Source organism: Coturnix japonica, chromosome 4, assembly GCF_054131305.1.
Source record: "Coturnix japonica strain WE chromosome 4, WE-NBRP24, whole genome shotgun sequence".
Lineage (NCBI taxonomy): Eukaryota > Metazoa > Chordata > Aves > Galliformes > Phasianidae > Coturnix > Coturnix japonica.
In genome coordinates, this window is record NC_140666.1 from 78,797,244 (window position 1) to 78,869,332 (window position 72,089).

Sequence of the window (72,089 nt, forward strand, 5' to 3'; positions counted from 1 at the left end):
GGAAAGAGTACACAGAGCTGAATGGAAAATATATGTCAAAGCACAAGCAAAGGACTCTTTAACTTCCTATATTTGTATTTTTATTGTTTATGTTACAGTGGAGTTTAAGAGACCAGGCCATGTTCTTGTGCAAAGCTCAAAACAAGCATATAATTTAATAATATTCAAAACTATTCTTTTACTTCTCTTCCTAAATAGCATAACTTTATATGCCTTTGGTTTAGATTTCACAACATTTTGACATTCATTTTGCTTGAAATGAATAAATTATATATACAAAGAATCTTGATAATTGAAAACCTTTTTTTTTTTTTTTTCCTCTTGTGTGTGTGTGTGTGTGTGTGTGTGAGAGAGAGAGAGAGCGGGAGAGAAGTCTTTCATTCCAGTGTGCTTTGAGATGTGAACAGAAATACTTTGACACCTCCCCTTTTGGTTTTTCCCACTCTGGAGGATATCTTTTAAAACGTTCTCCATTTCATGAATATGAATGATCACTTTATGAACGGCACTTGCTCATTTTGTCACAGACTTAGTTTTACAAAAATAACAAGTACTCTAAACAAATGTGAAACTCTGATGTGTCCAGGAAGAAGCTCTACTTCCCAAGTTATCTCTGGGCATCATGTTGCATGTTTTAAGTTCCAAGAGCCTGAACCAAAGTGAGTATTAGTCAATAAAAGTTCTGTATTTTTTCAGCTGAAAAATCCAACCTGATAACATAGGATCCATCTGTACAGGGATCAGTGTTAGACAAATCCATGCAGTATGTAGGAATTTTATGTGAAATAAGCTGTCTAAGTATAGCTTGTGGATATACAAACAAGGTTCAATTCATCTGGGGAGGACTTTATTCTTATCATCCATCAGCCAAAATGAAGTTCTCACTACAACTGCACTGTAGATTGCACTTAACATAAACTTCCTGAGTTGAATACCATTATTTCTAAAATAACTGGAAAAAATAATTTGCATATTTCCCAGAATGTCACTTTGGGCTACTGGTCAGACTTCTAACAAGTATGAACTGGACAGCTATTTCTGCTCTAAATGCACACATATTTTGTCCATGCCAAAAACTTTGTAGGGTTGGTAGAAAAATGTATTATTGAAAGTATTAGAAATTGCAGAATGGTAGCATAAACATAACTATAGCATTTAACAGACTGTATTTCTGCTTATTAATGTTAGCATACTCTCTATTGTTCCTTACTAACATTATTTTTAACAGAATTTTTATATATCTATGCATATTAAACTAAATTTCAGTTGAAAATTTTGTTTTAATGCAATTCTATTTGGAAAAGTCTGTCTCATCTTTGGTATAGGATTAGCATCTGTGTGGTTGTGTGTGTGCATGTATGTGAATAGAGTTCCTTTTTGAATATATTTTTTTCATTAATTAATCAGAACTGCTAGACAGAGTTGTTTAAATGGATGCCATTTACTTTTCATAACCAGACCACTCCTTTGGATGCTAACTACAGTTTGCAGATGCCCAATTGTGGAAAAATATAGTATTTTCCACATCCACATCTGCCTTCATGACACTGTTTGCAAATATTCATTCTGGCAGTTTAGAGATTGCTTTCTGAGTCTCATACAGTTTGTTTACAGATGACTTTTCTAAATTCTTTCCATTTATTGGCTTTCACTACATAAAATACATTTTTAGTTTTTATTTTTTAGTTTATTATACCATGATAAAATCATCATGGATGGAAAAGACCTCCAAGATCATCCAGTCTAACTGCCCTGCTACCACTGATATAACTCCACTAAACCATGTCCCTCAGTATAACATCAGAGTGTTTCTTGAACATCTCCAGGGATGTTGACTCAACCATATCCCTGGGCATTTCATTTCAGTGCCCAACCACTTTAGGTTAGAAATCTGAGGCAGTTTTTTTAATAACTCGGGTAAGAGGGGAACTTTGTAAAACCAAACTTATACTCAGATGAATATACAACAGCTTAAATGCTATTTAGCTAGCTGAATTAGATGAACATCCCAACTGTGCAGACATCCATCTTTTTAAAACTTAACCTCAGCTAACTTACGGAGAAGATGTGAGGAACTGTGAAGGTTAATTTTTCTCATTTTCAGGTCATTCTTCAGTCAAGGTTTCTAACTTCTTTCCCAGCACAGTCAGTTTTGACTCCAGCTACAGACTAGAATTTCAAATTTTAACATTTAGAAAATGGAGGAAAAAAATATTCATGCTTCATTTGATGGCATAGCAGTATTATCTGCAAGAGCACGGGGAGCAAATTGGGTAAACTGAAGTTCTTTTTATTTGGAAAACTGGAAACAAAGTCCTTAGACTGACTATAAGGATTCAAAGATGTTATTGGCCCTCAGTGATAATTTGCACATGTACAGCAGGTGCACTGATGTCTGTTGATCCTGGATACAGAAACAAAATGTAAAATGAGAAAGCCCAGAGCCAGTATAATCTCACTCATTCCAGAAGAGCTAAAACTTTGTTTTCCCATGAAGCAAATTAGATATTGTAGACTTCAAAGTGCCAAATTCTTTAGCCAAGGAAAGCAGAGTTATCCCTTATTGCTGGGGCCACCTACTTGGTTTCTCCTCTCAACAAGGAATATGAAAAAGAAAGTGCAGACAGAATGTGACAACTCACAGATGTGTAAATTTTATTCTCCTTTTAGAGCCCTCATGATGAAATTAAATCTGATCTAGAGTCACCCAAGAACCATCTGTAAGTATCACTGAGTACATAGATGATTTGTTGCAAGGTAAAGTGTATATAGATGTTTAAAAATTACATTGTATTATTCCTTTGTTTGTATGCATCTGACATGGGAGTACTACTGTTTGTGCACATTGCAGCTAACATACTTAGAGATTATTTCATAATCTTATTTATATTTTTGAATTCAAATACTGGATGGAAGATTCATTCTAGAAAAAAAAATACTGATTTATAGAATTTTTCTATATTTCCCTTATTTATATTTATACTTAATTTTGGTTGGTTTTGTTTTGTTTTTCTTGGTTTGCGTTTTCTTTGCCTGTATAAAAGTAGTATTTTTCTTTTTCTTTTTAAAGCAGAGGAGTGCAACTAAAAGTAGAGAGCAAAAAACGCATATCAGTCTTTGCATAGAACAGGACAGATAAAATGAAATGAGAGAGGAGAAAATGGAAGTGATAGAACAGGGACCAAAATTCAGAATAGCTTTATTTTACAGAAACATTCAACCAAAAATGCTATAGCAACAAAAGTCTTCCACAATATCTGTATTTGGTGAAATCTTCACTGAAAAACGCAAGTTAAAACAATTAACAATTGCTTTTAATTAGCCTTAAATAGCCATGATATAGTAATTACCATTGTGATGTTTAAATTGTCATAACCAGGTGCTGGAGTTAACATGCCCCAGAGCTGACAAATGAACATTTACATTGTCAGGCATTTCCTTGCCAGTTTACATTTGGCTAACATTCAGATATTTATATATATATATATATATATATATGTTATTTTTTTCCCCCTAGAAAAGAATGTTTGAGCTTTGCTACACCTATTAAGAGGACAGTTTCTTCTTTACCAGTGGGTGACCAATGCAGCCTGCTTAAAGCTGCTCATGGAGTCATGGACACAGGTTTGAAGGTTGATTCTCTGATGTAATTATGAACTGAAATATTTTTATCAGTTATAGTACATATAGTTTCTTGCATATCCTGCATAATTCAACACTGAGAGTGTCTGGGTAAACTGCATTTGTACATGGGAATCTGATTATCTTGATACCTGTCCGCAGCAGGAGATTTAACTAGATTGTCATTAAGGTTCCCTACAATCTAGGTCATTCTATGATTCTGTTATTTGTTCTATTGTTACTATAATTACAGACTCACTATCATCCAGCTGTAGGAATACCTCAGCTTTTACCAGATGTGGTGAATTCACAGCAATGGCTAATGAAACACCACCAAACTACTCTCTCACTTTCCATCCACAAGGGCAGTTAGGGACAAAATAAGAGATAACTCTAATTAAAGGTAAAAGAACAGGAAAAACAAAAGTAAACAAGAAGAAAAGATCAGTTGGAAACTAACAGAGAGAAAACAATTATTCTTTGCTTCCCATCAGCAAGTGAAGTTTGGCCACTTCTTAGGAAGCAGGGCCTCAGTACATGTGGGGGGTCTTCAGGAGGATTGGTGTTCAGGTTTCTCCTTCCCTTTTCCCCACTTTTATTATTGAGTGTGATGTCATATGTTATGGGATACGCACTTTGGTCACTTTAAATCGGTGCCCAGCCCAGGGGTTGTTGGAGAGGGTCTCAGTGCTGGGCCAACACTGCTCAGCAGTAGCCAAGACATGGCATGGTGTCAAGGCTACAAGTGCAAAGTACAGCACTGCATGGGTTGCTGTGGGGGAAGTGAACTCCTCCCCAGGCAGAGCCAGTGCAGTGGGCTGTAGAGAGAGCACTGACATTGGGTATGTGTCTCAGGAGCAGGGAGCTAATTGTTGAATAAGCATCATGGACAAGTTAAGAGTGAATGCAATTTGCAGTGTAATTTTTAAAACCTCAGAATGTAGATAAAGCTGGACTTATACTTTGTTGTAAAGAGTTCGCCTCTACTCTCTTTTCCAAAAAAATATTTATTTCCTCTGAACTTTCTTTAGTTGCTTCTTCTTTGTTATGCTTTCCACTGGTCTTATGTAAAACAGTTTTCTCCTCTTTAGATGGGATCTTTTATTATTTTAATTTTTTATATTGAATCCACAATATGAGTTTATTAAGCAATTAGAGACTGCTGTTTCTTGAAAAGACGTTTCAAATTAAGTCTCTTTCACTTAATTTTATCGTCTCCACCACAAGCAGCTCCTTGTTATTCTTGACTTTGTTATGCACATCTCCCACCCTCCTTCCTCTTTAGCACTGTTAGCTCGGCTTTAAACGAATTGCCTCTATTTCCCTACAGGCACCAGCTGCCGTTTCTTTTCCCATCAGTGGGAATGAAGCAGTGGGTGCGAAGTGCAGAGCCGCTGTCAGTTGTTTATCCAAGGGCTGGGGCTATCTTGCAGGGCAGCTTCTCCATGGAGCCCTGCTTACAGTAGCGAGGAAGCCAGGCTGACTCACGCCCGCTTATCGCAGCTGCCGACTGCTGAATGTCCCCATCCCCTCCACCTCGTGGAGGTTTTGTTTGGAACTGGCAGCTCCTGAGAGTGCTGTGAAATAGCTGACTGTCCTCACTGGCTGATGCTTCCAGAGATTGTGGCCTGGCAGAGCTCCACTGTAATCACATTTTTATTTAATCGTTTTTATCAAGCCCAAAAGCTGCAGACTGCAGCTGCAGGTAGGGAAGGAAGGTTTGGCAGTGATGCTTCCAGTTCCCCTGTATTAGTTTTGTGGAGCTTTAGGCCGCGGGTGGAAGCAGGAGGTATCTGGTAGTCACCGTCACTGGAGGTGTTCAAGAAACATGTAGATGTGGCACTGAAGGATATCGTTTAGTGGGTATGGTGATGATGGGCTGTTGGCCGGACTGCTTGATCTTAAGTGTTCTTTTCCAACATGAATGATGCTATGATTTTATGATCGTATGATTCTATGAAGGCAGGATTTGCAGATCTGGATCCAGACTCCCCAGTGCCAGTTTGACTGGAGTCTGCTGTGATTCCAGCTTTGGGCATGGCTTAAAATCTGTAGAAAAGAGGTGTGCACAGATTTCTTGGTGGAAACTTTAACCCCATCACCATACAGGCATACTGGGGTCCAGAAAGCATTGCTCAAAGCCAAACCCATCTTGCTCAGTCCTAAAAGGCCAATTGCACTTGGGCTGGCATGATGCTGAGGCACTCAAGGGGTAAACACCTATGAGCATGTTGTGGTTCAGGTTTTGGAGAAAAAGGAGATGGGAAGAGGGAGCAAAGCCCAAAAAGGAACCACGAGCTACATGGAATTGAGGGGTGGGGAAGAAGAAGAAACCAGAGAGGATCAGCACAGAGAGGTTATGTGTGTGAAAAATAAGAGAAAATAAGGTTGAGGTCTGCTGCAGAATAGGCATAAGAAATAGGATGTATGCCAAGGACACACTCTACAGTCATACACTCATAGTTGTATGATGCTCAGGGGAACATGGGGTAGGTAGCTGTAGGGAAGGGATGAGAGTCCCTTTCTGGTTAGGAATTTTCTTCCGGCTCCCTAAATCCCACAGTTTACCTGTAACTGTTCTGTATTATCAAAGAAAATCTTCTCCCCAAATGTCCTTGATCTATAAATTCTGGGACTGCATTTCAGACCAAGTCAAAGCACTCCAGAATCAGAACAACTGTAGATGATACATGAACAGAGGTATGGGTTGCCATTGACACATAGGAGCCAACAAGTTGAAACCAAATGTCTGTTGTTTACTCTGTGTGGTAGAGTAAGTGATTATAATGTTATCCTGGATGAACCTGGGACATGACGGTTTCAAATTCGTGGCTGTATAAATTGTGAAATTAAAAAAACAGATCATTATTTTCTTTTTATTTATTTGTTTCATATAGTGCAGCAACTGCAACGGGGAATTTTCTTAAGGAAGTGCTGGAGCACTTCTAAGTAACACTAAGCAACATGTGAAGTCAGCAGCTATTAGAATTGGATACCATTACAGTGTATTTATATAGTGAATAAGAAAGACCACACATAAATGCAATTATAAAAAATAAAGGAATTTTGAAAGAGAAATTAAATTCCAGTCTTTGAGTGTAACTCAACTTACAATGATAGAAATAAGGCAGAAATCAGCATTGATGTTACTGTGTTCTGACCTCCAACCAAATACCAAGATCCATTTTTTTTTTTCATGCCCCATTTGATATAGTTTTGCAGTCTTATTCAGGGAATTGTTTTGCATATGCAAATGATTTGCATTTGTTTTTTTTAATGAAATACAGTTGACAATTTGAGAATCTTGGCACAAACAGAAAGAATTTTAATGTGGTAGAATGCTTTTAACATTGTATGAAATTAGGAAACAACATAAGCAGCATTATTATTCATAACTGTATTTGAGTCTGCAGTTTTTCCTGTAAGGTTTCATGCATATAAAATGCAATACCCAGGGTCTGGCCATGTGTTAACGTCTCACATTACCTTTCCTGCCACAAATGCTGCTTATTATAATAGTATAAACTGAAATATGTATTTTTCTTGCTGTTTCAAATGAATAAGAAAGGAGAGACTCACAAATGCAGATTTGTTTTCCAATATTACATATGTCTATTTTATAGTCTGATAAAAGTTTTAGTTGACACAGTGCTGAATAAATGTAGCCCTGTACAGTCTGTTGATTCAAATATTTAACTTGTGAAATTTAATAAAATAACAATTTAAACAGGTAAGGATTAGTCAAATACAAAAACTATTAGAAACATTCACATAATTCAAAATAAAATTCCCAACCATTATCAGATGTAGGAAAACCACATAAGAATCCATAAAAAAGTTTTCAGGCTCCAATAAGTTAGATATAATAGTCCTTTTTTTGTCAAACACAAAAATAAATATTATTGATTTTATGAATAAATACATTTTCTTAAATGATTTAGAAAGCTCTGTTTATTCATATACAGACAGTGTTTAGAATATGTAGTAGCCAGTATGTCTGCAGATATATTTATGTTGGACTGTTTAGATTGGCTTCACCTCTGTAATAATTTATAACAGTTTCAATGTAAACCTGCCATTGAGCAGGTCATAAAGGTCCTGCATTTTAACCATCATAATTTCAGATAAACCCACAAAACTATTTCTTGCAGGAAAGTTCTAGTTAATCCTTGAATATCTTTGGGATGGAATTTGTTTTTTTATTTAGGCAAATTTAAAGAGCAATAAAGGCTGTATTTTAACTGTGTTTGATATTCTAGTACTGGTGATAATTTAAAATATATATTTTTTGTTTTGTTTTACCACAGTAACTCTTCATTGACACTTATTAGTACAAAATTTCTGCCATTTCATTGATTTCACATCACACTCAAAAGAGAAAGCTACTGTTCATTTTTAAATGTTTCATTGTACATTAGAAATGTTAATGTAAATACAGTAGTGTTTTTCCACATGAAATGGAGATAGACCAATACCATTTGTTTTCATTTGATTGAAGTTCCTAAAAGTTTGGATTTTGGAAGTGCGAGAATTACAAATTTGGTTTTCTACAAATTTCTACAAATTTATTTGTGTTCAGTTAAATATTCTGAAATATTGTAGGCTGGGCATTTAAAAATGTTTTTTTAAACATGTAATGAAAAAGGAAAAATGCAAATATGAAAAAAAATTATGTTTTTTTTTTTTTTTTTAAATGTACTTAAGGAATTTTGTCTCTTTTTGAGCATCTTTCGCGCTCTCACAACGTCTACAGTAATAGAGGGGGTTTGCCTTCTTCTCCCTTAAATTACAGGTGTTAATCATAAAGTCCAGTGGTTTTGGACTGATCACATATGGGACCTGATCATACTTAAGACCATCTGCAAGAAATTCAAGGAATCTTGAACTTATTCTTAGAAAACACAGATTGATCCTCATAGCTTATTGTTTTCGTTCAGATTTGTCATACACATCACATGCCCACTCTGACGCTTCTTGATAAGGGAAGTCAAGGGTTTATGGTAGTGTGTACAAAGGATGCCTGAAGGATGGCTGCAAGTAATTGAGTAGAGTTCTTTTATTAAAAGGAAGAAAATAAAGGCTGTAGCGTGTTTCAGAATCAAATATTACTTAAAGATCTGTCTAAGCAGAATGACTATTAATTCTTTACCAGTTTTCAATGTCACATGAGCAAATACTAGCAATCGTTGGCTGACATTATCTCTTTAGTCTCTGATGTTCATTCTACCATAACGTCATTAGAGAGATATTTGATTGCCTGCAGTGGAGAGCATAAAGGATTATGTATATAAGAGAAGACGTAATGTGATTTCAGTAAATTGAACTGAATTTTATTTGTACTCCAGCAGTATTCAGGGCTACACTGAGAAGGTTGTTTGAATGTGTTGCTCTTTAATTCTTGTATGTTTTAGCCGTGAGACAAAACACCAAGCTCTAGCTCCAGAACTGAAAACTCAGTGAAACATATATCCCTAGCTTAAAAAATAAAAAAGGATCTGTCATGAATAGCAAACTGAGTAGACTGATTGGCAGTGATATAGTGCTCATATCCTGCCATAGTGTTGATTTTATCTATTTTCCAATGTGCCTACAAAATTCCGAAGTATTTACACTATTGATTTTCAAATTAAATTTTGGAACTTTTCAAAATGTACTAGTATAAATGTTCAGATGATGAAACATAGTTACACCTTTACTTTGTATTGTTTATCATTTTATCTTATCCATTGCCTAAAAATCCCTTTCATAAGAATTAACATGCAAGTACGGAAGAAAGATCTGGTGATATAAATCAGCATTTTTTTTTATGGCTTTCTACATTTGAAAAATGAGAAACATCAACACTTCTCTTTGGTAGAGAATTTGTGGAAGTATTTGTGTGGCCTTTTGTAACATATGCTTATCTTGATGGTAGTTCAGCCATCATAGAGATCACGTGCATTATTATATTATTATAGAAAGCATACATTCATTAAAGGGGGGAAAATGGAACTTCCATTCAGATCTGTGTATTTCTTGCATTTTTTATATATACTGATAATGGAACTGGTGCAAATAATGAAGAATGTAAGAATGCTGTTTTATATCTGTATCTGTGGATTATTTTGCGTTTGGTCTCAAAAGTATATAACGATATTAAGCAAAACTTTCTGGTCATGTTTTTATCTAATTATCTACCCTATACTACATTTCCAAGGTAGTCATGAATATAAGACTGATGTGCTGAATAACTGCTATATTTTGTGGTGTAGACAATACCAGGCAGAAGAAATAGAGGGGATGGGCAGAATGACTTAAGCTCTGGGTAGTAAGTAATGTGAATAGCAATTACTTTGTAGCTTTTGTTGGCCAATATTCATTGGAAATTGTTGGATGGAAATTTAATATGTTTGGCTCAGGCAGAACATGGGTAAGGCAAAGGTTCATACCTATCTGCACCCATATCATAGAATCATAGAATATGTGTAACTGCATCTTCAGCAGTAACTGGCTGACCTGATCTTTGTCTAGCAAATCCAGGAAAAAACTGAAGGACTAAATACTGCTTTGTGGTGAAGTACATAGTAAGTTATGTTTTTTAAAAGGACCTTCTTTCCCTCTGTCCCTGACTCATTCTGCAAGTTAGCAAGCGCAGGAGTTGTCTCATTGTTACTGAGTACTCAGATTCTTCTGAATGGCATATTCTTCCCTCTGCTTCTGGATTAACTTCTCTGTACTTGTGGGCTTTCCAGGTGTACAAAATAACAGATCTTCCATGCCTTGCTCCTTGCACTGCTGCAGTCTGCCAGCTTTTTGCTTATAGTTCAGCTGGCCTGACATCTTGCAAAGAAGAGCTGTTAGAATGAGGCAGTGGTGTTTCAGACTGGAATTTGATGGTGAGGATGGAGATGCATGGGTCATTAATGAGGACTTTTCCCTTATTCACAAATATTTGGGTGATCTCAACCAGCTACCATAGTGGGCGATTTTCTGTTTTTTTCCCCTGGTGCCACATTTTTATTAGCTTTAGTTATAGAAATATAGCAAAGCAGAAAAGACCACACTGGCTTTTTCTCTGTAAATATTTAAGTACAGACTGTGTGAACACATGGCAGGTATAAACCAGACTCAAGCAATCTCCAGGTTGGTGATGGTCTGTCTAATCTAATCTAAGTATTATTACATGTGGTGCACGATGCTCTGGATTTATGTGTAGCCATAGTGTTATGAGCCTTTCATTACACTATTTTCCTATTTATAGTGTAAAACAAACCCACACTTGGCATAACAGCAATGCCTGACAGCAGTGCTCTCATACGCACTGTAAGTGGGACAATGACTGATACTTTGTTTGGTCATCTCACAGCATTGGCAGTGATGCTGAATCACACTAACTCCATACTCATACACGCACAGAGGAAAGACAGTTCAGCTCCGCCTGCTGTGCTTCAGTGTCTTTCCCCACTACCTGGCCCCTTACAGAGCTATTAAAGCAGATTTCTGATATGTTTTCTTTCTCTCTCTCTTGAGCTTTTAGCCAGTCTGCCTCTCCCTGACTGCTGGTTTTCTTTGCGTGTAGCTGTATGCTTCCTGCACCAAGATTGTATCACATTTTCGGCTGTGTAAATTGGCATGGCTGAGCTGCACTCAGAGGCTCTTTGCCAGTTTACACTGACAGTCTATCCCCAAACAATTATACTCAGCAGTACCAGAAAACCACTTAAATCAACAGAAAATGAAGGAGAAATTTTGGGCTCAAATCCCACTGTCTTCATTCCTTTTTTTCAAATTGGAGATGCTAGCAGGAAACAGAGATGCTTGGGGGAGAGCTCAAGGCACAGTTGGTCTCTTCTCTCAGCAATCAACAACAGAAATAATTAGTTCTGCCAGCAAAAAAGAAACATTAATGAGTAAACACTTATTATTTAAAACAAAAAAAGTCTTCTGAGTTTTCTCTTTTTCTCACATTGGTTTTGAATCACATAACCCCACTGATGAGTCTGATTTCAGCATGCAAAGGCAACAGAAAGGTAGATGTGGATGTGGGTATTTCATCACAATGCCATAAAAAATTGTAAAAATAAAAGATCAGAAATGACATTTACAAGCGGTTGGCACAGTATTCTCAAAGATGAAGCAGAACAACCCATATAACAGGTATGTGCGCAAATCTTTTAAACAGAAGTTGTGGGGTCTGGTCTTTCCTCAGGGTTTTCTGTTTGCAAAGCAGAAGTGTGGAGTGCTGAACATGCTATATGACAGCTCTGTTTATCTGCACACTAGTCAAGTTCTGCTCATCTCATTCATGCAAATTGCCCAATTAACTTCTGCCTCTACATTAGCATGATTATTGTGAGCAAGCTTTGGCTTCAACTCTAAATGGGTCTTTAACAAAACTAGACTTTTGTAGTCATGGAACAGGAAATGGTTCTGTGCAAATATTTACCAATGCTAGAAACTATGTTTTTCACATTTACAACTACAGTGATGTCTGCCTGGGGTAGAATGAATCATGTATTTTCCTAACAGAAAGATTTAATTTATAAATATTTGTTGTAAAAGCGGGACACACTGTGGAAGGCAGCATGGAAATAATTTCATCTCTTCAATTAGAAGAAGTGCTCTAATTGACTTTTGACCTTGATAGGCCTATAAGGACTAACAGAAATTTCTCTACCCACTTTCAATTGTGTCTGTTGGGTAATGTTTGAGTAAAGCAGTAATTCAAAGAAATGCTTCTCCTTGTTAAAATGTCAGTAAATTTCTTATTGTTTAAATAAACTCTTGGTAAAGTGTTTTCAGTTTCAGTTGCAAATATTTCTTCTTTTCTTCAATGTTCTGTGTAAATCTAAATTGTACCTTGTTGTCTGTTGTGTGTGCATGTGTACAAACACACTGCAGACCAAATCACTTTGCCAGGGACTGGTTCTCCTTAGGGATGTGGCTGTCAGCTTGCCTTACCCCTACCTTTTGCTGTTGCTGATGGATTTTTTCTTTAACAGTTCCTGATTGTTTCTCCCGAGTTTTGTAATTATCTTACGGCAATATATATATATATAAAAAAATCCCCACAGAAAGTATGCTTTCATTCTAATTTCATGTTTATTCATATTTTATATTCTGTGCTGAAAAAAATAACACTGTCAAGACAAAAGTAAGAGTGACAAAATGATTATAGTCATTGTGCCCTAACTAACAGCAAACTGAGAACTGAACACTTGCCAAACTCTGTAGAGAAAATTGTAATTAGTGGTTAATCTCACATTAGCCCAGGGAATACATTTCCCTACTGGTTCATGCTGTCTCAATATCCCAAATGTAGCAAAACACACTCATGTTCGCTTGCTGTGATTCATAAAATGACAACTACCCATCAGTGAGTTTTGGCCATGTGAGGAGACTCTGAACAACTCCTTTCATCTTTGTACATATATCCTGTCCTCAAATTATTTGTGAGATAACAAAGGACCCTGTTTTCTCTGTTATATTTCAGTGACCATGAAGATGGTCAGAAATACATTTACTGTAATTTTGTTACACGTCTTTCTAGAAATGCAGTACTTCTGTGCAGTCTGCTGCCATTGCCTCCTATGTGTAGGTAAAGACATAAGATAACTCATTTTTGTTATTCTGTAATCCCAGCATCTGACAGTAAAAATGGCAGATCGGGGGTTTTGCTGCTGCCTGTGATAAGCCAGGGCAAATGAAGAGCTGAGCCATTTCTGTTAGCTCTCCTTAGGGACAGATGAAACTGCCTGAGGTGTGCAAAGCCTGAGAGATATCTCAGATAAGAAAAGTGAGGAAGAAAAATGGCTAATATTTAAATCTCGACTGGAAAGAGAAGATGCAGCATGTGTATCAACTGAATTATGAAATGAGGTGAAGAAAAAAATATCACAACTGAAAAACCATTACATGAAACTGTGAATGTAGTAGCGAGATCAGCTGAACTTATGGCAGAATTCTGAGGTTATCACTTCAGGTCAATTGTACAGGCAAGCTGCCACCCTGGGAAGTCACTGTGTTCCTCTGAGGTCAGATGTATTAGTCCTGTGAAAGTAGCTGTAGAATTAGGGCATATTTTCTTTACTTTAAGGGACTGTGAAATATTCTTAACATTTCTTTTTCTTGTTGTACAGTTGGATTTCTGTGATCAGGCAGTTTTAATTCCTGTACATGAGGTTAATTTTTCACTCCCTTGCATTTGCGCATAATTGTTTTAGTCCAGGATGTGTTACAGAAGAAAATGAACACTCACCTTTCTTTTTTAAAGTCATGTTTCTTTGTTTGGTTCCATTATTTTGACTCAGCTATGTGCAGATCCGTGCAATCAGCTCTGGCATTATGCATAGGGAATTTCAGAAGGAGGATTGTAGCTGAAGTGAAAGTTCAGAGCACGTAGAATATTGCTCAGTTGGGTCTCTGAGGTGCATGCAGCAAACCAACTCTGAAAAAAGTACAGCTGTCACTAACATTAAAAGACTGAGAATTTTCTTAAATTACATGAATGAAATGTGTTAATGGAGGTACATCTTGTAGGGATCGTTAAAGTGGAAGCTTTTCTGAGGCCCACACAAAAGGTTCTGCTTGCATCAGCTAAACAACAGTGCTGGCCCCTTGAATGTTGCTGATGTGGCATGTTGGGGAAGATATGAGTGGATGTGGATAGATAAGAGAAAAAAATTGAAGAAGCGAAGTCAGCATTTTGCATAGAATTCTGTCTCTAACGCCTTATTCCTATATTTACAGGGAATCATATACTGGGGCTGTACTCAATGATCTCTGGAGGTCTCTTCCAACACTTACAGTTCTGAGATTCTGTCATGTAAGAAATGATATATAATTTCTGAGTGAAAGGGCTACCACTAATAAAAAACAAAAACAAAAACAAAAACTGCAGCAACAACTATCAAGTCTGTGCTTTATATTCATAAAAATAATTTATAGCAAATCTCCATTCCTGCTGTTTCTTGCCTGCAGGATGGAGGGCGATGAAGGAGTCCTTTGGAACACAGATTCATTTGTGCAGACCTGGTGCAAGGGAAAGAAACACAGCAAAGCAAGTTCTCCAGGTACCTATGTTTTTAGAAACTTTCTATTCTAGTGGGCTAAAACCAAGCAAGCAACTGCACCTACTTCAGATGAGAAAGCCACGGACAGCCTGTAAGCAGTTCCTGATCTGCTACCCAAAAATCTGCTTTCCAATTGGTAAGTCTGGAATCAATACAAATTTCTAATTGTATTATGCCATATTAAGTAACAATTTAACCTGCGTTCATTCTAACTATTTCAGAAATACACTCTTGGTTTTTAATATTCACTTTTTTTTGTTGTTCTTTTAATTTGTCCATAGCAATATTAATGGAGGCTTCTAAACTTTTTCACACGTTATCTAACATTATAAATAGTGTGTCGCATTCATTTCATAACCAGTATCTTTTTATGGTTTTTTTGTTTGTTTGTTTCCTTAAAGAAGAAACATTCCTGAACTGACTTGTCTGGCATAAATGGTAGGGAATAGATGTTCTGGTTTTCTGATTTTTCTCACTATTACTTTAAGGGGTAGAAATAAATGCATGTCCAAAACACTTTACTGCTTGTAAAGTCCTTCTGTGTTTTAATGTGCTTCGGTATGACAAAATAAGAGGATATCTTCAAGTTTAGTAAGTCTCCTTTTCCTGTGTACTTTAATTTATTTTTCACTCATTTCAAAGTGACTGCGCGGCACTCTATACATTGTAAAAAAAATAATAAAAAAAAAGGGGCTCTAGAAATGCTAGTCATGTCTAAAGTGAGAATAATTGGCCCTGACAGAGAGGAAAGTAGTAATTGGAATGAGACTTGTTTAAATAACAGTTAAAATTTTCTTTCCTTACTTTTCCGATTATATGCGCTATAAAGCAGGATTTCTTTGCCTTGGGTGTTTCACAGAGTCGTTTCTGTATGCAGCATGCCCAGCAGTATAACTCAACTAATAAGCACAGCTGTAATTTGGAATAGACTTTGAGTTTAGATCCCTAACATACAAATGCACCATTCAATTGGTATAAAACTGTAGCATCAAAATATTCAGTAAGCTGAAGCAGGACAGGCTAATTGCATCCTCTAATTATTCTAAGTTGTCATCATTTCTTCATTCTGAATGGTTAAATGGAAATTCAGATGCAACACTTGAGGAGGAAAAACATGCTTAAAAGCCTGAGGTATGAATACACTCCCTGCTCTGTTAAACACTCTCCTCACTGTTAGTTCCCAAGGAAGAGAAAAGTTACTGTTTTTTTACCCCTTCCTCTATGTGATTTGTGTTGTTCTTAAATATAGCTTCACTTGCAGCTATGCAGAACAGGTGTTTTAAAAAGGTTTGGAGTATGTCAAGGTTTAGTACTGTAATGAGACTGATATATATATATATATATATATATGTATATATATATATATATATATATATATTTGAGTACATTTGTCTCCAGCAGTAGATGCAGCCCCCATCAAAATAGGTGGGGAGGTTTTTGAGGTCACATCTGCCCCCCTTCAGAATATTTATGGCAAATATAAATGAAACTGTGCCTTGAAAATCTGGGATAACCAAGTGATGTTTGCATTGGAACAAAATAAAAACTTAATGTGTCCTGATTTGCAAAATAATATGTGGGGAATGTTGTATTGGTATTTTCTTTCTGCAGCTCTAAGGGACACACCAGAACAGATCAGAACTTCTAGTCCCAAGGAATACTTGTCTTTTTGACAGCTTCAATTGGCTCCTGATCTTTTAGCTAAGAACTCTGAAGTAGTTTTGATTGTCTCTTTCCTCTTCATTTATTTACTTATTAGTTGAAAGAAAGCAAAGCTGTAGATGAAATTTGACTCCATTAATGTGATTGATTATTGACTTCAGTAGCACAGAACTGAATTTTTATTTTTTTTTTAAATGGCTGGTCTATTCTTTTGCATAGCAGATCCAAAACATCTGAAATTCAGGATTCAGAGATGCCTGGCTTTTTGCTGCTGCCCAAACTGTAAAATACAGAACACTAATTCTAATAGCTCATGATTTTGAAGGTTTGGTTTCCATTTATGTCACTTTTACTGAAAGAATCTGAACTCCTGAAAGACCTTTCTGTGTATGAAATAATATCAACTGGGATTTTATTAGAAGAGATGACAAGATGAGCTCAACCTCTGTGTTCTTCTTTTTTTGTTTTTTTTTTAAATGCAGGTGTTATTTCATCAGCTACTTATAAATGTCACTTGATTTTCTTCTGATTGTCCCCAAGACATTCTGTGTTTTTCTAATGCTTTTACCTAGGAACTATCTATATATGGACAATAGTATAATTTGATTGAAGAAATGTTACCATAAGTCAGAATGTGGGAATTTCATGGACATTTCTGACTTTTAATTAACAAAATGAAAATAGAAAAAATTTTGCAACCCAATTCCCTCAAAAACCAACCAACCAGCAAAACCACTTTCAACATCGTTACAGTTTCTTTTCATGTATATTGACAAAATGCTCTACAAGAATTTTATTTTATCTGCTCACATCTTCTCTCTTGGGAAGCCTTCCTCTTCCTCTGAACTACAACTTGCACAGTATATCATGGTTTTTCAGTCTCACTGAGTGGCACAGCCTCTATCCTGGCTTGTTAGTAAGGCATATTGATGGGGAAAGCCAACAAGCAGGGAAGTATGAGTGCAAGAAGCTCTCAGATTATGATTACCATTAGCCAGGCATTCTCAAGTGAATCTCAAACTCTTCTGTTACTTTTTCACAAGGAACAGCTCTATGGCTGGCAGGAGTCTGGGATTCCTCTAAAAAGTTTGAGTAAGTTTGGAAGATGAAGTGCCTTCATGCATGAAGACAAAATTGGAGCTGCATCAGATGTGTTTGTATGATTCCAGTCTAGGTCAAATATGCCTAGCCCTTCTGTATGGCAGATCAAGAGTTCAAGTATAAAATGACATCGTGTTTTAAATGGGTACTTTCAGTGTAAGCAGCAGCTGCAAGTGCAAAAAGCAATGATATTGCCATCACACCCCTAACAGTCAAAACTGTTTGGAAATCTCATTTGTTTTTCATTAGTTACCGCAACAGTTTGAATAAAATCCTGTTCAATCTCAGCAAAGAGTACTTTGGAAATGTTAGTCTGTTATTCTTTAAACAAAGTTCAACGGCTATTAACAGAGTACTTGTTTATGATCTTCTATAAATATTATGTTTCTGTACTTCTTTGAAAATGTGGACTTTTTAATTTCATTTTTATTTTAGTAAAAACTGTAAAATTATGACTCACCAGCTGCAGAGTGCCAAGACAGGATATTTCCCAATATATGGGGCAAACAACATTTTTATGTATTTTTGTTACCAATCATATAAAACCCAGCTTATTTTTATAAATGGCTCCACAGGCCTGCACCATAAAAGTTGCATATAATTTTATCCCAGTTTTCAGGGATTTTGGTGCCCATTACCTAGGAAATGTAAACTCTCATGTTCCTGAGCAAAGTTGTCATTTTAGTGATCAGTGAAACCCACTTGTTTTAAAGCACAAGTGGCTACCTTTAGTCTCCTCAGCCAAGATCTTATAACTCAGACAGAAAGTTGAACTAGACCAAAAAAAAAAAAAGAAAAAGAAAAAAAGAAAGAAAGGAAAAAGAAAAAAGAATGCCTGCTGGTATGAAGTTTTAATACAGCAAATGAAAAGGAAGTTGCAAAATTATTAAGGTGCAAGTAGTGATTCTTTTTTTCTTATTCCTTGAAGATATATTCTGTTGGCATAATCATACAGATATGATCACTTACCTGTAAATAATCCAGAAAAAATGTGTCTTAAATTAAGCTAACAAAGGGCTCAAGCTTCATTATATTTTGATGTTTGAAAAGCTTACTGTTACAATACCTATAGTGGTTTACCTCCAAAGCACCAAATGTGTTTTATCAGAAGGAGTTATATTGAGCTATTTCCATAATTAACATGGTGATGTCAGTGTGTAGTTTAATCCCCATGTGTATATTTTATAAAAACTTAAACTTATCCCTGATGACTACTGCGATTAAAAGCAATGGGTTTATATTGAAATGAAAATAGAATGACTTGTGTTACTGTTTTCACTTGTATCTAAAACCTTATGTGTTTTTTATCAAAACTGAGATAAAAGTAGATGTAGTATTATGATTTAGGACACACTAATGCATTCTGGCTTTAATTCTCACCTTTGATTTTATTGCTACTTGAACTATTGTCCAATACCATAACTTTAACAAATGATATGCCACGCAGACTAATTCAGTTGGTTCTTTTCATCTGATAGTTCTTGACTGAGAACTCTAAACTGGGGGGAAAGGGTAACACTTGACATTTCTTGTCTGCTGAATTTCTTTATAGCCATGTCCTTTGGATGAGACGTGGTTTCCCAGTGGAAATTCTGATTTTGTAAGGAAGGAAATCTAAAGAAAAGATTCATTCCATGAGGTCTTTGAGAGATGGGTAGATTGATTCTCAGGAGGCGTATTTCATAGTACATCTCAATAAAGCATGTTATTGTTTAGGCTGTGGCAATATATATGTATATTATTAATGTAGAGCTAGATCCATACCTCTCATTTGAGCAAAATATAAGTTTGTTTTTGGAAATTGGGCTTATGTGCAGGTAATGCCAAGTAACAATATGAAGACCTTGTTTTTGACTTCTGTAGAAAGTAGGTGAAAGCCCTGGGAAATTTTTTCCTAAATTCTAGGAGCCTGAGGAAAAACAGGAAAAGTTGTAAGAGTGGTAAACAAACTTTGAGGACTGCAGGTTAAGTAACTAAGAAGCAAAACATGAACGTGCAATTTATCTTGGAAGAAAGAAAGGAAGTTTACATTAAAATTTGATTAATCTTTATTATTTTCTATATGGAAATCCTTTGATAGCTGTGCCTCTGAAGAGGTGATGTTTCAGGAAAATTAAATATTAAAATACAGTAGCATGTGCAACGTCAGCACGTTACAGAGCAGAAGTACATCTTTAACAGGTAATTAGCAGTGGGCAATGAGATGCAAAGAGTGATTTGGAAATTTACCTTGGGTATGAGCCAAAGGGAACCGAGCCAGTTGAAGGTAGGATGACTGCTAATGGCTTGAAGTCAGAAAGAGCTAGAACCTGATCAAAGGGACAAGCAAACCAGGAAAAGTGTTAGGAGTTTGGACAGGCTTAGTAAAACAAAAGAGAGTGGATTAGACTTCAAGTGTCTGACAGTAAGCCACAAAATGTGCATGAAAAGACCAAGACCATCATTCTAGGAATCAACCAAAATAGGAATTATGCCGGCTTGAAATGGAAGACAACTATCAATAAATGGAGCAAAAAAAGGAATTATTGTATTATTGACAAAACTCAGTGGTGCACTTCAGAATCATAGCTATGAGCACTGAAAGATCTTCAGGAGTCATGAGCAGAGTATTTGGTATGCTGTGATAACACGTTACTTCTAAAGGAGACATGTATGGTATGTCAAATGGATATGATAGTAAAGGAGTGGGAACAGAAACCTTTCTGATGTTGGGGAAGGCATAACTGGAAGCAGCACTGCAGTGAAACCTAATGAGTGCTGACTGAGCAGGGAACATGTCTTCTCTTGGTCTACTGGCTATGCCCTTGTTTGTACAGTCATGTCTTCTTTTGTGGTGTTGATGTTTGTGTTTAGCTACACTCTACTTAGAGTAGAGACACCTAGATCATTTTTAGCAGAGGTGCACCAGTCAGTCCAGTGCAGGGATGTGATTCTCTAAGTGTCACACTGGTTGAATTTAATACAGTTCCTGTTGGCCCATTTCTCCATACTGTCTGGATCGATGCAATGGAGCAGGTTACCAGCTCCATCTGGTGCTGTATGCAAATGTGCTGTGGAAATGTTAATGCTCTTTCCATGCATCAATAAGGAGAATAAGTGAGGGAAGACAAAAGGCAAAGACCACTATGCACACAGATGTTTAGAGACTGGAACTAGCTAAGTACTTTGCAAGACTTTTTTAGAACCATAGGATAGAATATCATTCATAAGTTCCATTTGAAGAACATATTTTCATAAAAACAACACAATTGCCTGAGATAATGTGAAGAGTTAAATTAGATTTGATAAGCTTCTAAAAACTAAGTGATGCACAGGCTGTGTAGAGCATGTCCTTTTTAGCTATGTGTATTGCAATAAAAAAGTTAACTTTTGAGATGAAAATAATTTTGTGACATTCTTCTTGATGTCAGTATATTCACCTAAATCTATTAGATCTATCAAAAACTTCATTTCAAACAGCAACAGAGAGTTGATGTAGTTGCTGTATCTGGAGCTGCTCTTGTGTGACACTGAGTTTTCATTTTGCAGGCCAGGTATGATGAAGTAATGGGTTTTGTGAGATACACAGTGTATAATTCTCTTTTTCTTCTGTGCAGATTAGAAAAACAGGATGTGAAGGGAATGAAGTTCAGACTGAAAACCTAAATGAAATTAAAAAACCTCTTTGCAGTTCATGAGGTGACTATTCACAGGCTCTCAGTAATTTATGGTTATTCCACAGTACTGTATAAGATTAGTTCAAGTTACATTAGACTACAGTACTTGACTCTCACTGTGGATAATCTGACAGCCAGCTCTGGGACTAATCTTGGTCTGCTAGCAAATTAAATGATTTTTCTTTCCCCTGTTTTTTTTTCCTTGCTCAATTAAGTTAACGTTGTCTTTTCCATAATGCTTAGAATTTCTTCCTGGGTATATGATGTTACTGGAGTTTTTTGGCAGCTTTTTCCTCAGTTGCTGAGAAAACCATATACTATACTTGAATTAGAAGTATTTTTTTCTCCTTTATCAACATGCCTTTGTCCCCAAATTCATATATTTATTTCAGGATGGTGGGTATTGAAATACTTTGTTCTCTGCATGTGTTGCATGAGGGTTCTGAATGAATCTGGTAGGTGACACGATACTTGAACCTTTTTAACAAAACTCAGTGTCTCTCTGCTTAAATCACCGCACTCAGACTAATGTTTCATTTCAGTGCTTTGCTTTATAAATCTCAATACAGATTTATCCAGTAAAAATTGCCAAACAGTTCACATATGCTGGAGCTTCTCTTGTTTCTCTGTTTAGTATTTACTGACTACTTGCAGTATACATAGTTTAAGAGGTTTTTATTCTATGTGGCATAGTTTAAGCAGTAGTAGTAGTTTCCAGGTTGTTTGAGAAGTATATTCTGTTTCATTGAGAACATCTGTTTGTTCTCCAGCTTTGCAACTGCTTCCAGAAAATCTGACTTAAATCATCATCTTTCTACAGACAACAATTAAAAGTGTAAATTTAGAAAGGAGGAAATACAGTTTGCTTAGAGAAGGTATTACATATTATAAAAGCGTTCTTTTTCTAAGAAGAGAAAACTTTTGATCACCATAGCAATTGCCCTGTTGCTTCATGATTGGAGGCTAAATTCTGCCAAAAATTGAGACATAAATGCTTTATTTTATGTAGTCAAACTTACCTGTTGTATTAATGTCTTGCAAGTTGAAAGTAATGATGTGTTGGTGGCTCTGTCTTTGAATAAACTAAATAATTTTCAGTGAAAAATGTACCTCTGTAAGCAGTGTCTGTTCACAGAAATCACAGAAATGCCCAGATTAGAAGAGAACACAAGGATCCCAAGCCCGCAGGCAGGGCTTGGGATTTAATAATTATATTATATATATATATATATATATATAATTATAAAAAATTATTAAAATTTATTGTTATTAAAAATAATAACATTTAATAATAGAACTCTTGAGTACCCTCTGTCTCCAATGATTCTGCCAGGTCAGTCAGCAAGCATTGCCTTTTTTATGTTGTGAACAGCAGCTATGCATGAATGAATGCTTTAGGAGCAAGTCTCTATGCGTTCATTTGAATTGTCGCAATTGAAAAGGAGAATATCTCTGAGTTCAGTCTTCATCTGGGAATGAATTGTTACTCTGAGAGGATAGAATTTTAAGAGAAGATACTTATGCATGTCCTCCCACATTCAGAAGTGAGTTAGCTATCAACTGGATTTCTGCAGTTTCCTTTTCAGGGTCCAGGTGTTCATTGTTTTCTTTAATTGGAGAATTAATTGAATATATAATCATTAAAGACTTGCCTGCTGCATTGAAAAATGGTCTGAAAAATGTAAAATGATTTTCAGTAAACAGGGTTATCGAATATAAAAGTAACAATGATGAAAAGGAAGTTACTGAGCTATGTGTGTACTTGATACTGCCTCCTGGAATCTCTTACTAGTCTTTCTATAGGGTTTGAAATCACAGAATTATAGCTGGACTATTTCTAGGAGATCCCTGTCTGTTTTGAGCTGGGGGCCCTGAACTGGACACAGTTATCGAAACATGGCCTCACAAAGGTGGAGCAGAGGAGTATCACCTCCCTTAACCTGCTGGCTACACTCTTTTTAATGCACCCCAGAATACCATTAGCCTTCTTGGCCACACGGCCGGCTCATGGCCAACTTTGTTGTCCATCAGGACCCTCAGATCCTGCTCTGCACAAATCCTTTCCAGCAGGTCATCCCCTAGCCTGCGCTGATTCATGTGATTCATTCACACCAGGTGCAAGACTTTACACTTGCTCTTGGTAAATCTCATCAGAATCCTCCATGCACAACTCTCTGGCTTGTCCATGTCTTGTTGAATGGTGGCACAGACTTCAGGCATGTCAGCCAATCCTCCCAGCTTTGCATCATCAGAAAATTTGCTGAGGATGGACTTTATCCCTTCATTCAAGTCACCAATGAAGATGTTGAAGACTGGACCCAGTGTTGACCTCTGAGGAATACCACTAGTTACAGGCCTCCAACCAGACTCTGCACCACTAAAGATCGCCCTCTGAACTCTTCCAGTCAGCCAGTTCTCAATCTGCCTCATTCTCCACTCATTTATCCCATGTTTTCTAGGTTTCATAACAAGGATGTTGTGGGAGATGGTGTCAGATCCCTTGTAGAAGTCAAGGTACGCAACATCCACTGCTTTCCTCCATCTGCCCAGACAGTGATGACATCATAGCAGGCTATCAGGTTGGTCTAGCATGATTTCCCCTTGGTGAATCTATGTTGACTACTCCTGATAATCTTCTCTTCCAATTGCTTGGAGATGATATCCAGAACAAGTTGTCCTTTCACCTTTCCAGGGCACAGAGGTGAGGCTCACTGTTCTAGATGGCATAGTTTGTATCTGCTATACAACTTCTGCTGATATTTGAGTTTTTACAAGAGCCAGTTCTTTGAGCTGAGAACTCTGTTTGTTTACCAGGCAGCAGGAGGAGGTAGATCTCACTATGTCTCGCAGAAACTACTCAAGTCCACAGTTTTCATTTTCTGGTTTCAACTACTTATCTTATGTTTGAGAAAATATAATTATGGATTGTGATCATTTGTTTCCTGGAAAGCAAAACTCTGCTACTGTATCAAAGCTGACTCAGCAACTCACATCTGGTTTTAATATGCTCATGCAAACCAAAGTAGGCACATAACAGTCTATCCCGGAGCATGCAAAATCATAAAAACGGATAATGATCCTAAGAGTCCTAATCTTTTGGAGAACATTTATTTTGACTAATTTTCCAAGTATCCAGAGGGTCGTGTGGTTGAGTAATATTTCAATTACAAAACAAAACAAAACAAACAAAAAAGAAACAACAAAAAAACCCAAAACAAACAAAAAAAGCCACCAAAACCCAAAACCCAACAACCCCCCCAAAAAAGATAAGAATTTTCCTGTGGGTTTTTTTTTTTTTCAAGGAATATTTTTTCTTAGAAATGGGGAATTTCAATGATGTAAAATGCTGTAATGAAGAACTATTTTTATGGGAAAACTTCCAAGAAGGAACTGTCTCTTGAATAAGAATACATATGACTTCACATATATTATTATTGAACTCTTCAAACTGCCCCAAGTCCACACTTCAAGAATGACAGTAGTCTGAAAAATGTGTCAGTAAGAAAAGCATTATGTGATTCTGTGTTTGTTGTATTCTCATGCTTTCTCTATCTAATATGCTCAGTTTAACTTGGCAGGTAACTCTGGGAGTTAAATTGGCAGGGCTGAAATCAGAGTCATGGAGTCAAAGGATAGTGCAGAGTTTTTACTCACAAGCCTCCAACCTAACTTCCTTCTCAAAGCCATGTCAGTTCATGCTCAAACAAACTGCTCAGTGCAATATCAAATGAGCTCTCCAAAGACAAGGACTGTACTAACTCATGCGGTAGTGTGCTCCATTGCTTAGGACAGAATGAAAGTTTCAAAACAAAATTGTGTTAGTCACTGCTTTGGGTATACATAACAAAGTTTTGGTAGCCTAGGGGCTGTGGGAGTGAGAAAATGTGAAAGAAACAACTTTCAGACCCTGAAGGTAAGTGAAGAAGGAGGCGCTCCAGGCACTAGAGGAGGTTCTACTGCAGCCAATGGAGAAGACCATAGTGAAAAAGGCTATTTTTCTGCAGCCCATGGAAAACCATGATGGAACAGATACAGTGGCATAGTGGGCGTCTGGAAGACAGCTAAGGTCAACCCAACACAGTCAGAGCTAGGTATACAGTAGCTGATACCAGCTGCCATTCAATTAAAACTCTAGTAGGTTAATCTCCTAAAAGAGATATAGCAAAATTTCTGCCTACTCAGCCATTTTCATTTTAGAAGATAACAATCCTAGAAAGAGGGAAAATGCAGGGCCAAAAATCATCATTAAAAGTTGTGTCTTTTTTCTTTTTTTTTCCCCTGTCTTTCAGAACAGTGTCTGAGCATGAAAAGAATTAATTATAACTCATTTCTAAAGAAACAGTCTATCACAATAGATACTTAGATACACTGAGTAAGGTATTAAATAGGAAGGGAATTAATTTTGTTATTGCATGTAAACATTTTGCATCAGTATACATTCTGTAATTTAGACAACTATTGATTACTTACTTTAAAAGGAGCTGTTTTTGAATTTTGACTTAATTTTAGCTCTTGCTGAAAGAAGGATGAAATGAAATCTGTGCATGAGCAGCTAAGATGACCGAATTCATCTGTCCAATTTTCGTGCACATAAAAAAAGAACAGAGGTGCCCAGACAGTCCAAGTGCGGCTGGGAGGCTGAAAGAAAACCAGCAGCATTTGTATGGGCAGACTGGTTTGAACATGAAACTTGGGCAGACAGCTGGGTACTCACCTTGCCATAACAAACTGCTCACATCCCTGTGTTTGGACAAATGGTAATGAGTGCTACCGTGTGTGTATAAAGTTAGAAGCTGTTTATTAAATCACTCATCTCAAACTGTTGTTTTAAACGTGCCATATAGGTAGTGGCAGCTTCACAAACGGTCAGTAGTCATCACTGGCTAATCCATCTCACCAACATGCCAGCTGAGCAGTAAGCAGCATCCATGGCTGAAGCATTTTTATTCCTTCTCTGCCTGCCTGCCAATAAGGGTTTATGGGATAGAGAAAATAAATAATGATCTTTGCATTTCATTCTAACCACAGAATGTTTTCTAATGCTTTGTTCAATCCAATTTTAAAATTCTCATGAGATACAGCTACAACTAAAAATCCTAACCCAGCGGGTAGCTATTCCACAGCCTATTAGAGCTTGCTATGATTTTTCTTCTAGATATTCAAGACTTTGTTTTGGAATTCTCTGTGGACTTCATTAGACTTAATTGTCCCCTTCTTTCACTTATCATTGTGGTTGGTAGAAGCTCAACTTCTTTGTAACATGAAAGAGACTTAGCTATATACATAAAACCCAATATTAAAATAAAAAGTAAGAATGCAGTCCAAAGTATGTCTGAGGAAGTACTATGAACAAGTATACTACTTTCCATGTCATCTGTCAATGTAAATCTCTCACTTCCCATCTGTGTTGTCTGAAGACTATACCAATCAAATCATAAAGTCTTTGGACAGTAGACATCCCTCTAAGATGGTGTTTCAAGAAATATTATGTATTAAAAGGTTAAAAATAAGAAAACAGTAGCAGGGGAGAGAGAAAAAAGTTCTCCCGTCAGGCCAATTGATTCTAAAGGCAGGGTCACTGAATGTAGCATTATTTCTCCTGGTCATGTTTCTTTCCTACCAGAGCTCCAAAGTAAGCTAACTGTGTAAGCAGGATTGAAATACACAACCCCCTTGTGACTGGAAGCAGTAAAGCATTCTCCACTTGCGGTTTTCTTCAAATGAGCCTGCATGGAATATGTGTTTGAAAACAGTGAAACTCTTTATTAATCAAGTACTTCACTTGCCATGCCAGCATAAAGTTTCATTTATGTCAGAACTCCCTTAAAAATGGTTTGGAGTAGTGTCTTGTACACAGACTTTCAACAGAAGAAATATTTTTGGAATTGTAAATACAATAATCGGGGCAAATATTTGCCCAATTTGAGAAGCTGCTGTAAGATCTTCAATCACTGGTTGCAGTTCTGACATTTTATTTTGGTTTCCTACTGTATGGAAATGGGCAGATTGTACAGCTTTGCATCTAAAATGAAGCATCAGACAAGCCATCCTAATGACTAAAGGATTATCAAATGTTATGCTCAGAAGAAATATATCACAACAAAGAAATAAAAATCTAGATATCCCAGTAAGGAGTAGCAGCAAAAAGGAAACCAAGAGGTTCACATCTGCACAATGTTAACTCAACTCTACATTGTTATCTGGTGTGCAGAATATCACTGGAGATATGGGTAACTATATAGCTAAAAGAGCTTTAAGGAGATGCATGTTCTTTCATGAATTTGACTCCTAGCACCTTTAAGCTGGTCATCTCCACTCAGAGCACCCCACTTCCCAGAACAAAGGCTCATGCAACTTATGTGCATGTGTATGTACATGTGCAAACTATATCATTATGTTTTTGGAAGCCTGTAAGAGGCATATCCATGGGAAAAGCTAGAGGGTGCATAAGGAAGGTACCATATCCATCCAGCACACAGAGCATACAGAGCATTCAGAACATTTCTTCTCCTGGCTGGAAGCAGCCTTAATGGCCTTGTACATTTGGCTGAACACTGGGAATAGAAATGTTATCAGCCCTGCTGATAACCATGTCCTGTTGAGTCCTGCAGCATCACCTTTCTGTTCAGCAGCAGTAGGGGAACATACAGTTCCCCAGCTCTGGAAACACAGAGGACTGAGCAGTAATTGGGGCAGTTGCAGTCAGGCTGCTCTTTGCCCTGAAAAGACATAGGACACCATCAGTAGGTCATCTATGCCTGAGTTAAGCCATGTTGCTTGGGATACTGAAGGGCTGGTGCAAACATTACGGGCACTGAGCAGCTATGGGGAGCTCAGCTCCATGGAGCTGGAAAGGGTGCAAAATCCTGCTCAGACCTCTGTGTACACACAGTTTCACACTGTTCTCAGTATGTCCTCTGTGAATATCCTATAGAAGCACCATGGATTATGTCTCCTGTAAAATGCTGCTCAGCTGGCATGAGGACAGCAAACTGTATCCCCATGTTACATATATTTACTTGCACAAACAGTTTTCATTTTTCAGTGGCTTAAGAAAAAGCTGCCAGTTCTTATTCATTCACTAGAAAAGAGTTTCTGATCCTTTGACAGGTACAGCAGAAGTTATTTTTCATCATGGCATGAATAGTTTGTTTTGTTTTACAGAAAAGCACTTCACACCAAAGCACAGCCAGGAATTATCATTCTTCTGCTTGTACAGGTGCGCCTTCTGAATTGGGCACACAGCCCCAGCCAGGCTCCTAATGGAGTGATGACACTAATGCTGCAACAATAGAAAGGCCTCCAGGGATGTTGGCTGCAGAGCAGAGGTGCAGGTAGGAATGTGCTTCTTAAGAGTTTTACAGCTCCAAGCTTTCTGTGAAGCTGCCACTGCTTCCTACTACATAAATAAACATGGGTACAGTCAAATGTATCCTATAGTAGGATTTAAAACCTCAGCAGTTTGTGTGGGGAAGAGCTCACCAGAAGTCATTTTTCAATGCAGGCCATCTCATGATGCAGGTCTTCAGCTTGTGTCCTGTATTGCTGATTACTTTTGTTGTTGATGGTGGTGGGGTTTTTTTGTTTGTTTTTTTGATTTTTTTATTTAACCTGTCCATCTATATACCTATTGATTTATGGAGGAAGGGATCTGGACTCCACATACAAGCTGTGTGTGTGTATGTGTGCCTGTGTTTCAACAGGGTCCTGTGAAAGATGGAGTCGTGACAAAACTGTTTATTGCAATGTGTGAATGAAAGAGCTGGAGTGCAAATGGCTCTGTCAGTGGCAGGAGTGATGAAGCCTGATTTCCTGCAGGGTTAATACTCCAGGCTGAGACCCTGAGCAGATTTGCTGCTGTCTAGCAAATGCTGGGGATAACACTGTGTTGCGTGAGTGGGATCAGTAAGGTCTCTCTCTTCTGCTCAAAAGCCTAGTTTAATAAAACTACCAGGGACAGGAAAGTTAGGAGAAGGGAACCATCCTGCTAAATTTGTATGGCTAGAGTGTTTGGTACCACCAGAGTGTTCAGTACCTCTAGGAAGAGCCAAGAGGCAGAAATATCATGTGCCTCACTTGTTTAGTGAAATAAATCTGCTTTAAAATCATAGACAAATGTAAATAATAATCAGGCTGAATGACCCTGTGAGAGCAACTGAGACACCACCATTCACTGCTGATCCAAATGTCTGGGGCTCATTTCTTGATCGTTCTTTTTGCTTATGTTCCTATAGAGCTGGAGACTCTGGCTGGTGCTCAAGTTGATTGTTGTGCTGAAATGCCTCTGTAGTGGATTATTATTCATGTCTTCAGCACACTCAGCAGCCTGATTACCAAAGTACCTCTAATTCAGGGTAACCCTGTAGCCCATTGACTTAGAACCACAGACATGCTTGAATTGCAGACTTGTTTAAAGCAACTTGCAGACCTGCAACCTGAAATAGAAAGTATTCACTCAAAGTACATGGTTCATGTCCATTCAAGTTTCAAATGCACTGTGCAGGAAAGCTTGGAGTTAGTTCAGGCTCTCCAGTGAAAATAAGGATTCATACTTCTAAAATAAATCTTTCTTCTGGAATTTAATATCTTTGCAGAACACCTTGTATGTTTGAACACATATTGGTATGGTATTTATCTAACACACATTTCAGTTGTAGATTGGTGACAGACAGGTTGAAGTTGCTGTTTATTGATATGAATCAGTTCACGTACTGCTTATTTTACAGACCCTTGCTGTCTGGAGACATTTTGTCCAGTTTCAGTCACTAGAGGTTCCTAGTTTTAAAGTACTCTAGAACATCCCATTCAAAACATGGATTCCATTTCCACCTTCAAAACTGCATTTCCACCAACAAATGGGGCTATAGCACTTTTATCATATTGAATAGCAATTTTGTTTCCTGTGTTTTTAATTCCAGTTCCAGCAACCTTTTCAGCAGTAAATGCCATCAGCTGTGACATTATGTCTCATGCCATTCATCTATCTTCCTGCAGAGGGGAGGCAGCAAGTGGTAAGTCAGTGTCTTTGCTATATGCTAGAAAACTCTGTGGGTCAGAACTATTTGTTCCACATATATCTGTCCAGTTACTGTATTTTGCTCTATTTTCTTAATCCTTAAAGTCCTCAGTTACTGCAGAGAAGATTATTTGGTTATGTAATTATAAAATTACAAACGACAACAACAAAATATTATATAAGTGATATAATGTCCTCAAGTTGAGCCAGGGGAGTTTCAGTAAATAATAGCTGTTGGGAAATAATACTTTCCTGAAAGAGTGGTTGAGTGCTGGAATGGGCTGCCCAGGGAGGTGGTGGAATCACTGACCCTGGAGGTGTTCAAGGAACGTGTGGATATTGCATTGAGGGACACGGTGATAGGCAGAAAGTTGGTCTGGATGATCTTGTAGGTCTTCTCCAACCTTGGTGATTCTATGATTCTATAATAATTTTTTTGGTGGTGGACAAATGCCATTCTAGTGGTGTACTGAAAGCGTGACTGGGGAGGAAGTTGCTCACAATAGTTTGTGGAAGAATGATTTGAAGGATTAGAAAAAAAAGAAAGACAACTAATCATAACTTCAGCATATCATTGAAGCGCTGCTTTGAGCTGCAGATCTTACTGCTGAGGGTATGGAAGTTTTCAAGGGATAGTGCCAGTGTAATGGCATCAACTTGTTGAAGCCCAGAGATTATAAGTACGATGGCTGCTTTTCTGCGTCATCTTGAGCTTGGTTCGGTTTGAAAGCATCAAGTATAATTTTTCTCATGTGACTTCTACCTTGAGGATTCTTACAAGGTATCCAGCATGTTGTGGAAACTCTTATCTTCTCTACAAGTTCCACACATTACTATTTTAAATTAAATTACATATGTCATTGGATTTCCTGTTTTAATTGCTACAAAGATGTTGACAGTGTTCATGCTCTTTATAATCATTCAGAATTATGAAGTCAAGGCAAATACTCTACTGGCATCATTTATTCCTATGTCAGTCCTCAGCAGGGCATGAAGGTTCTCAGGTGGTATGAAGTGTGTCAGCAGTTGTGTCACTCCTTGGGGCTTTGAGGGAATTCACTGTTTTTTTGGTTCATTGTTGCAGTTGATCTCCAGAAACACTTTGAGAAGAACTGTTTGCTCAAAAAGCAGTCTTTGGCATTTTGCCTGTGCTTTTTTACAGAGACAGATGTACAATGTTAGAGCTATGCTTATATTCCCAATGGTAATAAATCTGCAAGGAGAATATGTTGATACAATGGAAACAATGCAGATTTATGAAATATGAATAAGAAATATAAGTATATTCATAGAGGGAGAAAAATTAGTAGAATGTTCATTAACAGTTAATGCATAACTACTGAAACACAGTAATAGCTGTTCTATTGGTTCTCTCTCTTGTGAATATATGCTAAGTTTAAGTATGTTTTAGAAGGGTCTATAGTAGCAAAACTCCTTCAGCACAAATTCAAAGCTATTTTTAGTAGAGCAGTTGAAGAATTTCCTGCGGCTGAAAGGGACCTGAAGTTTTTACAATACAATTTTGAGGGCCTACGTGTGAGTTATTCAAAAGTGTCTGAGTGATTTTGGATTACAGACTCATTGAAAGTCACTGGAAATTTTGCTCCTAAAATGCTTTGGCACTTTTCAAAATCCTGCCATAAATCTCTAGATTTAAAATTAAGCTGTAACGTGTACTTTTCAGGAATGAGATTGTGGTGCCCACAGTTGTATTCTCTTAAGACTACCAAGTGAATATGTTTAAAGATGCTTTTTTAATTACTGGTCTTGGAAGCTTGTGTAGAAACCTGAAAAGCAGCAAGAGTTTGTTTTGGCTCAGTCACCATTAAAAAAGTGCATATTTAAGAATGTAATGGGTTTTATTTTGGTACACACAGCTATCTGTGGTGGACTCTGCATAGCACTTTGGTGTCTCCCTTAACACAACAGAATGAGCAGAAGGAAAAATCTTTGAAAACAGATATAAATTCATCTATGTGAAAGAACAGATACAGTTAGCTGAGGCATCATTTTTAGGAATGATCTTTCAGATAGGACTCAATCTTTTTTTTTTTTTTTTTTTACGCAGTCTCTAGACTGTTTGGGAATTGAGAATTTCTTGCTCACTTAGAATTTAAACTTTCATGAGTGATGTGGTTTCTTTGATTTTTATTTGCCGCGTTGGGATATTTCAATTAAAATCTTTAGAAATCCATTATGCATGTAAGAAGTTCATCCACAAGATTTCCTTTTAAAGAATCTCAACCTTGGAAGTCTCTTACATTTGAACTTTCTGAACAGTTAGATTACTTAATTCCACTGTGATGTATAAAGAATGTGACTTGTTTAAAGCCTCCTTGAATGGGGCAATTACTTTTCTGCACTATATGTGCAATTACATGTTACACATTATGTATGTAAGATATGCTTTTAGCAAATTCAGTGTTCGCTTTGATTCGAGAAAGTGACAGTAAAAGTAAGTATCCCTTTCTATTTAAGTACAATAATTTTGAATAGAAAAGGGAAAAAAAAAGGCAGCAGAGACATGAAATGGCTACCACTGAAATTAACTGAGTAGGGCTTTTCTGTTTAGGAAAGATACAGCAATGCAGAGGTGCTAGAGGTCAGAAGAACTATAAATGAGTTGAAAAATTTAAGAGAATAATCATTCATGAAGCTGCAAACTTAAAACAAGCAAAGTGTACATTTCACATAAGATATAACTAACCATCAGACTCAGTGCTGCATGAGATTACAGTGTTCAAAAGTGTAAGAGAGCTCATAATGTGATTACAGCTGCTCACTCACGGCCATGCTGTGGAAGAGCCATCTTTCATTACATTAATGATGTTTCAGTAACTGTTTATTATGCAGAATTTTTTTGTTCCAAGAAAAAGAAAGATTAGATTTCCAAGACAGTACATAAAATAAAGCCTTATTTATATCATATGAAGTAAGGTCCTTAGGAGTTCTCATTCAGTTTAGGTTCCCAGATATTAGTCTGTATGAGTGCGTGTATACGCTCACAATGAATGTACAGTTAATACAAAGCCTGGATACAACGGATTTACTGAATGTACTGAACAGCCCATATTAGACGTATCAGACATTTTTCCTGATGTTTTACAGTGCAAGATGATTTTACTATACAGAGTTGGCTGACCACAGCATCTATAGCTACCATCTGTGAGGAATTTGAATTTTCAGATAGATATTGGGCTGACCATCAGTTGTTCAAAACCAGGACAAGTGTGTGAATTTCTTTTTCACCTCCACTCAGGCTTCATTTCCCCAGCCTAAACAGCCCCAGTTCCTTCAGTCACTCCTCATAGGGCATACTCTCCAAGCTCTTCTTGTTGCCCTCCTTTGGACCTGTTCCAGCACCTTAGTGTCCTTTCTGTATTGAGATGCCCTACTCAAGGTGAGGCCTCACCATTGCTGAGTACAGGGGCAGGATTACTTCCCTATTCCTGCTCACCACACCATTCCTGATACAGTAGGTACAAATCAGTACTGCAGGTTCTTAAATTTTTATTTATCATTTGAGAAATTACTCGTCTCAAAGCTTTACCTCTCAGGCTTCTGGTGAAACTCATTTGATATTTATAAAATGTTGGACATGTAACTGATAAAACAAAATTCACTGTAGTTTACTAACACTGATCAAAAAGTAGCTTTGAGAAGCACCTTTTAAATATCTGAAAGTTTCTGTTATGAACATGAGAATCACTGACAGGATCCAAACTCTTATACATCTGTAGTACTTAGGGCACAGCAGTCATCTCTGTGATCTTAACTAGAACTTTTTTTTTTTTTGCTACTGTGTATGGACTGAAATTAGATGGAAATTCATCCTTTCTGTATTGGTGAAATGAAGAAAGTTGAAAATTTTCAATTGAACAAAGCTGGCATCACTTTCAACATTACCAAGATGAGTTTGTAACAGCCTTTCATCCAAGGATCAGGAAGTCTGTTGATCACAATTTCTTTTATTTATTTATTTATTTATTCAGTAATCTTTGGTGAACTTTTTTCTTCTAGTCATTTTTACAGGCTATGGAAGCATGATGGCTCTTTTCCTGAAGCACTAGGGTCATATTATGCCTCATCTTCCTTAATGGGTGTACCTTTTAACTCATCAGAGTCAGCAGTTCAGTACGTTTAAGAAAAGTCTTCCCAAGGCTACTTTTCACTCATGTAGGAAATGTCTAAAAAATGTGTTTGACAAATGCCTATTTTGAATTAAGTCTAGCCATCATAGAACATTATAATTCATTTTGGATCAAGCGTGATGTTCCCACCTGGAAAATCATGACTACAACATGGCTGGATTCATCTGCCATGAAGACAGGTTTAACTTGAATGTGAGCTCTCTTACTTGAAGTGAATTAATACTATTGTGAGCTTCTGAAACGAAGGTCATTTTGCTAGTTACTTGTGCAGTTGCTGAAGTTGTGAGCTACACCTACTCCTACATGAGCTATGCTTTAGTACATAGGTAATTTACACTACAGTGGTTTTCACTGAAAAGATGGAAATAACATGAGATGTTAGGTTTTCTTCTTGGTTTGTGAACTTTAGGCAGTGCTTTTTTTCTTTTTTTCTTTTTTCCTTTTTTTCCTTTTTTTTTTTTCTTTTCCACTAGACTCTATAATTGATTTATATATTCCTATTTCTTCATATCCAGACACAGAGCTTATGAATGGATATATAGAATGTAGGTGTACTCTGTATGTTTCTCCTTCCAGGCAAAAGATTTCCTTCTGACCTCTCAGTCATACCCAAACAGAGTTTAAATTTTGCCTGTGGAGTACATCTGCAAGGAACTTAAGGTGCGTAATCTGCCTGGCATTCGGTCATCTTATGTTTTAAAACACTTGGATTTTAACGTTTTGGCTCAGAAGAATGATTTTGATCCCTACACATTTTATAACAAACTTCAAATATGGTTTAGGGAAAATTAAAATGTTACCCATATACGGAAGAAAGCTGTCAGTCTGAGAGCAGTTTCTAGATGATGTCTGCTTTGCAATGTCCTGGGAAAAGAGCTGGGAGTAGTTCACTGTATAGCTAGAGTGAAAAATGTGGGTTTTTTTGTTAATGTGAATAGCCCACTGAAAATGTGATCAAATATTCCCTTCTGCAATATTACGTTTTAGGTTATTTCCCAATGCCTGACAGATATTTAGATCATAATGGCTGTCTTACAGGAAACAGGGTGAGTGGATCAAAATTAAATTGATTTTTATTTTTATTTTTATTTTTATTTTTATTTTTATTTTTATTTTTATTTTTATTTTTATTTTTATTTTTATTTTTATTTTTATTTTTATTTCAGATAGGAAATGAGGTAGCATAATTTGATACTGTCCATGGTGCATTTTTGTTATATAAAATATCATAGATTTTAAGAAAGAAAACATTTTTAAAACCTGTTCTTGTAAACGCAGAAAACTTTCCTCATGCTTTGTTAAATTAGTATCTACTCACTTTCATTTTTGGTTTGTATATTCTTACTTAAATGAAGTAAGTTCATTTTACAAATAATTCTTATTTAGTAACTTAGTTTGTGCCAATAATTAAAAAAAAAAAACAAAACAGCCCCATCTACTTATGCATATATGAATGTAATGGTGATGAACCTGTAAGTGTTTTGATTGACTGCATGGGTCAGCCTACCATAGAAAGGTCCTTTTGAATTGGAGTGTTAACACAAATATTTTGAAGCAATGGTCTGAATTATATGTAGGAATGAGCAATCCGGCTGAATGTTTGAACACTTTTGAAGACATTGGCTTCCCTGTTAGTGCTTGTTGTGTCATGGTACCCGTATGAATTAATCTAAGCTTCAGATCAGAACAGACTTCACTTAAATTGAACTTAAAATGTTGCCTTTTTCTTAACTGAGAAGTTAACACATCAGATCCATTCAAATACTAATAGCACTGATAAGAAAAAAGTCAGGAACAATACAGTTTCATTGTGGGACAAATTGAAGTCGTTATCGGTAGAGCTGTTTAAATAACACACATTGGGAGTGCTGCTTTTTAATCTGTAGACTTTAGTGTTTGTACGGTGCCCATCAGAACAGCGTAAAAAGCGTCTCCAGGGTATGTAAGTGCCTAAAAGCATTTAAGATCGAAACTCAGGAAATGAAAGACCAACCCCCCCCACTGTGATGGAGCCACTTATTTCAGTATGATTTTCTCCAGAAACAACCTGCAATGTGAATAATAAGCCAATGGAAATCAAGGTATTGACACTTCTCAAATATGCTGCAGAAGAGATTTATTTTGCCTTTTTACAAGGGCTGGTGTGGTCTGAGTGTCCCCTGGCCCCGGCAGCCTGATGCAGGGGGCTTGCACAGGGTGAGAGAGGCACCATCCCGAAGGCAGTTTTGATCGATGGGGTGAATTCCAGGCCTAACATTTACACTTTTCACTCCATCTCACCCAGAAGATTGGCCGATCCTGTATATTCTTAAACCTGAAGCATTTCTCACAGGGAACAGAGGTAATATTTTTGAGCTAAGAAACCATGGAAATTTCAGCTGGTTGTCTTATTTTATGCGCATATTCAACCAATAGTAAATAAGAGCTATTCACCATGTAAAACAAACTTAAGAAAGCTCCTCCACTTTCTTTCACTACTCCCAATAATTAACTTCCATCATCTAACATTAGTTGTTACTGAGTGATCAACACTCACTGTCCGTTATAATGATATTTACTCAGTGTTGGTAAACATTACCTTTCATAGATTTTATTCAGTTTCGTTGTGGAGGAATCTGGCACAAAATACTGCAACAAATAAAAACTGGGCTTTCATAAGCTTTGGATGTTGCATCCAGACTTCTCATTATACCTGGCAGAAAGTTGGCATAACATAACCTAGGAAGGCTTTATTGTAGCATTAGGCAAGCTCTGAAATAGTTTGTGGCAGGATGGCTTGGGAGCGTTGTCTGAGTGCAATCAGAAAATGAATGGATACTTCACAGGGGTGGGCAGAACAGAAAATAATAAAGACATAGATCTTACTTTAAGGTAAAAAAGGAAAAACACGACATGTTCAACATATTAAAAACAACAACAACAACAACAACAATTTAAGCACTTGTAAATTACTGACTTTTGGATTATGCTATTTGTTATGTATGTCACGAATAAAGTGATTTTTTAATGCTTCTTGTGAACGTGCTTGTTATTTTTTTTAATATGTAGTTCTTAAAAGCTTCTCTTTTGAAACATCTTGAATAATTTTCAATTCTTTTTGTTTGTTTGTTTGTTTGTTTGTTTAGATCCTAAATGCTAGTAACTAATTTTCTTTAGTACTAGCCTTTAGTATAAAAATATTTATACAGACACTGGTGTACAATATCCTTATTGTATTTCATGTTTTGTGCGAAGGCACTCTTTTATTAATGTCTTCATCTTGTTTCTGGGATCCTTACTGCATTTCGTGCTTCATGCAAAGGCACTCTATTGTTAACATCTTCATCTTGTTTCTGGGATGCCTGATGTTACTGCTGTTCTCTGGACACTTTAATGCTGACCGTACTTTTTGTTAGAGCTTAGCCAATCCATCTCACTACTTTGGGCACTCAGGCAGGAGGTGCTTGCAGTACACAAGCAAAAGAAGAATATAGGCATGTGTTTATTTTAAAATGTAGACACATCATATCAGGAAGTCATGCACTCCAAAGTGCTTAATGACTGTATACACAGGAACATCATGATATGATTTATTGTTGTGGTATGATTCAATGAGTTACTTAATGACTTAGAGACAGAGAATGCAGCACTTAATCAAAAAACTTGTAACTTAATTAATGAAAGTCTTGCTCAGTGTTGACCCATGGCATTTTTACCTGGGAACACAGGAAAGAGAAGTATTTCGTTGGTTCCAGACTTTGTACTCAGATGAGACTGATACGTGAACCTGTATTCCTCTTGTAAATCTTCCTCAGATTGGACTGAAAACGGATTTTAGTCATTATCTAGAGGAAAAAGATTGATTCTTGGACTATAGAAAGTAAACTTTGTTCCACTCTCAAATGTACCAGGTTAAATATATATCTCTATTTTATGAAAACATTAATCTAATTTTTAATTCTGAACTTTTATCTGGTACGTAGCACAAACCAAATAATTGAGTAGAAGAACATGCAGTTTATGTTTCATATACATATATATATGTATATGTATATATTTCCCCCTCCGAAAGTAAAATGAAAATTCTGATAAAAACGCCATGGTCACGTCAGAACAACGCTGTTAGCAGAGCAATATTTCCCTCTAGTGGCCATATGAGGGCAACGTTACCGAAGCCTACTGTCACACGCAAGGAAGAGCCAGGGTCACTCTCGGTTCGAGACGTGCAGACAGCTCTTCGCACCGGTGTGCAGCTAGTCTTGCTCTCTTGATTTCTTGCTTTCTGTCACCCACTGCGGGAAAGAGGCCATGAGGACCCCTCTGCAGACCTTCTGGGGGACATGGGATAGTTTTAATTCTAGGCATTTATTTATTTACTTTTAATTCTGGCCAAGCAATTGAGGATGTACTACAACATTCCGGAACATTTATAAACAGAAATACCCATAATGTGATAGGAAAACATAGATGAGAAAGAGGATGATGAAAATCAAGATAGACATTGTGAAAGCATGGGTCTGGCAGTGAAACCATCTCAGCCTCAAGGAGCTGTGGTGGCAGTAAAATCTATTTGCGATGATCCCATGTGGAACATATTAGAAGTGTTAAGTTCCTAATTAGAGATATTCAGACTTCAGCATGCTGTGGTGCACAGATGTACGGCTGCTCAGAACAAAATTGAAGCGAGGTAATATGGGTGTAGAGAGTTGATTGAAAACATTTACAAATACCAGACAGCCAGGTCAAGGAAGGGCTGTGTCAATGTAGGAAGGTTCCTTGTGCAATTCATACTTCCCTCCAGTCCTCCATTTCATTTAGACAACTCCCATATCACAAGTCCTGTATAGTATTCAGAATGGTGAATTTTATCCATTTTATTTGTATTGACTTCAGGATTTTATGCAGAGTGGTGATCATTTCTGAGACTTTTTATTCCTGGGGGCATCAGAAATAGCTGGAGAGAGTAGAAGAACGTTCCTGTTAGCAAATACACAGATAAATGTTTGCAATGTACCTGTTTTGATGGGGAGGGTAAGAGCATGGAACAGACTAAAGGAGAACAGAGGAGGAGGAATGAAATTAAAGGAATCTAAAGATGATGATGAAAAAAGGAGCAAAATGTCTCAAACTTACCAAGTTTGGACAAGTTCAGCTTTTTAATGAATCTACAGTATTTGGCAAATGCACTATGACAAAGTTTCAGGAAAGAGTATCTCCATAATCGATATGCAGGCATACCTCCAGCTAATAAAATATATTCAGCAGAACTGAGTGAAGGCTGAGCATATGCAACATGATGTGATGAAAGGAGAAATCTCAAATACTTTTTATCAATCATAGTTTGGAAAATATTTTTCAGGCCTTTGTCTCCTTAAGAAGTGTGAGTTAGATGAGAATTAGCAAGTTAGACTGCACTCCTCCTCATTGTTGTAGACCTTGGCACTGGAAATAATACGTCTGCTCAAGAGACAATAACTCATTAAAGGGAATCCTCTCTGGGAAGATATGTGAGTTGCATTGCTTTCAAAACTGAAAATTAAGCATGATGAAATACTACTTATATATCTGCAGTTCTCAGTGAGACAGGTCCAAGCCTCAAAATCTGGTTCCAGATCCTGTTGGGAGTTGGTTTAGCCAATTTCAGAGCTAAGCCAGGTGAGGCCTCTGCAAAGTTCTCTGGTGGCTTTACTGAAGTTTCAGCAGATTTTGATCCAGGGTTTTAAGTCAGGACATAAACATAGAATGTATGTGCAGTCTGTCATGTGAGAGGGCAGATAACCATATGATTTTGTGACTTAGTGATGCATGCTGACACTTTTATATACTTTCTCTTAGCCACTGTAATTAAAAGCTACCTTCTGTTAAATGCTGCTATACACTTGTTTCATTGACCATTGGCTGGTTTCAGTCTCCAAGACTGTTATTTTTGTCTATTCCTCATGCTCAAATATGAGACCCTATAAATCTGTCTTCTTTAATGTAGCTAGAACTTGTGCTTAGAGCTGCATGCACTTTTCCATATTTCTGGACAGCACTACGATGTGGCTGAGGTTATGAGATTAACTGCTCGTCATTTTAACAAGCACTGATGCAGGCTTGGTCTGCTCCCCACATCAGCACTGGAAAACCTGTATTTTTTGAGGGGCTTATCATGGTATCCTGCCCTCATCAAAGCAAATACTCAGCTCGTAGACAGTGGTACTAATTCTATTACTTGCCAGCCTATGCTGGTTGTACTGGGAATCCTAGTGCTTTTTGTTTGTTTTCTTTTCTTATTCTTTCTCACTTTTATTTTTATTTATTTTTTTTAATTTTATTTTTAATCCCCCTCTTTATTTTTCTTTCCTTTTCAGATCTGAATCTGTATCCCTGTAGTCATTAAAAGTGTTCACAATGTATCTTCCTCTGAAACCTGCTCAAGAAAGTCCGAGAATACTGAAACATCTCAAGAATATGGCCCCGATTTTTCAAACTGGTGCAATTATATACATAATTGCCCACTTTAAAATGACTATCAGGGTTACTAATCTCAGAAATGAGAACGTTTCTATCCCTGTAAAGGTAGTGCTGTTGAACTTATGTAGTTTGTTCATTGTTTGCAGTGGTCAAGAATCCAGATACTAATGAACCCTTCTTGGATTTCTCTCCCCTTTAATAACAGATATACTATTTATTTATTTATTTATTTATTAACAGATTCTCTGTGTTGATTCCTGCCACAGACAGTAGGTTCTCTTAAAAGTTCTTCCAGGTCTCCGTTCCCTTTTAGATCTGCAAGACAAAAGATGATAGGATGTATAAGTAGTGCTGGAAAAACAAAGTGAAAGAATGTAGAAATGTGTGACCATCTGGCTGCTTGTCCACTTGAGCACAGGCTATAAGGGTCACTGAGACCCCTCGGAGTGCTATTGATACTGGACTCTGACAGGAAGCACTTTATCTGGTCCCTGCAGTATAGAGACAAATGCACTCAGAGGTGTGTTACATCTTCAAATGCCAGACATGGTGACAAAGCAAAGGAAACTTCTGGATGTTTCCAAATGATCTTCTCCTTGCTCATATGCTGAGTGGTTCCTAGCTCTTTCTTATAATGTGTAGCTTGGGGAAATATGTACCTTTCAGATGCTTTCTCATTGCCTTGCCAGCATCCCTATTGGTGTAAAAGGCAAGTTAAAGTATCATGTTGGGGAATTACTTATTAAAATTGCTGAAGTTATGGTGAAGTAAAGAGTTTGTAAAATGTGAGCAGTGCAATAACAATCTGAATGGGTGGAAGGGAGATGGAAGGGGACAGTAGCCATGCAGGTGCAAACCTCACACTTGATGTTGGCTGCTGGTACTTTTGCTTGTGCTTAACAAAGCTGCAGGAGTATTTTAAATATCTTTACCTCCTAGTAGAAAAAAAATACCCATATTACTTTTTGATACTGCATTTAACAGCAAGTTCTCAAGGAGAAGGTATTTTAGATGTATAATTCTTATCATTTTAAGCATGACTATTATGGAAGACCTTTAGAGCAGGGACAAATGTTACCCAAATCCTTTCAAACATGACAGGATTTTGAACTATTAAAAATCTCATTAGGTGAGCCCTGCTGCAATGCAAGGCAAAAGAGGAAATCCACAGTAATGCTTTGTCTTGTAGTGAGTTGTGTGAGATGCCTTTGTCAATGACATGTCAGAGAGGTTGAAGGTTTCATGTAGGCTCATGAATAAACATGTATCTCAGGAGCTTAATAAAGCATCAGCACTCTAGAGAGACGCCAAAGGCAAAGCACACCACAGAGTTTACGACTTATAGATTAAGACACTGACTTAGCATACTGGCTTTACATTTTTGTAGGCATCCAACCAAACATTAGCATGGCTTGCATGGGACCTTAACCTAGATAGTGCAAAGCAAGAAATGGAGTTCTGAAATGCTAACCTGCACACCAACTAGAGGTTTACCTCCAGATCAGATTAGGGATTGGAGGATCTCCTTCCTGTGAAGTGGTCTAGAAGCCCCTTTGCCCCTCTGTTGCAAAGGATAGGTGATCTGTATCCTGTGAAGTCGAGCATATGGTGATTTTAGTCTGTGATACATACGATCAAGAAACTTTAACACCCTTGTTCTAAAATATAAAGAAAATCAGAGAAACAAAGAGAGCTGATTTTAAATGAATGCACTAATGCTGATAAAATCAATATCCTTAGTTTTCATAGTGAAATAATCAACTAGTAGGTAAAGCAAAAGAAGCAGGGAGAGTCTGGATAGATGAAAACACTGATACCAAATTATAATACACTGGATAGCAGTTTAGAGTTACTCATACAAATAGAAGGGGAAAAATAATATAGACTGCATAGGGCAAGAGACACCCTTGTTTCAAAGTGGAAATCGTGGAACCAAAACACAACATAAAATTGCAGCTCTGCAGTCATTTTTTAAATGTAAATGGGGAAAAGGTACATCAGCAAGGGCTGAAAGTAAATTCATTTGAAGATATATATATGTATATATATATATATTTTTTTTTGCTATGTACTTATTTTTTTCTTAGAAATAAACAGAGCTATCTCCTATGAAAATTAGTTTTAATGTGAAAGATGACGTTCATCAAGTGTGCCACTCTTATTTTTAAACTTCCACCAATAGTGCCAAAAGAAACAAATGTTTTTTTTTTCCTTTGCTTTCCCTTCAGACCTAAGAGTTAAAGCCATTCAACAAATGTAGTCAGTTTTCAATAGTAGTATATATAAATTCATATGAATCCTCTAAAATGTCAATTTTCTTGTATAAACTCATGTATTGGCTCAAAGTTAAATTGTAATTCTAATAGTTAAATTGTGGGAAGAAGCTTCTCACCTATGAAAAAAACATGTTGCAACATTTCAAGCATTAAACATTTTATCCTGAACTACACTTCTAAGGCCTAAGGGCACAACCCAGTAGTTTTGCAGGCAGAATATATACATGCAGTTAAGGTTGCTTTTCTTTAAAACTGTGTTGTCCATATTTTCTAGCAGTAAATGGCATATGTTTAGTGTTACATAATGGCTTGAGCTTCTCTCCCTGTTTTCTCAGCAGTAACTACCAAAGTAGATATCTGAAAGTTAATTTGCAAAAGAACTTGGGAGCAAAATCGTACAAACGTACAAGAGTTCTTGTTTGATTGAAAAATGGATAATAGAAAGAAAAGAAGCAGTGTGTAAAAACAGTGTTGCTTCTGTGGTAAGTGGCATTCTTTTAAGATTTCCAGCCAGCTTGGTAATTTGTTAAGACAACCTTCTCTGACATAGGTGATCCCAGATCCCAATCATCTCTTGTTAAAAAGGCATAAAAAGAGATTAGCATACAGCCAGCAGGGCTCGTGCAGTGGATTCTCTTGGCTCATCTTGAAGTGCTCCAGTGAGGTCTGGCTTGTTTTGCACTGTTCAGGATCATTTCTTTTGCCACTCATGGAAGTCTCAATGATTTAAAAATAATAATAGCACAAATAGAACACATGACCTATAACCCTTTCCTCTTTGATTAAGTCTCATTTTATAGCAAAACTATGACTAATGTCTCTTCCTTTGCCTTCAATAAACTATCATATAATCTGTCTATTATTCTTAATATCCTCGTGCCCCAATAAGACATTTGTGTTTTGTTTGGATTCCCCTGAATGGGGTGAATATTATATCTATAACCTACTGGAAAGCATTTCTTCTTAGACATATTGGCAGGCCTAATTTTGTTTTTACAGGTGTTTGTACTTGGAAAGGGGTTAGCCACAGTCTTGAAGGCTCTACCGCACTGGTACATCACAGGAGCACAGTGTGCTGTGGGTCCTTGAGCTGTTAACGGGAGGCAGGGAGGGAAAGTTAAATTAATCATTTATGCTTTATTTATACTTTCTCTTACTTGTGGAATTGGACAAGCGGATGCCAGTTTCCTCAGCTAAGGGCTGTCTGTGTGAACTGATGTTTGATATCTAGTAAAGCATAAGTTATGCAATTTGTAGTATAAATCATAAAGAACATAGGAATTGCTGCAGTGCTTCAGTTCACTTTGTCAGCTGGACAACCTAAATCCCCAGAACTTGTCTTGAGAAATAGAAATTTTGCTTTGAATTAGACAGAAACCCCAGCTCAAATTCTATTGCTCTTCTTATTTTTGCTAAGATTTCTCTTTTCATTGTGTTATGAAAACTCAATCATAACTCAGTTTAGTAGATTATTTTTGGATTCGATTGAAGAACTTTCTTCTGGAGTGAGAGATGCTTAACTACTCGATCCAGTCTAGCAAGCAAGAGGAGACAGATATTGCCACCTGAAAACTCTGTGCTGAGGTGAGCTTAGTTTACAGATAACATCATCATCATGTCCAAGGGATTCATGAAAAGTAATGGGTGAGCAAAGTATCAATCAGCTTTCCTCAATCAAACTGTGGAAAGAACTGCCCAAGAAATGCACACATGGAACAGAATGAAAGGATTGACAAGCTGAGGTAGCAGTGGCCTCAGCTTTGACATTATATTCAGAAGAGAAATGTTTGCATATCTGCTTTTAAATAATATATATATATAAAATAATAATAGATAAATTATATATATATATATATACACACATATATATATACAAATACATACATATATATATTTTTCCACACCAGTGACTCTGAAATAGGAGATTTATGTTGTTTGTTACTGCTCACAGTGCAGTCAGCCATAGAGATGTAGCAGACAGGGTGAAGCCTATGACTGAAGATGACAATTTAAGAAGTCCATTTTCTCATCTTAGCTAAGGTCAGTGCAAAGAGTGACTGTTCTGCAGTGTAGCAGCACTGGGAAGGTAGTGATTTCAAAGCCAGAAGCACTGAGCACAGATCACAGATCAGCTGTAGATGTAGAGTTAATGTGGGCCCTGTCTTTGCCCGCCAGTAGCACTTTGAACAAAGTAGGAACTGCATGTATTTTTAAGTAAAACTATTACTGTGGCAGGAGTGTGGTTCCATTTAATTCATTATTTTGGAAAGTTTTGCCCTTTCTTTTGACATTACTAGTAGCTATTTCAGATATCAACTTGGACAAAATAGATTTGAGTATAAATTCTCTTATTCCTTACAAAGACAGAAAGGTAGAAAATCTGAGTGACTGTATGCTGGAGTTCAATAGCCCACTGTATTTGCATTCATAGTGACTATGCTTTGATCTAAAACTGAATTGTTGCATGTGCTCAGAAGCTGTTAATTTCTGAATCAGCCTTGCTACTTCATGTATATACCAGCGTGACTTTATGTGCACAGTAAGAGGTGCTGATGCATTGCACCTAAAAGGACTCTGATAGACAAATGAGTTTGTTTCGAGTAGGGTCATGTTGAAGGCTTCTGGAGTTTAGACTCTAGGAGCCAGGCATTACTAAGGAATTCTAGTAGGATAAACATAGAGGCTTTATTTTATGTATGTATAGGGTAATTTTAATAGTTAAAAAATAGTTTATCACAGAGAGTGATATGCAGCTCATGGGAATGTGCACTTAGGGTATAGAGTATGTAGTGGCTGTATCTGCAAAAACAGAACATTTGATCAGGTTGTTCTGCTTTGAAAGGTAGCTTCTTCACTATGTCTGACTCATTAGATTCAGAAACTGTCAATGGCAGATACTTAAGAGAGATAAGATATAGCATAGAAGTATTGTTACCTGCCTGCCTTGAGGTTGATGGAAAATATATAAGCATGTATTTGTACTGCAAAGTTATTTCTCAGAATGTCATTGATTTATTTATTCTGAGACAGCTCATGTTTAAGGCAAAGTGGAGACTACATGTCACCAAATATAGTTCTAAATGACCTTATTATGAAAATGAAATGAATAATGCTAACAAATTTCAGTTTGTTGTTAAGAGCAGTTTCTTACAGATAGTGTTATAAACTCATGGAACGATATTTCTAGGTAAAAAAAACGGGATCTATCAGAATTCCAAACTTTTGAATTAGTGTAACTAAATAATATTAAATAAATAATAAAACCATTGGAGAAAATATTCTAGGCTGCCTTTTCACTTTGTCTTGGCCAGCAATAGTTTTCTTTACTTCATCTTGTTAAAGGTAGTGGTCTGGACACAGATTAACAACCATTAAACCAAATTTTAGGGTTCACGGATAGGAAGCAATACTTTGTAATCACATTTCTTGTACTCTTTGTTCATTTCTCCTCTGTTGTCATGTTTAGAAATATAGTGTGTACTAAAATGGCTCTATTCATAACCTTAACCAAAAATGTATTTTTTTTTTCTAACTGAGAAATTCAGTTCTTAATGTTCTCTTTTAATTTCCTTTCAACACATGGAAGTAATGGTCTCTCAAAATATTCAAATTCACAGCAAATATTTCTACATCACTCCCTGCCTGCAGATTTCTTCTGCTGATATTCATCTGCTAAGGGATAAGGCTGTTCAGTATTTACTTAAGGTGATACAGGGAGCAGGAATCTGTCCATCTTAAAGCTGTTTCATTTTCATACTTGGGCTTTTTTAGCTAATCTGAAGTGCAGTGACAGAATTCCATACCATTATGCAGATCTTCACTACTACCACCTTCCTCATTCTGCAAAGTCAGAGACACAGGGCTGAAAAATCAGGGACTTCAAAACTCATAGCTATTTTAAAAGCAAACAAACAAGGGGATCAGGAACCCAGGGCTTCACTAACATCTGCAACACACATGCAGACTTATTTTTATTCATCTCTGTTGACCTTACTTTCAGGATGCTCATCTGCAACATCATTCCCATTCCTTTTCTGCAGGAGGTTTGTCACAGGTATCATCCATCCTTTGCTATCTAACTTCCATGTGTGCAATGGGCAATTCCAATTTTGTGCTGTGGCACAAGTCACCAGCCATTTGCTCTTGAACAAATGTTGGTTTTGTTTTTAAGACTGTATTTTAACCACATAACAAAGTGATGAGACACCCCAGGTATGGATGCTGTTTCTAAGACCAAGCTCTTCAACAAGCAAGATGCTGTGACTCTGCTCTACTGTTTGTCAGTCCCTTCTATTGAATGTGGAGGTTTGCCATGGAGAAACAGTATGTGATCATGTACAGATACACCACAGACCAGAGGGTAACTAAGCTGATGTTTTTTTGTTTTTTTACTGACTTTCAAGTGCTTGAATTTTCAATCAGAAATATTACTCTTTCAATGTAGGTTTCTGCTTAGAGGGTATATGCAAGTGGTGGGATTTCATTTTTGTTTTGTTTTGAATTTCTCTCTCTCTCTCTCTCTTTTTTTTTTAATTTAAATAGAAGAAAACAGAGATACAACTATAACTACCTTAAGTTGCATCACAGATTTCTGACATTTAGACTACAGAGCATATTACTACATCAGCTGGCAACAGATAGACATTATCCTTAAAGTGGAAATGTTCTGTACAAAATATATATGGTTTGAAAGAGTGACAGTTATGGTTATTTTTCCTTTTTTAATTTTCCTGAAGTGTCTTCTAGTGAAGTCAGGATTAAGTTGAATTTTGTCTAGCAAAGAGAAGATGTTTAATCTCAGCTACTTCTCTTTGACAAATATCAAGAAGAAAAGGCAATGAGAACTCTTGAAAAACATTGACAGGTATCTGATTTAATGGAAACTATCAGGCAAGCTAAAAGTTGAGGTAGTTATCATCTCTTGTATAATAATCACTGACACCAAGTATTCTCTTGAAATCTATTTGCTTAAGAATAATACCCAAGATTGAAATGATGGATGCAAAATGAAACTATTATATCCAGATGACGAGAAATAAGAGCATACTATGTAAAAGGGCTAGGTGAAGCGCCACAATAAAAAGCTTTAACAAAACAATAACTTTGGTACTCTGAAGATCACAAAGAAGTGAAGACAATTACAATCTAGAAATATGAAGCAACTTTTTAATGCTTCCTTTTATGCCATGAGCTGCAGAAAAGCAATAGAGCAGCTCCCACATGAGATGAAGATGAGTCTGTCTATCACACAGAACAGTCAGTATTTTCATCGCTGTCTGATTATTATGCATATTTATGTTAGCACTAGTGATACGCTTGACTCCGCATACAGCATAAGGATAAAAGAGAAAAACTTACATAGCTTACATTTAAAATGTAGACATTTAGGACAGTAGGAATCAGAGATGTATACAGAGAATTGAATTATTTGAAATTCTAATTAAATCTCTGAGGCTCTTTGTTGGAGTAAGTGAGTTTTTCAGGTAAGTCTGAACATGGGATACGGCTGTTCTAATCTCAGTTCTTGTTGTTACTTGATGTAGTTCACTTCCTACTATTACCAGTAGTCTCACATGAAATAGAATCACCATAGAATAACCAAGATTGGAAAAGACCTAAAAGATTATCCAGTCCAAATATAAAATAGAATAGACGTATAGTGTGATTGTTCTGCAGTATAATACGTTGTTCATAAGAATGTCCCAGACTACTTCTTATAAAAACAACACTCAGCTTAGAGGGTCTAACAAAGCAGAAATTAATTTAGTGTCCTCTTAAAACTTAAACAATATTCATCACCCTCAGCTGGGTATGGCAGAACAATCCCAGATCTGCACACTCTGAAGTAAGTGTGGAGTCCTGATGTCCCAGTGAAACTAATAGTCACAGTGTGATTTTTCAGTACTTGTAAAGGCTCATGTGCTGGCCAAAACAAACCCTCTTACTGAGAACAAGGATCAGATTTTCAATGTGTAAGAACTGTAATCCATTATATTTTAGGCCAAGATATGAAAAAGATGATTGACCAGAGACTGTGCAGAAACTGTCTTATTACTGATCTTCAAAAGAATATTGAACACTTCAGTGAAAGAGTAGCTGGTACATGTGGTCAACAGATATTTTTACAGCTCCAGTGTACATTACCAACCAGTTCTTCCTTTCAGGTAACTACAGCATGTCGTAGCCTTGTCCTTTATTAAACAAATGCATCTTCTCTCTGCAGGAACAGGAAAGAAAAACAAGAAACCAGTATGGTGTGTTTGTTCAATCTCCAATGAAACCATTCCCAACTATGGCATGGGACAAAGGGTAATGATTTCAAAGTGAGAGAAGATAGGCCTACATTGGATATAAGTCAAGGTGGTGAGGCATGGAAATGGGTTGTTCAGAGAAATTGTGGGAACTCTATATAAATGGTGATCATGACCAGTTTAGATGGGGTGCTGAGCAAACTGGGGCATTCTCCCTCTCCAATGCAGGGTGATTGGAACTAGGTGACCTTCATCTCCCTTCCAACAGAAATCGTTCTATGATTGTATGATTCCACAGTGTTACATCTATTAAAAATTATTTGCTTCTTTTTGAATTCCTGAATGTCAAATCTCATATTGATGGTTTTTTGTTTGTTTGTTTTTGTTTTCTTCCTTTCTTAACAGCAATAGCAATAACAGCTGAATTTCTCTGAGATGTGCTGTTGCAAGTGCTTACGTGGAGGAGGTCTGGGTCCTGCTGTAGAAATCCTTAGGGAGCAGAATGACTCTAATTTTCTGGCTTTCTCATCTGCCCCCCTACTCACATATTACAACTCAAGCCATTTTTTTGGAAAAAAAGTAGATGTATATCACTGCAGACTTATGTCTTACAGCAAGATTTGAAAGCAAAGGGGAATTTCTACAAGAGAAATTGTATCACCTTGGGTAGGATCAACTCCTTCATTTGCAGCCAGGTTCAAAAATCTTTCGGCTAAAGACTGATTCCTATTGGCATCAGAGGAATTGAAAATTAATTATGTCCACAGTGAGAAACTGTAGAACTAGCGGGAAGAAAACCAGTAAAGTTGTTTTCTGAGCGGCCTTGGGGAAAACAGTGGGAAGTTGCTGGTGAGTGGAGCTTTTCAAGAATAAAAAGGACACTCAAAATCCCTAATTAACTTTAAAGTGAATATCCCCGCTAGTGCCACACTTTCCCTTATTAAAAAAAATAAAAATAAAAATAAAAATAAAAAAAAGATCCAAACACTTTGTCAGGTACTTCAGGTACTTGCCACTGATTTTATTAGAATAGAGAAAATTTAAAGCATAGACAGATGTGGTTCTACAGGGAGTTTTTACATCAGGAACACTTTTAATTTCTTGATGGGAATTATTATTTACTTCCTGGAAATAAGAAGTGTATATGAAGTCTGATAGTTTGATTTCTGCCTGTAATAAGCACAGTGGCCCTGTACAGACTGGCCCAGGGCCAGTTTTTTTCATACTTCTGGGCTGAGGCTAAACCTCAGCTTGAAAAACTGCTTTGTAGGCACCAGAGTAAGAAGTGTTGGGAAATATGTTCTCCTGTCTCCTTGCTTCACCTCCCAGATAGGGCAATGAGGATGTAGCAAAAATATCCAAGACACTGAATGTACGAATTTAAAGGTCATGAGAAATCTATATTTCTACCTCCTCCTTGGCCATTGTATGCAGTAATTTCCCATGCTATCTTCCTTTTTGGACAGGATATTTTCATTATACACTAATCTTATATTGCACCATGGGTCATTTCTGCAGCATGGAAGGAAAATGTTAACATATCTCTTCTAACTTGCCTTGCTGAGAGCTGGTCCAGTTTGTGCCCAGCTATGAAATCATAGTTTCTCACACTGCAGGGATAACTGGATGGAGGCAAAAGTATGTAAGTGCCTTTTGAAATTAAGGAGCCCTTGTTGTGCTGCTCATGTGTTTTCAAATTGTTTTTGCTGCATGCAGGCATTGCCATTCAGCTTTGAATGTGAGGAATCAGCAAACAGGTTGAAATAATAGAGTTTTACAACAGTTTTCAGTGCTGCTCTCAGTGTCAGATTTACAGACACTACATCTTGGATCAACTGGTTAGCAAGAACAAGCTGAGATTTTGGAAAATGCTGTTCGGCTTGGCTGGGAAAAGCTGAGTTTTCCATTGCTGTACTGAAATGTATTATTATACCATTTAGGATTATCTACCATTTTGGAAATCATAGCTCATGCTCTCCAAAACATTCAAGCAGGAATTGAAATTCTAGCCAAACTTAGCAGTAATCCTCAAGAAATACCTGACTGTAGTCACAGTAAATGTGTACACCTGGAATCAGAAAATCCTCAAACAAGGCCATAGCTCCATGGGCATGTATGTGTGCACCTGGGGTCTAGATGAATGTGTTTGCTTTTAAATAGTTCTTGCCAATTACAGAAGCCCTGAAATGAAAGTACAAGACTCTAGGGGTATCAAATGCCCATGATACATTATCAAATTAATGACGTGCAATTAATGATGATGGGAGAAAGCTGCTTCAAGCATTCCTGGTGGGAATTCTGATAGAATGCCAGGATCTGACAGATATAAATTAAATTTAATAAAAGTCACAACAGGAGAGCTGAGTCCTCAATTACCAACATGCCAATACTCAGTAAGTTTGAAATATTTTGGTCTGAATGCAAGTATTACTGGCTTTACAATTCTTAAAAATTAAAAAAGAAAGAGAAAGCCATTTAAAAACAAAGGTAGAAATTATGGGGAAAAAAATGAATAGAGGTGAGAATTAATTCTAACATTCATGTTTATGCATTTATGTACATTTTCTTTAATAAAGGACTGAAGAAAAATGGTCTCTTGTGACCAGTTTTAAAAGAATTTGAAAGTCTGTTTCTTCTGTTTTAGCCTCACTTACTCAGTTTTGTATCTCACAAAACTGTGAGATCAGATATGCCAAACAAACAGCTTCTCAAACTTCTACAATTTATTCCAATATTTTTGAGCTTAGCTTTGAACATGCCAGGTTAACTTGTATTAAATATTTTCATAGAATCATGGAATAGTTTGGGTTGGAATGGACTATTAAAAAGTATTTGGTTCCAACTCCCCTGCCAAGGGCATGAGCACGTTATACTAGATCAGGTTGCCCAAAGGCCATCCAATCTGGCCTTGAACACTTCCAGGTATATATTTTCATTTACTTTTCTCTTATTATCTGTTCTCAGCTTGTGCCCTCAGAATAGTAAAGATAGACTTCTGGAGGTATTTGAGGAGAAACGGCCCAAATTAATTCCTAAAAATATGTTATTCTTAACTAACAAAGCCAGGAATCTCTTATACTAACACTACAAGCAAAAGTTAGAACATTTTAAGAGAGCATTTCAGTACTCCATCAGCTTGTATGCTAGATACATCATATACTACCCAGGAAAATGATTTGACCCAAGTTTTTGAGAGTTCCCTTCTTTATTTTTCTTAGATGCAGATACTGTTAAAATTTCAGAGTTATAGAATCAGAATCTCAGAGCAACTCTAATTCTGGTTTGACAGGGTAGCGTATTGCTTTGAAATCTTTCTATGTCTGGTTGTTTCCCAAATCTCTAGCCCTGGAAGTATAAGAAATTTTATCTCAGTATGATGTTTAGTGCTGTGGGACCTTGGTTCTAAGAAAGATATTTTTCTCAGCTAATAAAAACATTGAATAATAGTAATAATTCTTTTAGAATTAATTGGCCTCAGAAGTGCTTACAGAGCTGTAGAATGTCCAGTGAGATATGGGAAAATATGAAACTGCAAAAGATAGTGGAGAGTTCTCTCAGTGCTCTGACCAGTTTCTGAAGCAGCAGTCCCAAGAAAAGATGTAGATGACAAACCTGAGTATAGAAACTATGGTCTAACAACCAAATTCAGTTGACATTTTCCCCTTTGTCATTTTCAATCTATATATGCAACTAAGCATCTATGCATAATCAGTAAAAAGGTTTGGGTGCATAATTCATATTAGCTCTTCATTGTAGGTATATGAACACAGAAAGATACCACTAAAGTGATTTGGAGATATGAAGCAGACAAGTATCAGAATCAGAATTCATTATGAACAGTGCTCATTGTTTAGCAATTAACAGTGTGAACTCCTTTTGCATTCACTAAACTGTTTCTGAACACCTGTGTTCCCATTCAAAAAGGCCTTATTCTGCCTGTTATGTATGTTGGAAGACGTAGACGCTTAAATCTTTGCCATGCACCAAATCTTTTTAGAGTTTGTGTTAGTACCAAGAGTACAGATCTGCGATTGGATTTTCCTTTTCCAAGCTTGAATTTTGTATTACTGTATCCAGTCTTACTTCCGGTAGTCATTTTCCCCCACTTATTTAAAGGCTCAAACTTGTCTAGGCCAAGTTGCATTAGAGAGATTTTTTTTTTACCAAGACAACTCTAGGATTTTCTTGATGAAGAGAAAAGTAAATCTGTATGTCATCAACCCAGAATAGCAATGTAATGAATGGCTTTCCCCAGAGGCAAGGTGCGCATGCTAAAAAATATACAAAGCACCAACCAACCTAGTTCAGATCCCTTTGGGACTTCACAAAGTGTAAAGTGTAAAAGCAAAACAAGGACCCCGCTTGTATTAAAAGGGGTCTTGAAATACAGTTTTTAAGAAGGCTTATAAGAGAGAAATTCATCTTTTCCTTTGTTTATACACGTCTCTTCCTCCCAGCACTTTTATTCTGAGAGCAGGTTATACTGTTATTGACAATGAGATAGATACTCTTTAAGGCTTTTCTTCAGAGGAGCACTGAAAATCAGCCACTGAGATGTTTATTTGAGAGCTGAGGCTGGGGCAGAGAAAATAAACACTGTCAATATGTTTGGTGTTAAGGTGAATGGCATCAGGTCCTCCCAGTTTGACTTGTAAAGTCTCAGCCACAGCGTTCCTGCGTGCTTGTGTTTTAGTAGGCCACAGACTGGCCTCTAAAAGGAAGGGAAAAGTACATGATGTTTGTACAGCTGAAAACAAGATGAAAAACCGCAGGCCCCCTCTCACACTCCATTAGACCCTAAAGTCCATGGAGTACTGCACTCAACACATAAACACTCAGTTTGTGGAAAACTTTCTCAATGTGTGAAAGCAGGGAACAAAGCCTGGAGTCAGAACAATGAACATCTATGTAAGGAGCGAGCCGTCGGTGAAAACGCAACGGTGATACTCGTGTAAACAAATGGCTGACATTGGAGCACATTAATCACAGTAATAACTCCCAGTAAGAACTCCTGGGAATGAATCCTGATATTCAGAGAGGACTGTGATGGCGATGTGCAGCCTGGAGATGATGAAGGCATTATTTTCTTCTCACTTTTTTTGTGAACTGAAATAAAATGTAGTGTCTCTGACATACACTTGCAGAGACCTTTGAAAAGGTAACAGCAGGACCTGAATCTACCTGCACTTTGCTGGTAACTCTTCTGCTGCAAGGTTTTGTTGGAGTGAGGTGAGATTAAATAAATAAGTAAAAGATTAATAAATAAGCATGCACACTTGATGTACAGTGATGTGCTTTGGAGCTCTGCTCCAAGCCATCTTCATTCTCCTACCATGTACAATAACAAGACAACAATGAACTGTCTCATTACTTTTCAATAGGAAATATAGAGAGAATAGTTGAAATCTGGTGTAAAAACCCTCCTGTTCTGTAATGAGCATTCACAGCTTTTGTTCATTGAACTCTCTGGGGATATCTGGCTACAAGTTTCCAGAACCTCAACAGGTTGTGAGTCAGATGTGTGATCAAAATCACAGCATTCTAATTTACATTATACAAAGCCCTAACCTTAAGGAGGTGACAGAGATGCAGTACTTTTCAGGCTTCCAAATGGATGAATATTCTGAGCAAAATACTTTTCCCTCCCTAATTTAAGAAAAGATTAAAAATTTTACTGCTGTTCAAGCATAAGTATTGTTTCAGTGCTGACCAGAACTCCTGAGTGCTGCATGTCTGCAAACAACTAAGATCTTCCAGCTAGCAAATTTATTTAGCTAAGGAGGATTAGGTGTTTAATTTGAATGGTCAGATTGTGTCAGCAGACAATTTAGTTACGTACAGCCTCTCGTTCAATCACTGCATTTTACCACTACTCTCTCACCCTTTAATCTGGGTATATGAGCTGGAGCTCCAGTGAAGACAGGGTGAAAGGGGCATGACAAACGGGAGAAAATATGCCTAAGCCCTACCAGCTGCTGTGAAGAAAGAGGGGCTGAAGGTTAACAGGAGTAGACAGGGCAGGAAGCAGCCACAGTTGGAAGGAATCTGAGAAAGAGATCCAAGGAAGAGATCCCTTTGAGTTTCAGAAAGCCTCTCTATTACCCTGTGGGGCTCCATTAATAACAGCACAGCCTCTGATCAATTTGTGAATGAATTAAAGTTGATACAGAGATTGATAATCCCTTTGCATAATTTGTTGATATCTTGAACCAGATTTTTAAGGCTTTGCAGGATAATTAAACAGGATAATTTAATGAATTGTTTAAGGTTTGGTACTGAAGCCTACAACATGACTCAGGCACCCAGTGATTATCTCCAAATGCTGGACCTCTAAATATATTCCCTGACCTTCAGAAGTACTGAAACAAACTTCTTCCCATGACTTCAGTAAGCTTTGCAGGGTGCTACCACAACCTCTAAAAATCAAGCTGATTTTCATTTGTGTGTGTGTGGGTAGGAGGATTTAAAGAGCCTGGCTATAGAAAATCAGACATACTAGATGTGCTTCTCTGACTCCTTGCAATAATGCCCTTGCAGCATTTTTAACTCCCATCAAAAAGGGTGAGTTAACTTTGGTTTAAGCATGATTCTTCAGGTCAGTTTACCTACATCTCTTTCTTTGGTTTCATGCATCATTAAAATCAACATTCAAAACTGCACATTTTTTAGATTTTACAGTTTTCCATTGCTGGATGCTCAGCTCAGTCTCCCATTAATATTAAACAGACAAACAAAAAATTATTAATAGAATCCTTAGAGTTGCAAGAGACCTATGGTGATCACCTAATCCAACTCTCCTGCAATGAACAGGGACACCACAGCTAGATGAGGTTGCTGAAGGCCTTAAGCAGCTTCTCCTTGAACGTTTCCAGGTGTGGGAACATCAACCACAACACTGGGCATCCTGTTCCAGTGCCTCACCACTCTCACTGTAAAAGACTTTTTCCTTATATCTAACCATCCCACACAGGAAAATGGACAACACTGAATCAAGATTTGCTTCCTACATCCTGTACAGGTTTTAAGGCTACATGCCCTAAACAGCTTAACACACTGGGGCACATGGCACAAAATATGGTGGGCTGCAGCACAGCCCTCATGTTATTTCAGATGCACTGAAATGAGGCCTGCTTCCTAATCTGGAGGGATCTTGCACCCAGCAGGGTTAGAAGGGACCAGTCATGTCACCCAGCTAGAAACTACTCCCCAGATAGAGATACTATGTCAGCTGAAACAGAGATGCTGCAGTGATCACTGTAAGTGGTGCTGGGACCAGGAATGGCCCTTACATCAATCAGGGTCCAGTGTCTTCCCAAACTGAGCCTGCTCTGGTGAAGTGCTCTGCTTCCTAGTCTAAAATATCTGCTTTTATTTCTGACTTTGCTGCAAATCTAATGATATAAGTTGTTTGGTTAACACTGCTGCAGTTGTAATTAATAGAGCTTCCAGCCATCAGATTTTAAGAATTTTGAAGTGTAAGCATCTAATGCTTCAAGATGAAAACAAGAAATGTGGAACATATTTATTTTGGTATTTAAATTTTGAGATTATATGACCCATCTCTCTATTTTGAGATGAAATTGCAGAAACAATGAATAAAGACACAATAAAAAGAAGCATATTCCAAAGTTTCTAAATAGTCTTTTGTGTTTCCTGTTGCTTTTAGTACTTCTGATTCATTAAGTAGAAGACAAATTCTCAGCAAACCTCTGAAAGTTTTCTTTAATTTCCTAAGCTAATGGAAGTTTGAAATAGAAAGAAATGTAGTGCAAATATTATCTGAGATAACATACAGAAATTCACATCTCAACATATATTTTTACATTTCTCAATTTAAGATATATATTTTTGTTCAAGTTCTTTGTAGAAAAGAATTAAAGAAGTGAGTGGCATTTGCTGAATAATGTTTAAACATTTTTGTAACATACCTTCCTTGCAGTCCTGCCTGACAGCATTAACTCTCTAGCACAGAAATCTTCACATTCTCCAGATGGTAGCATAAATTTTCAGGTCAAGTGATATTAAAAATAGATAATAGCCCAGACCTCATGAGTCTCTACAGAAAGACTAAACAGTCACAATAGGGAATATCATTGTTTTGGTTTTCTTTATGAGGTTTTATGTACTCAGCTGTTTCTTTGCTATGCTCTCAGTGCAGGGAGACCCTGATCATTCTGAATTCCAGTTCCACCTCACTTCCTACCCTTTATACTTTCTAAGCCCCATGCCACACAAGTCAAGGGAAATATATCCACACAGCTGCGCCATCAGCTCTTAATGTGCTCTCCACTGACGCTACTCCTGCTCCACACTTCAGAGCATTTATAACTGGCAAATGAGTTCTTGAATAACCTGCACTTACAGCTTCTTTAGAGGAATACAGACCACTCTGGGGCATTCTGCTTTTCTGATTAATGGATGAGACCTCTGTAAAAGTCTGCTGACATTAAAGCATTTAAAGCACAGGAAGTTTTGATAGGATGTCATTATTAATAAGATGTATCTTTGAGCAAGCATATTTTGTAGGCAGACAGTAGCTGCCAGATAAATGCTTGAGCTTGTCTTGGATGGTCCCTCAGCAAGTCTATGAGTGACTATTAAAAAATGGAAGTGGCTTCATGGCTGACCAAAAGGCCGATCAACTATTTCTTCTTTTATGTCTGGTTCTACTTGGGTCACGTCTTTAATAGATGTCTCTCACATGGCCATGGCCATTTGCAGCTCAGAAAAATAGCTTTTCAGCCATGAAGGCTGCTTTTCACACCCAAGTGGAACTGGCAAATGGCCAAACCATGTGTGCAATTTGTATTTATGCAGCACAAATATTTTGGAAGAGAAAGAAGCTGTGTGGATTATCAATTTCCTCTGTCCTTTAATGCCTTTACTGGACGTTTGGTGTTTTTTAACTTTTCTTCAAAAGTCAGAAGATAATGAAGATCATGACCATTGTTCCATAATGTCCTCTTTCAGTGGGATTGATATGCCACTCATAGCTTGGTCCTGATGCCTGCTTTATTGCTGCTGCCACTTCAGGAGACAAGTACTGTCTGCCAAAGCACCAAAATATGCTCAGGAATTGCAGTGAGGAGATATTTTTAAGAAACAGATAAAGGCTATGCTTGCATTAGCACCTACAGTAGCCCAGTAGGAACAAATCTGAAGGGTAAAGCAGTTGGCATGTAGGATCTGATATTCATTCTGGGTTTTATTTCAGCTTCAGTAGAGATTATGATCCCAAATGCAAGCATTTGGAGGTTTAATTTTGGTCTCAAGGTTTAATTCCATCTGAAAATAATTCAGTTTGGGTGCTCTGACATTGTTCCAGAAATGACCCAAGTGGTAAGAGGGAGCCATCAGAGGACTCTCTTCCAAAACTATTCCTCTGATCAAAATTATGATGTTAATACAGACATGGCTGTCAAGTAACAGAAGGAAAGCAGATTTCCCTCCTGAAACACTGCCTGTTCAACTTCAATATTGTACTCATAACTTTAAGAATATTTAATTTCCAGCTTCAAAGATGGGCAAGGGAGAGTACCTGAGCCTTTACAAGCACAGATGGAGGCTTTGAATAGCCTCCATGAGCCATGTGGTAATGTCAAAACACTCCCAATAAATTGTGATGCACTTCCTGCCACAGTAACAGATGCATCTCTGTGGAAACACAGTTACAGTAATTGTTAGCATATATTCTATATGTTATCATTGTACACAATGCCACTTCCATTGCACTGGCTTGTGTTCCCTTGAATTTGAAGCTATTTGATTTAGTATTTTTCCCTAAATGCTATTTGCTAGGCAGCTTTTCATTATTTTTAGTTGTTTTGTATAGGAGTAAAGGTCCCAGGTGTAAGGGCCTGCTCTTAAGCTCATGTTTGTGTTTGCCTCCCTTGTACCTATGCTTGAGTTCCTGTTAGACAAGGCCCAAAGCAGCATGAGGTGCTCCAGGTGTGGCCACATCAGCCCTTTGTAGCTGAACACAGTTATCTGTTGAGATCTACATTCTGTTCTTCTCTATTTACACTTCCCCATGTTTTGTTTGCCTTCCTAACTACTACCAGACATCAGGTTGCTGTTCTTAAGTGTCTGTCAACGGTTATCACCAAATCCTTTCCCTGAACAGTGTTCTGCAGGTTGTGACTACAGAACATAATTTCTACTGCTTTTGTCAACATTCCTCTTGTTTTCTTTGTTTATTTAATAACATGGATAATCTCCTCTGTCCATGCCTCCGTTTTATTTCAGGTTTGATTCATCTTCCCAAGAATAGAAGCAGCCCTTCCCATCTGATATTTTTCTTATGCATTCGTACAATCATCTTTTAGGATGAACAGAGTGGGTTTAGCATTAAAATTCAGTCGCAGTGACTGTTCTACAAATAACCTCTGCCTTTTTAATACCATTTTGACTTTATTTTGTACTTTATTCACACCCCCATAGTCAAATATTTCTATGCCTGCTGGTAGTATTTTTGCTAGCCAATAAAACATATGAAATCACCTTTTGCATACTTAGTGCTTTAAGTTATCCCTTACTCTTAAGTAATAGGATTAGCAAAGGAAAATAGCTCCGGGTAAGATGTATAAAGGGGAGGAGAAAAGGCATTTGAAAAAAAAAGGGTTTTATTTGTCTGGTGCTGGGAAAGCAGAAGGTTTGGTGAAAGCCTCCGTAGCACTGTGAGATTTTGAGCCCTACTAAAGTTTTCTCATTACAGCTACCACTAAGATGTTTAGTAATTAAATTTTGCACAGATTGACAGCTCAGAATCATTTTGAATCCACCTCTAAATATCAGAATTGGTTATAAGTGAACATAAATATTTAGTCTGTGAGAAAGCTGTGGAAGGGAGCTGGAAATTTGTAATAGAAGTTTATCAGTACCTTAGAATGAATCTCTTGTTCATTTCAGTTCTTGATATATGGAGTTGAACAAATCAGAACTGATCACACTGTAAATAAGCTACGTTAAAACTGTTATACTTTCTCCTTAATGCATCAGTAGTTCACTGTGTGCCTGAGAAGCTGCTGATTAAGCAACTCTACTAATGAAGGAAAAAAAAATAAATGCAGATTTTCAGTGCAGGATGGACTTTTGAAGATGGGTAAGACCCAGTTTTACCAACTGATTCTTTTATCAGTATTAAGCTCAGCATTTGGAGAAATATGGCCATTTTACTGACCAGGCCTATAATTTCCAGTTACTAGATTTTATTGCAATGAAACAGAAATTTGTTTTGCAAAGGGGTTTGACATTTAGCTGTGTTAAACTGGCACAAAATCTGGAATATTTAACATTTTCCAGAAACCAGGCTTCTCAAATGTCTTCTTGTTTTGGATTTAAGGTTCTTCAATTGACAAGATGGAAACATTTAATTTTCTTATGGTTTGTGTGGGCTGGAATTTGATCATATGTTGTATGACTATGAGGTAAACTAAGAAAAAAGTAAATGAAAAGTTATTGCAGAATAAAAATTGAAATATTAATTTGCAAAAATATCCTCAAGGTACGCTTTAAAATTGTCAGAAGTGCTGTTTGCCTCAGAATGAAATCCCAGTAAAATAAATCCTTGCAAATGGTTTCTTTCAAAATTGAATATTCTTACAAAAAGGATTTGCATTGGAGCTTTACTAATGAGCTTTAAGTTTTAAATAATATTTATTCATCCTTGACTTCAGAGCCTTATGTAAGGAGAGCAAGTTGGCTTTTGAGGCAGCCCCTAAGCCCCTTTAAACCCAGTGCCCCGGAGCTCTTGCAGAATTATGTCTTTTAATTCTGTCTGTATCCAAATGAAAAATGATGACAAGTTGCTTTTCTCTGTGCTTGACAACTTCGTAAAACAGATAGAATATGATAATTAGAAAGACACGCAAGCCAGAAATAAACTGGTATGGAAAGAAGAAACACTCCTATGTGAAAGTTTGTTTATGAGCCTTTCCCTTTTTGTTTACATGTAGCTCATCTCCCATAATTTATATCACCTGTTGCTTTCACTGCAATTCTAAGCTTCTTTTCCAGTCCCCTATGTTTTAGAAGAAAAAAAGTCACAATTGTGAAATTCAGGCTGCTTAAATGAAAGTCTAAAAGCAGATTTAAAGGTTCAGCTCTTACAGCTGAATACGCAAACACTGGTGAAGAGAAATACAAATGTTATACACAGCTGAGGAGACACCTGCTTACCCTGATAGGTACAACCACAAGGAATATCCTATGGCACATTCATAAAAATGTCAGATGACCCTCAAGAGTGTTTTGAAAATTAGTAAAGGTGAAAACAGTTGTATAAAGACAAAAGGAATTATTTCAAGAAGTCAGTCAGCTAAAAAAAAAAAAAAAGCCAACAAACCTAAGGTCTTCAAAATAATATCCACAAATCCCAGGGCCAAAAGCCATTGCAGAGGCCTGAGAAGCCTGTGACTCAAGCAGAGGCAGCTGTGACTGAATTTGGCACAAAGTGCTCTGGGGCTTCTCCAGAGTGAGCAATGGGTGTCAAAGTGATTTGAAAATACATATCTGAGGGACTGTGGTTTAACTTGGAATAGTTTCCACTCGGAGCTTCATTTAGTCCAGCCCTGGGTCCTCAATGACTTTTGAGGATAGAAGGTCAAAGAGAAAGATTTAAGAGACTCCAGAGTGCAAACTTCAGTTGCAAAAGAGGACAGCAGAAGATTTAGCACACTCACAACACCTGAAATATAGCCATGCACCAGGGGGTGACCAATCATTTAAACAGTTACTGCCTATTAAATACATGTGCATGTTTCTCAGTCTGGCTGAACGTTTTAAAAGCCTTGGCTGCCATACCAGGGCTGCTATGAAGCATGTACACCTCCTTGTAAAGGCAGCCAACCACAGGCCGTGTATTATTCCATATGCACACGACCAAATACTTACATTCAGTTAAAAAAACAACAAAACAAGCAGTGGTACAAATATCACCTACAACATATACATAGAAAAAGTTTTCATCTGCTTAATGTTTTGACATGATAGTCTATATTTTGACTCCAGAGCGTGATGACTGTATAACTTTTCAAACGAATTTCATTTTTCCTGTCAAGGTACATTATTTTAAGGGTGACAATAACTTGGCTTCAAATGAGGTGAAACCATCACAGTGATAAATGAGTTTCTTGAGGAGGGAGGTTATACCCTGGGAGTACACTTTGAAAGACCACACACCTCTGCTTAACCAAGCTTGTTAGCTTTACAACACATTGCAAATACTCATTCTAATGCACGTGGCAGTGAAGAGACCCAAGCACTTGACTTTTGAAAATACAGTGTATGTTGCATGGGGATATTAATCTTGGTTTTCATTTTGGCCTTCTCTGTGAGTTTGGGCTGTTTAGCTAAAAGCTGCCTTCACTTCCTCCTCGTTCTGAAGATTTTTTTTTTTCTTTTCAGATTCAAAAAAGATGGGTCAGGCTTTGACACATAACTGCAGCCACGAGGGACAGCTTTACATTATTGCTATGAAGTTCTTACTGCAATACAAGGGAAAAAAAAAACCAAATAGTATCAACTCTTTATAAGCATTTCCATTATAGGCAGCTTTAATAACTCTTTAATAACTAATGAAATAAGCTGCTGACTTTCACCAGGCACATGATTATCTTGCTAAGTCATTTTTGTATTGTTACCCTGCAGAAGAGTAACATAGGAAAAACAGCCTGGCATTACCCCTAGATGTGCAGTAGCACAACTGCCATCCACCACAGCACATGTGCATTTGGCTGGAAATTTTACTTCTAATCAGCTGTATTGCACCTCTTGTAGTAATTGATCAATTGATGTTTGAGAATTACATTGAGAATACATGATGCTTTACTCCATGAAGTGTGTCATGCAATGACTTTAAATATGTTAATGGAACAGTCAGAATGTGTATATAAATACTAACCTTAATTTTCTTCTTTGGGGAATTGCCTGAAGGACAAACAGACTTGATTTTTCTGGTGATTAGATGATGAAAGGGTTCTGCCAGAACTGGTGGGATGGCCGTGCAATTTCCATCATGTTCTTCTGCACAGAAATGATAAGCTGAAAGACAGATTTGACTGAGATGCCCCAATCCCTGACATCTTTGATAACCATCTTTCTCCTTCCCTTGTTTGCTTACTCTCAATCTATTTTTGTGGACTAGCAGGTCTAAGCAGACCTAAATATAATGCAAATAGGACACAACTGTCAGGTGTGGTTTTTCAGTGAAACTTATTCTCCTGAGTTGCTCAACAAACTTATTCATATATTAAGTGAGAATCTGAGAGCCTCTCAGGTACTCAATTCTCCACTGTAAATTAAGATTTACTCTTGCAGTTGAGTGTTGAGTCATGGGAGCTGCATCCATCTGAGCCCAGTGGGATTGCTTACTCAAGATCATGGTGTTATCAGCATAGATGTGGCACACCGGTGTGTGGTAGAGCCACTATGACAGGCCAGCTTTCACATAATGGAGCTGTGAAACCTGGCCAGGAACACTAAGAGCCAGCTGGGACTGGGAGGAATTAGGATCATTCTCTGAATGGCAGCAAGCTGGTTGTATTTAGAAGCAGAAGCCATACTGCCAGGGAAAGTTTGAAAATGAGGAGAAGCAGAACTTCTCACCTCCTTAACTGGAGGATGTCACCACTTTATAGAATTGAGTTGGAAGAGGCCTATAAAGGTCATCTAGTCCAGCCCCCCTCCAGTGAACATCTAAAAGTAGATCAGATTGCTCAGAGCCCAATCCAGCCTGACCTTGAATGTCATCAAGGACACTTCTAGGGGTGACTGCAAACCTGCTTCACCATGCAGCTCACCCTAAATCCTTTCTGTGCATTTTGACTGCTGTCTGTGAAACTGATGGTCTTATGAGAAAGAAGAGAGATTTGACACGAGGTGCGGGACTGAAGAGACGATCCTCTTGCAGCAGTGCGCCTCTCACTACCTGCCCCTCGAATTGCTGGACCCACTGCTGCCTTTTGCACCAGCGCGCCTCCGGCTGCGCGTCCCGGCACAGCACTGCTCGGCGGTTTCCCGGCCAGCTCTGCCCCCTTCTGGCCGATGAAACTCTATTTTTTGTTTATGTTCGGTCCAGCAAAAGCGCATTCAGGTGGAAATCTCTGCAACTTCTCTCCCTGCTGCTCTACAGCTCAGGCTCCTCGTCTGGACACAGTGGCAGAGCCCAGCACTGCTTGCAGAAGGTGGGAGACACTTTTGGGTAGGCAGAAGTGGGAAATCAGAATTAGCCAAAATACCCACTTCTCCTTCTTCTTAGGCTATATATATGTATTTAAAAAATATAAAAATCTTTGCAGGCTTATTTGCTCATGAAAGATGGGGCCTACTAGCAGTAGCGTGTGCCAGATACAACACAGGCAGGTGCTGTGCAAACTTCCCACTGCCACTCACTCAATGCTCCTCAGTCCACGCTGTGATCTGGGGGCTCTTCTGATGGACAGGGTGGTGTTTTTAATGAAGTGCATAAATGCCACTGCTGCTTGCCATGCCAGGAGGTGGGAGCACAGAACACTGAGTCTTTTTGCCCTGGCGGCTGCACTAACCCCAATCAATTAGCACCTGCTTTTCAAGGGCCAGTCTCTCCTGCTGCCCAGACAAACCTACGCAAGCACTTCTGGGCCACTGACACCTGCTAATGGGAGCCCCATGTGCCACACACAGGCAGTGAGTGAAGCTGGGTGGAGAATAAATTGTAAATCAGGCCCTTATTTTAGCCAGTTCCAACCCACTCTCGCTGAATAACAATTTTTGCATTGGCATGAAGGCTGAGTTGATGGCCGCCAATATTAGGAGTGAAAGTGGCATTCATAACGATGGAACTCCAACTCCAAGGGAAATGCCACTGTCTCTGCCAGACACACCAGGCTCAAAGAGAACACTGAAATCTAAAGTTGGTCCACAACCATTCACTCTCAAAATGCTGTGCTGGGAGCACTGATTTGTGATGATGGCACAGAGGAAAATTGCTTCTGTAGGGCAGTCTGAGCCTGCCACAGTCTGCTGAAAACCTGACTTTCCTGGCTGAACTCCACCAAGATGTAGTCCAAACTGGTTCAGCTCTTGCAGGATCAGACCCAGAGGTACCTATGCTTCAAGGCACTGGAGCATACATTCATTATAAATAAATCCAGTTTGTGTGCTCTGAGATTGATTCATGCTGCAAAGCAAAGTGCAGTAAAGTGGGCATGGCCACCAACCCCCCTTACAGTACAAGTACCCTCCTGATCTGAACTAAAGCCTCCTTCAGAAAATCTCTGATGCTATTAGGAAGATTAGATTCCTATATTTAGGGCATGTTTGGTATCCCGTCTGTGCCTCAGTTTGTTCAATTCTATGAGCAACTCAAGCTTTCTAGTTTAGCATAAAAATGCTTAAATGCATTTAATGTGCCATTCATCCAGACTCTGGTGGAAGTACTGTCACTTCTTCCTCCTTAAGGCTCTGTCCAACCTTTTCTTCCTGTCCGATCTGGATCTTTTCTTGCCCTTCCATATCTGTCACATTTCTGCCTTTCCATTCCATTCATCACATTTTTTCCTTGTCCTTCCTGACCTTGAGTCCAATCTTTTGCTGAGGACTGACACTTTAAGCCATATGAAGGGTTCATACATTCCTGATATGAGAAGGCTTAATATTAATTCATATTACTCATCCTAGCTTCTTTTTGGAGGTGTTCTTATTGTTTTTCAGCTGTCCTTAAATAATTTAATTTCTGGACAGACTTGTCATTTTAATTTTTGTATGTGCTTGGGCCACTGTAAGTACAAAAGACTATGCTAGCAGTAGCACAGCTGGAACTTTGAGGTCTTATTTGCAAGTCCAGTTAAAAAGAACATTTGAAAGTACTGAATGACTATGCTTAGTTGCCTCTTGTTGGTACATATTTTTTCCTCTTTCAGAAGGAATCTAAAAACAGTGAGTCTTTTTAATCATCTAAGTACATCTGTGGTTATATGATGGAAAAAAATAATCAAGGCCTCTTAAAACAAAATGTTAACATTTACAGGTAATGTTTTCATAGGGAACTTCCTCAGTGATTCTGTCAAAACGGACACTACTCATGGAGTTTTCCATTTCAGCAAAAAGTTCCTTTCCATTTGAACCTCTGAAGGTAACTCTATACCAACCCGAGACAAAATGCTCAATCTTTCTTAATGTGCTTACTAATGTGCTTAGTGGTCATTGTGATTTTACAGTTTGGTCATTAGATGGTGCTCAAGAGATTAAATTCGCTGTTTTCTTGTCTTCCCATTTTCTTTCTTTCTTTCTTTCTTTCTTTCTTTCTTTCTTTCTTTCTTTCTTTCTTTCTTTCTTTCTTTCTTTCTTTCTTTCTTTCTTTCTTTCTTTCTTTCTTTCTTTCTTTCTTTCTTTCTTTCTTTCTTTCTTTCTTTCTTTCTTTCTTTCTTTCTTTCTTTCTTTCTTTCTTTCTTTCTTTTAAATAAGCTGTAGACTACAGAGAATTTGCATTTACCTCTTCACAAAATGCATCTAACATAGCTCTGTACTAACTAAAATTTGTGGAAGACTTACTACTCCTTTTGATATAAGAACTTTATCAATTAACTCCCTTGATGAAAAAATTACCCTTAATTACTGCATTGTTAGACAAAAACCGAAAACATAACCACTCAATGTTATAATGTTGTTGTTCTTTTAATAATGAATAAACAAATGCTTTTGTAATAAAATAAATTTAAAAAAAAAGGTAAAACACACCACAGGGCTTACTTCTATTGTTTAAAATTAACAATTTTGATAATAAGAAAGTTCACCCCATGAATTTATCATTTCTTTTTACCGGAAGTAAAATTGGAACTAAGTTATTTTTATTTTTTATTTAATTATTTATTTAAGTTATTTTTAGTTTTTATTTAATACAAAAATGAATGCAGCATGAAGATGGTCCCTTTGCATAATGTAACTGTGTACTGAAACATGAGTTTCATTACTATAACTATGTCAGGTTGTCATCCAGAACTGTATGTAGATGTTTGTACATTTTAAGAGTAATAGCTGCAGAAATTAAGATACATAATTGAGTGCAGAAGGTGTATTCTAGGCAACTGAGCCCAGGTCTCATTCCTCCTATTACTCTTCAGTATTAAATGTGCAGTGATGATCGTCTCTGTGGGAGTTCTGCAGATGGAGATACTTGTAGGGGAGGATTTGTAATTAATCTCTATGGGAGGGCTTGTATTCATACGCTTCCAACCTAGCCCCTTCTCTAAGGTTTTGGTTTATCCAGGGTTGCCCATGTAATTCAAAGAGACAGTTACCTCAAGGTGGGACAGATATTTTGGCAAGAAAATTAGCCCAAAACAAGTTAGCACTTTCTTCTCTCCATGATGCACAGCGATTACACTTTAATAACATTGCTCAGTGTCCTAAACCATTATATCTGTAGCTCAGCATACCAAGAATGAGTTATTAAACTTGGAGAAGTATAAGACTTGGGAAAAGGACTGGATGTATAGATATAGGTGAAAGACCACAGTTTTAATACATTCAAGAATAAGAACTTTGTGTTTGAAACTTTGTGTTTCAAAGTTATATAAACAAGTAACTTGAGTAACATGAAGACAGAACTAGATTTTTTTTTTGTTAGTTTAATTTAATTCATTAATTAATTAATTTTTGAGGAACAGGGGAAAGGAAAAGAATAACTTGAGGAAATGAATAAATCACCTGATATCAACAAATCTCATTGGAAAGACACAGCAGTGAGAACTTTCAATATATAATTTAAAGTAGAAAGTTTGTCTGCAGTTTAGAAAGGTAACAAGGCGAAAAAAATCTAAAAATTATGGTAAAGACAGTTTTGGAAGGTTGAATGTCCTCCTGCTGTGGGTGCAGAATATAGATTTTATTGCAGATAACATCAAGATAATGCCAAGACAAATCCTGTCTTGAAAAGCTTTTACATTTTATTTTGCATCATAAGAAAAAATATATTAACTTCTACTTCAGAAAAGTATTACCATCCTTATTTTCTGACAGTGACTGCACAAACTCTCTCGTGGCTCATATTCCTTCATTCCTGATAAAGTACTACCAGGCAGCAATGAACTTTCCTAGATGGAAATGTTACAAACACTGGTAGCTGAATAGAAAGGAAAAAAACAACCAAACCAAGAAACCACAGCACCCAACCATCTATTAGATAGATGGTTATGTCAAATCCATGATTATCTACAGTATCTTGATGTTAAAATGCTTCCAGAGTTAGATTATCTTTGTTAAATGACAGCTCAGAAGGAGTGAATGTCTTGCATTATTTCTCAGTAGACTATAACCAATTGTGTATTTAGAATAACCCAAACCAAATGAACAACTTTTAAAATGCAAACCAAGCTGATCTAAATATGGGGATTTTAGAACAGATGAAATAGGGACATGAAAATAAGATCTATTCTAAGGAAACAATATGATCAAAACATATCCTACCAATTAAGACATCCTGTCCTCATTCAAGACAAAGAAAACAATTAAGCACTGAATATTAAGGCATGTATCGAGATGCATGGTCTTTTGACTCCTGGTCTACACCCAGTCAGAACAAGCACAGTAGTAGAGCTTTCTGGATTAAGTTTTAAAGAATGAAAAATCCTTAATTTGAACTGGCACTAAATATTGGCCCAAGAACTTGTGGCATTTTGGAAAGGAGAACAAGAAAACAATAGTTGAAACTGCGGGAAAAGAGCTAAAGTATCAGTTTCAGCTTTAGTGTTTAATGGCAGTTGGCACTAAAGTCAGCCCAGATGATATAACACTAGTCTGTGTTTCTCAGACATGGAAGCTGGAGGCTGTTCTTTCCCCTTTTCAGGCCCCTTTTAGGTTCTTGCTTCTTTGATGGTTCCAGTTGCACTTCATTGTCCCTTACAAGCCTAGTGTTACCAATTTCAACTCACTACTGCAGAGACCTTTTTTTTTTTTTTTTTTTTGACAGTCTGCCATTTATGATAACGAAATATTTTCCCCTCCAATTTTATAAATTCAGTATTGCCTGCAAAATATGCAGCTCTTTCAAAAGATAATAATAAAACACCATAGATGCTTTTGCTGTTGATTTGATACTTCATTTTTATAAAAGCTTCCAAAAAGACTACTAAAACTCCAACAGTCTGTGTGTGAGACATTTCTATACTCCATTCAAGGTGCCCCAAATGGTATTTTTGGAGTCTTTCACTCATGAAAGACAGTAGATTTTTTTTTCTCCATACTGAAGCCTGACCTTGATTTTCAACCAGTAATGTACATAGAGTTAACTCTGATTCTGTTGACTCTCCACTTCACATGCTGTGCTCTATTGATTTTTTTCCAAATGGCAGTGGAATGTGTGTACTGATCTGATCTATCTGGCAAGCTGTAAATGGTGTGCTAGGATATAGACCAGCTAAAATTGTCAGAATTTCTTAGTGGCTGTAGAGGAGTACAGAGATCTTTAATGAAATCTTGCTTGGATAGAAATAAGTGGAATTATTGAGTTTAGTCATTCTGATTTCTTTTCAGTACTAGAAAGCAGTTTTGTTAAAGTGAAAAAGTCAGACCTGCATTGTTTTGTGAGCTCTGACAAGACTACACTCGCTATATAGAAATGCATGTTCATCTCATCTTGTCTGTTGAAAGTAAAGTACTTCAGAAATTACAGAAATTACCTCAGCATTACTTGTTTTGGAGACCAGCTTGCTTTGTTTCATCTGGCCAACTGGATCCAACACTTACTGCCCCTTTAGAGCTTCTCTTTTTCTTATTTTTTTCTGCATTTGTTTCATTATCAAAATAAGGAATAAGGAAAGTTGTGTGCCTGATGTTCATTTAAAAGAACTATGCATATTCCAGACAGAAGATTCTGGTGAATGTTACCATAAATAATGAAATTTACTTTAAAAACAGATAAAATGTAAAATTGCAAAATGCCTTAAAAATTACTAATGTCAAAGTAATATATATATATTTTAATCTTACAAGACCCTTTTTAAAAAAGAATAAATAAAAAATTTGAATCTGGGTCTTCAAAGTAAAAGCTGGCAAAAGGATCCTTTTTACCCTTTGACTGTGTGATGGATTGCAAGATTATAGTATATAGAGAACATTGATATTGAACAGTGTATAGGAAATAACCGATCTCTGTCTGTACCTAAAAAGAGGCAAATAAAGAATAATAGGGAGTTAGGGATTACAGTGTGGCTTTGGCCTTACTGTTTTACAGGGTGATGTCCAGAACAAAGAAATTCTGTGGTGTTTGTATGTATGTGTGGTCCAGCTCCCAGCTGTGTTCTCAGTGTCAACTGGTTTCATGCTGGAATGAGCTGGACTTCTCATCATGGAAGAGGAAAAACATCAAGCCCAGGAATATGGCAAGATGCTGTGACATCTCTCAGGTCACACCAGCAGTATTTTAAGGTAAGTGAAGTAGCACAGTTTTCTTGCAATAAGAGAATATTTAGATTTTTGGAAACAAAACTAAAAAAACCCACAAAAACAGGATTTTAGTTGAAATGAGCTGTACAGACCAACTAAATGTTTCAGTATATGTGCTTTCCTCCGGAAACTACTGATGCTGAAAAAATCTCCAAAGATTCTACCCAGTAGTTTCTGTCATACAGTACTTTACATTCAGCTTCTTTTCTGGAATTGCTTCAAATGCATATATTGTGTTTAGGTCAAAGATATCTACCTTGGACACTGCTTTGCTGTTATCAATAGCAGTACAACTTACTCTGTAACATTGCGGGGCAGAAAAAATCCAAAAACCACTCTTCTGAGCAAATAAGGTAACATTTTCCAATTTCTAAGGTTCTACCCTCCTTCCTGATTGCTCCGTAATCAAGGCTTACATACTTAATTGGAAATATGCGAGATACTCTGCAGCATGTTCTCTCCTCTCCAAGAACCCAAGCACTCTTGCAATTTGGAATGTTTCTTGTCTTGCCACCTCATACAAAGAAGTGTGAACAACTTAGATCTTCTCCGAGAAATTCAAAATCATGGAGCTTGATGGAAATTGTTCCTTCCTATAATGTTTTCTGTATCATTGTCCCTTTAAAATAATCAAAGACTATATTCAGTGTGACTTGCAGTGAATGTGATGCCGATGAGAGAATCTGCCTGTGACTCCCTTAATGCTTTTTCCACCATTTAATTAGAAAAAATATCCACCATAAGTCATTGATGCTTCACAGACCTTACTGCTCTGATTAACTTGCTGGATTTTAAGATAATTACACTTTACCAGCAATAAGAAACTGTGAAGTTGCCAGTCAGTCTGGCTTTTCCCCCCTCCTCTCTCAAGTTTTTCTCAATAATAAAAATTTTGCTAAAAAGCTAGCAGTGCTCACAGTTTCTCTAGAAGCCCTTGGGAATGCTGGGTATCAAGGACTGCCATTTTGGAATCTTGTCTTCAAAACTGTATTTCGTATCTATTTCACAGCTACAGAGCAAGGAATACAAAATCCGTGGCTGAAAAAAAGGTGGTGACAGCTTAGATTTAAGATAAAAGCCAAAAATTAAACAAAAGGAATGGCTTCTTACCACAAGTAGCTCTCCAGTTTAAAAATGAGGAGGTGCTGACCAAGGATACTGCTTGCCCAGCTCCTCACATTGCTCAGGAATTAGGTGGTTTGTACTGTGTAATCTGTCTACGTTTGATCTCCCTAGGATTCCGTACTGTGCTTAATATTGCAATATAGGGAAGTAACAGAGGTTGGCGGTTCATTTCTGTGGCTAGACAAAAGCTGGATCAAACCTTTTCAGGGCTGTAAGCAAACTTGATTTTTTTATTTTTTATTTTTTTATTTTATTTGGGGCTGAGAGGAGGAAAAATTTCCATGAAAAGAAAACTTAAACGTTACAGCAGAGTGAGATCTTTGC

General features: G+C 37.3%; 2 long non-coding RNA genes across 2 annotated transcripts in view; one reads left to right on the forward strand and one right to left on the reverse strand.

Moving 5' to 3' along the window:
- Positions 1-14,299: 14,299 nt before the first annotated feature.
- On the forward strand, positions 14,300-50,194 carry LOC146761145 (uncharacterized). Its single transcript, XR_014945517.1, has 7 exons — positions 14,300-14,425; positions 14,581-14,808; positions 23,551-23,670; positions 28,311-28,425; positions 30,010-30,102; positions 49,193-49,278; positions 49,626-50,194. It is a non-coding gene; the product is annotated as an uncharacterized LOC146761145 (long non-coding RNA).
- Positions 50,195-71,965: 21,771 nt separating this feature from the next.
- The window catches only part of LOC146761146 (uncharacterized), a 12,894-nt gene continuing 12,770 nt past the window's right edge, over positions 71,966-72,089 (reverse strand). The window contains exon 3 of the long non-coding RNA XR_014945518.1: positions 71,966-72,089. This exon is cut by the window's right edge and continues 177 nt beyond it. This is a non-coding gene — a long non-coding RNA (uncharacterized LOC146761146).